The following is a 70,607-nucleotide window of genomic DNA, read 5'->3' as shown; positions in this document are numbered from 1 at the left end:
CAATATTTTCCCCATACTTCGGACAAAACACTGTACTTTTTTTTTAATTGCACAAAACCCAGGGTGCCCATAGTTACACATTAAAATAACTATTGGAAGGGGAAGCTCATTCTCAGTTTTTCTAATTAAGCCTAATCCCCATAGTCGCTGAAGGATCTCGTCCCTGCTTTTAATATTAAGGCCTTCTTCACACACTTGGAAAAAACGCTGTGAATTTCAAGCGGTTTTATAATGTTTTCTTTACGCAAGCTTTATGGTACTAAAAGCAATTTCTTCTGACTTTTTTTTCAAGTTTTATAAATAAGCCTTTAGGGAAAACGCAAAAAATGCAATGATCGGCCAATGCTGCATGCGCCAAAAAGTCACAAAAAATGTAGAAGCAAAAATGTTGTGTATGTACACGTCAAAAATTTGCTTTTAATTGTAACCTGTCTATGTTCTGCACTTTATAAGTGCATTGTGATCAGCAGACACATCGCTGCCATACAATTACTGTGCAGGGATGGCAGGGGTTCAGGAGTTTCACCCACAACATCACTGCTGGGTGCCAGTTATATTTGATAGCTGACACCCAACTTTTATTGCGAGGACAGAGAACTCTCATGTAAGCAGTTTAACCCCTTAGAGCCAGCAGTCAATAGAGACCATCCCCCTGTGACCAATACGAGTACTGATAAATTTTAAAAAGTCATATGTGCCCCAAAAACGTCATTCCGCAGATGTCAAACACAGTTTAATGAATGGAAAAGTGAAAATGTTATTGATCCTCTATATAACTCTATAGTATCTACATACTTGCGCTGATCCATGGAATGTTTTCATGCCACACGGTGAACACCGTACAACAAAACCAACCAAACACTAGAGAATTGCTGTATTTCTTTAAACCGTCTCCCCAAAAACACTAATAAAAGTTAGAAAATACATCACATGTATGCAAAAAGAGTCATCCAAAAATACAACTTGTCCTACAAAAAAAATATTGCTATGTTCATGAATATCATCATGTCCCGAAGTCCGACATAGGTTGTGTATTTCTGTAGTTAAAAAAAAAATAAAAAAAAATGCAGGTTTTACACATGTGGCCACAGCCCAAAACAGAAAAATAAAAATTTGTCTGAGGTGTTTTTTTTATTTATTTTTAAAAAATGTGGATGCAAAATCTGCTTATACTGTATTTAAAATGTACCTTCAACAGACACAGGGGAAAATGGACAATTCTATGTAATCAATAGGATCCCATGGCTGCCGGATTGCCAAGGTTTTTTTTGAAGCACAAACTGAAATTTTTGACAACTAGAGATGAGCGAGTAGTGTTCGATCGAGTAGGTGTTCGATCGAATACTACGGTATTCAAAATACTCATACTCGATCGAACACTACTAGCTGTTCGAAGTTTAAGGTTCAATGCAGAACCAGCATGCGCAATCGGCCCGATGCCTAGGCAGAGTGAATTCCAGCCGGAAGACGCTGCGGGGGCGCTGTGCCGGGAGAAGACTTCAAGGAGAATCCAGCCGACCGTCACTCGTGGACTTGGTAAGTATAATTTCATTGATTGTTGCGTACCCCTGAAACGAGCATAGACTATAATGGGGTTCGAAATCCGTTCGAACAGTCGAACAGTGTGCGGCTGTTCGAATCGGATTTCGAACCTCGGATATTTTAGTGTTTGCTCATCTCTATTGACAACCCCTTATTAGGGTAATTTTTTGTATTTTTAGCAGATGTGTGTATAATTTCGCTAAATCCAATGAAGAATCGTCTTATCTATACAGATTCCATCAGTGTGATTCTAGAGGGGTTCCTAATGAACATTACTGAAATAACAGGTAAATAAAATTGCTTTCACCTCTTTCAGCCAAAGAAAGGTTATAAACCCAAGGTCCCTCTATCACATACAGTAAGAAGACATTGTAAAACCACATTACAGTTGGGAGTCCAGGTACAGATTTGGCATTAGAACCCAGATGGGACGTAACCAAATTCTGCCTCTGTCCTTCATAAACTGTATGAAAGGAGCTATATCCCATGTATGCCTACTTGTCCTTTCCCCTAAATCTCTATATTAGAAAGTGAACGGGCATTTTAGAAATATATCTTTAAATTATAGAACACCTTTGAATAAATTTAAAAAAAAAAACATAAATTGATAACCATAAGTGAATGTTGTATAGGGGCAGGTGCTGTTGATCTAACAGTATACCAATGAGTTCTATGTGCCTATATACATAAGACTAACATCAGGTGAACGTGTCGATTTTGGTAGAATTGACAACTAACTGGTGGGTATGGAGGAATTCTGATACTCCTAGGTCAGAAGATATGGGAAGAAACATATGCAATCTTTTTATTCTCAGGGAAGATAAACTTCGACAAGATATTCAGTTCATGGGAACTGACAGCACTTAAAGAGTTTTCCTAGATTTTTTAGGCCCAATATGGTGGGGGACTGACATCTGCCTCCCGGCATTATTCATCTGTTTAGGACTGCTGCTGGACATGGTGTTATTACTAATTACGGAAAAAATGGCTGATTTTTCCATAATTAGTTATTTCTTTGACGACTATTTGTAGATGCGGTGTTATAAATTATAACTTATGAGCTTATGGTTCTATACATAGTACAATGGCTGTGCGGCATTATTACAGCTTTGCTCCCATGAATGTGAATGGGATCTGAGTTGTATTATCAGTGTTGCTCAGTCACTGTACAATGTAAGGAGCCATCAGCTTCCAGCTCCATACACTGTATAGTCCCGGGACTGCTGCTGATCAGTGGGGGACGAGTCAGATATTATTGATGGCTTATTAATGGCCTATCCTCACTTTTATCCTGAACTGTTGAAGCTGAACTGTTGATTTTTGAGGGCAAGACCACAATATTGCTGTTTACAAATCCCATGAAAGTTACAATTGGCAGAAATCTATTTGGCGTTCTTATAAAGTATCACCTGATTTTTTACCATAACAAGACCCATGAAATATATTTCGTCATCAATGTGAATAGCACTTGTCAGAGCCTGATCGGAGCCAGTCCTGATTTTGCTGGGACACTGCCTGAAAAAGGGCATTCCGTGGTTGTCCTGGAATGGTCCTGACTTTGGCTGTTCAACTTTGGGCAAATTTCCTAAATACAAAGTGAGTCTTTTTGCCAAGATGTCCACTGATGCCAGTAAAAATGTTCATACTTAGGGCTCGTTCACATGGGCAAGAGGGGCATGGGCATGGGCAAAATCTGACCCCTCACTATAGAGGTCTATGTAGACCACTAGCTTCCTTTTTTCCGTGAGCGGTATGTTCCCGCTCACGGAAAAAAGAAGCAAGCTGCCCTTTCTTCAGGCGGATTCCGCGGCAGCACCCTCCGGACTAGGCCCATTCATTTGGGCCTACTCCGGAGTGGGAAGCCGCGACTGTTGGAAGTCGCGACAGTCACGGAAGGCATATTTTGGTCCTATTTTGATACGGCTTCCGCATCAGGACCAAAATGCGGGGCACTTATCCCCATGTGAACTAGACCTAATATTCTTGATTTGCTCAAATATCCTTATAACGTGTTCCTTCTTTTCTTAAGCTATTCCTTCGACCTATTAAATACAAGCAAACAACATCTTCTAATTTGCTTTTATTAGCATACTTTTAGGGCATCAATATAAAGCAGAATAGACCTCATTTTGTTAACATCTAGTAAAAGATAAAGAGAAACAATATAAGAACACTGTCAAACATTTGGAGTAATCACAAAAGAAACGTTAACTCTTATGACTTCTATGACATATGCTGTTTTGGCAATGGATATACACTGTAACCTTTCATATTGCACCTGAGTTATATGAGTAGATCACTCCTTGAATAAAACTATGTTCACGTTTAGTAAATCTTTATCATATGCAATTTCTTCAAAATAACCTGGTGCTAAAGTGGCGAAATCAGTGCATAAGCAACAATGGTCCGAGATGCCGGCAGAGGGACAACGCAGCCTGCTTCTGCTTTGTCATCTACATGCAAAAAACTATGACACCATCAGCTGTTGGCCATGAAGGTCGGATAATCGATTTAGGCTCGGTTCACACTGTATTTGGGTGATATGTTTTGTGGAGCAATTTGAAGCATGCCCCGAAAGTATGTCTCAGATGTGCCCAAATGTCCACCTATACAGCTGTAAACATTTCATCAAACTACTGTGGTGACTACTTTTGTTACTTTGGTGGAACGTTTGCTTTTATTTTTTTACATTTGGAACAGTGAGCACCACCGTGATTTAATAGCAGGAGCATTGTCGGGAGAAGAGCATGTAACCCCTTGGGAATCCCTTGATATATGGCAGTGCCAGCTGGATTCCAGATGTTTGGATGGCCTTTTCAGTTGTATATGTCTGCCACTGACTCTGAGGCCTAATTCAGATGGGTATATTTTTGGTCTGTGTCTGTCCAAGCGACGGTACATGGACAACACTGAGTGTGTGCAATTCATACCACCATTTTTACATAGCCCCAAGTCCATGTGTACTTTTTAGTCTGTCTGTGATGGCCTTCATCGCTGTGATCATAAGGACAGCACACCTGCATAAAAAGAAATCTGTATTTTTTTGGCAGGCAATTTTTATATATGTTTATGTGAACCTGGACAATGTTATTCAATACAGATAAGGCAATGATATACTACTGGGCAAACATATACCAAAAGGACCTCTTTAAACATGTAAGGACTAGGGTTGAGCCTATGTTGAGATTTCAGGATTGTTTTTAAAATCCGATTTTCGATCACTTTCTCAATGAATTTTTCTCGATCGCGGATCGGCATCCAATCTTTCCCGATCCCGATTGCTCAACCCTAGTAAGGACCTGTTAAACATATAAGTTGGAAGGATTTCCCATAGCCAAATGTAGAACAAAACCTCAGTGTGAATGTACCATAGAAGATGACATAGTCTGCATAACACAGTTTCCTATGTCTGGGAATATTTACATTATCCAAAACTATTAGAACATTATCCACCATAAAAATAGGCAGATCAATACATAAAAGGAACGACCAGACTTTCCATTTTAGTTATTCAGCCCTCTAGACTTTCTGCTGAATATGAACTAAAAGCAAAGAGCTTGCTAGAAAGTGCCCAAAAGTATTGGCAACCTCCTAGCAAACAGTGAGGGTGGCAAAGATTGGGTATGTAGATTGGGTATGGTCACTAGCATGCGTCAGATGGCAGCAAATAGGGGCACAGCTATCTATAGGGGACGCAGAGGTAGCAAATACGTCTGGGCCCTGACCCATTAGCCAGATAGAGTGTTATAAATGGCACATAATATATGGCAGCGCTTAGTAAACTAAATTCCCATCTGTACTGAAAGCTCTCTCCCAGATTTCATCAAAAATGCTGGCTAAAATAGTGCAGCATATCTTATTCTGTAAAATGAAGGACAATATGTTGGAAACCTGACAGAATCCATTATGGTGGGGTTTGTTGGTCCATCGAACAACAGATCTGTCAGGACTGTCATTCTCATCTGTCATTGTTCAGTTCCTATGACTAAGAAGAATCAAAATGCAGAGTCTTACACATTTTGCATTGGACCCCAGAAACGCCAAGTTAAAGTTAAGGATTGGTCATGAGCCTGAAGATTACCCAGGGACCCAAATAACCTCTTTATGACTTTACTGGCATCATCAGCAATTCTACTTTTGCAATCATCAGTTTGGAAAAAGAAGCATTAGAGTGAATACATACAAGGAGGATTTCTTGCAGATATTTTTCAATGCTTGTCCCATTCACCTAAATGGGTTATACGGGAATCCATGCATATGCTGCTAAAATAGTCTGACATGCATCAATCGTATTTTCAGATGCAAAAAAAGCTGCAAAAATGTGTCATTTATTAATTCCCCTTTAGATGACAACATCTGGTTTATGGTAGAAGAGGAAACAATGAGGCAAGTTCACGACTGCGAATACAGCATAGGAAAAGTGACCATGGCGGTGCCCATCTATAAACATTACGTTTAGGGTTTTACTTTAAATAAATGGCGCACCTCTGTTCTTGAAGCATTACATTTGTGTAATAGAGAGTAAAGGAATTCTAGCTGCAATGCTTAGGAGGGATTTCAGCCGTGTACAAGAACCAGTCTATGCACACAAAATACTTTATGTATGCAAATTAAATGTAATGAAACTAAAATGTAAATTAAAATGAAGCTCTGGTTTACAGCCACCTTAAATTTTGCATTACAAGTGCATTATGAGCAATTCCTCCACGTAATATTATTATAGTCCTGTAATTGCTGTGTGTAAAAGTGACAGGAATTCAGATATAAAGTCTGCTGGCAATTGAGGTTCTCACCGCTGCCCTGTAAAAAGATTTTCCTACAAATATCCCACATTTAAATTTGCAGCTAATTAAAAGTTTACTCGTTATGCAAAAAAAAAAATGATTAAAAACTTTTCACAGTTTGTAAGATTTTCTTTTAGCATATTAGGTCTTCATAGGTTGACAATGGCGATGAGCATGAACATAGGAACTTTGTATGGTCTGGCACTTGTCAGAAACTCAGCCAAGATTTCCTTATTGTACATGCCTGATCTTCTGTCAAGTCCTAGACCATAGGAATTCTCTAAGCATTTATGTTTGTGGGCGAAAACTGCTTTAAGTGACATTAAAAAAAAATCTGTTTTACATATGGGTTACATAATGAGTTAGGCTTCATGCACATAGCTGTAGGCGGGTGTCTACCAGGTCCCCCCCCCCCCGATACGGGAGTTCATTCCGACTGATCTGAAGAGGACCTACTCTAAAAATATTGGAACAGAATGGATCATTCGGATTGCGCACTTGTTTGCGCGTATGATGCCATAGTCTCATTGTCCTTCAGAGTGGTTATAGTTAGAAAACAGATCAATTTTCCAGTTGTCCTGTACTATATTTAAAGGGGCTTTCTAGACATTTGATATTGATGACCTATTTTTACAATTGCTCATCAAAATCAGATCGGTATGAATCTGAAACCCAGCACCCCTGCTGATCAGCTAAGATGGGTAGTCACTGGCAAGGGAAACTCTTTAAATATCCTGGTTAAGACAGTGAGACTTGTTGATGTCACCCTGTCACCCAGCATTTTAAAGCTCATGCCCACCAGTCTTCTCCTAACTATATCCTTCAGCATAGACTGTAAGCCCTCGCGGGCAGGGCCCTCTACCCCACTGTGCCAGTCGGTCATTGTTAGTATGATATCTACCTGTATATTTTGTGTACTGTATGTAACCCCCAAATGTAAAGCACCATGGAATTAATGGTGTTATATAAAGAATAATAATAATAATAATAATAATAATAATAATAATAATAATAGACACAGGGGCCTATTCTCAGATATCGAGTTGCTGTAAATGGAGCCTGCATTTTGATGACAGTGACTTCAGGGTCAGCAACTGGCAAATTGATTTCTCTAAAGCCCTACAATATTATCCAAATTGCAGATATGCCAATTCCAACATTATTCAAGGTAACTGCTCAAAACACTTTCTGCAATTCTGCTCCATAGCACATGTCCACTTCAGCCCACATTCACACAGGTTGCCAATTTGCAGTTTTGTTTAAAAAATAAAAAAAAAATCCATCTAATATAGGAGAAGAGCAGAGAAATAGCACAGAGCTTCTGACAAATGCTTACTAAGCCGCTTCTGATCTCACAGATATAGGTCTTCTGAGAACCTGCAACAATATAAGTAGTCCAAGCCTTTCCAGTATCTGAACGTCCAATGTTATCATTACTGATACCTATAAGGAGTCACGCTGAAAATGATTAAAGTGTTATTCTGTAGGGGATGAAATTGAAACCAAACTCTTTGGTTAGATTTACTCTGTTGCCAATGCTAATTCAACAGAAAACAGCCATATTTGTATTTCTCTTTACATATGTACACATGTATGTATTTTCTTTTCAACAACACTAACCAAAAAAGAAGTGACTTTAATGGAAGAGTAATATGAACACAGGGGCATAACCCTTTAAGGACCCTGGGGTAAAAGCTCATCTTGGGCCCGCGCACAAGTCGCTCCTATCCGTACATCTTTAGCAGCAGTTACACGTCCCTTTCCTTCTCTATTCCAGTCCCTGTCACTGATTGCGCCCCCTTCTGTGCCACGTCCTCTATCCGCACAATCCTTCCTGACTATATGCTGCTGACCAGTTGCTCCCTTGGCAGAGTAAGACTTTGCATCATGAATTACTCCAGTGCACTCGAGAGCAGGGATAACAAATTTACAATGAATGTCAGCCATTAAAGATAGAAATCAAAGACATTTAATCTGCCTTGGTATATTAAGGGGCTCCCCTGGAATATGGGCCCGGTGGCATTGTATACATTGCTACCTCTATAGTTACGCCAGTGCCTATACAACCCTCAATGTCCCTGGGCCTGGGTGAAAGTTTTGCTCCTGTGTGAAGAGGACCTGTCACCCACATTGACATGACATGTTTATTTTAGCAAATACTTGTGTTGTCCATAATATATTAATTCCAATCTGATGGTATTAGACTGTGCAGAGATACACCCGATTGCCTAGGAGAAAGGTAACCCCATTTACCAGTTTATTCACAAATATTCAGGCGGAGTCACAGAGGAATAGCATAAGACATTGTTCTAAGATGCTAAAGATCCTGAAGAATTGATTTATTATCAAGAATACAAGTATTTACTAAAACAGATATGTTAGGAGAGGTGAGAAGTTTTCTAAAATGACATAGGTTATTTCGATAAATCCAGGGCTACACTGTGTCTTTCTTCTGCACCATCTTGTGCACTGTAGCTCAATAGTTAAAATCAATCAGTAATATAAAAAAAATTTTGAGGAGTCTTCAGTAGTTGATACCTTTCTTAATGGCTAACTAAAAATGATGACATATTGCGATCTTTCGAGACTACTATAAGGTCCCTTCATCAGGCTGGTATCATTTAGTAGTCCCGAAAGCTTGCAATATGTCATCATTTTTAGTTAGCCATTAAGAAAGGTATCAACTACTGAAGGCTCCTGAAAATTTTTTTATATTTCATATCCACTGGCTAACACGGTACGAAGATATTTTCCTTAATCAATCAGTAGTGATACAAAGCTTTGCAGACTTGTCACCCCTGCCAGAGAGCTGACATGTGCAAGCTTGTAATACAGTGTAATACACCCGCAATACAGTGCTGTACTGAGACACCGCACAGTGGCACAGGGCTCTGCATGCTGTAGCACAAGTTGCACTGTGTTCATGAGTGCGAAGGAAAATCTGTTAATTAGGAAACATAGATATGTTAATGGATTCGGAATTGCAATCAGTCCTCTAGTAAGACCTATTATGTCTTTCGCTAAGCTTACAGCTCCTCCTGGTGGCAGAGTTTGGAAAATTTGATTAATTAATACTTGTTTTTTTAAAAAAAATAAATAGGATAGAAACCAAATCCCTACTTATCAGCACCCACGTATAACACATCAGCACCTTTCTATGGCTGCCGACTCTAAATATGAGGAAAGTTTGGCAATGTAGCTGTCAAGGAATCATTTCTTGCATGTCTTTGGCAAGGTAAGGATTGAAAAATGATCACAACGTTATGGCAGAATAAAACAGCAACTAATCCTAACATGATATTTAAGAAATAAATTCGACCTGTTATCCACATCCCAAATAAATAGTGATAAATAGAGACATGAAACAGAGCTCATTACAATAATACAATATTTCTCCCAGGAGAACTGTATTGTGCTGTAGTCATCCATGTTGAGTAGTAATATAGCATTCTTGAGTTCCAGGGTAACTAAATATTTTGAGTGGTTTCAATAACTAAATATCTTCACACTTACTGTAGCAAGTTACGATAAGAGCCCAAAATATACTTATTAAAGTTCCAGAATAGTAAAACTTTTGCAGCGCTTGGACTTATTTTAGCATTGCAGGACACCGTAGTGCTGTACAGTAGCGCCACTGTAAAGTGAAAGATTATATTTAGGCGTATTTTAAGCCCATGTCCAGATGCAATTCATTCTGATTCAATGAGTGGAAATATGCAATTCTGAAAAATCATACGCTTTTTTCGGTTTCATTCTGTTCTTGAACCTGAGATGATCTTTCCTGCGCACCTTCCTGTGGGGTTGTTATTGACCCACCAGAACTGCTTCCTGTCGGAGGAATTAGCTGTGCGGATTGCAGGACTGCCTCCGAGTGTTCCCTGGCCTTCATTCTTAGAGCTGCCACACTTGCTGTACGGTGGCTCTGGCAGCTGTATGGGGGTAGAAACGAAAGTGCCAGTGGGTCGGACACACAGCAGGAACACAGTGGGCCACCTGAAAGATAAAAAATAAGATAAGATAATCCATTGATAGTCTCACCATGGGGAAATTCAGTGTTAAAGCAGCATGGATAATACAGTAATATATTACAAGAAAGAATATATACAAGCTCATAGTACATAGAAAAAATACTAGGAGACATAGCAACTAAAAAGAAAAGAAGGACTTCAGGATCATTTAGTTCGTTGTGCGGAGTGATCTTCACTTAGCCTGATGTTGATTATACAGCCTGACCGCGGTTGGGAGGAAGGATCTCCGATAGTGCTCCTTCTCACACTTGGGGTGAAGCAGTTGGTCACTGACAGTACTGCCCAGTGTTATCACGGTCTCATACCTGGGTTGGGATTTGTTCTCCAGCATGGAGGTCAGCACGGACAGTATCCTTCTGTCATCCACCACCTGTACTGGGTTCAGCTGGCCCTTCTAACCAGCCTGTTAAGTCTATTTCTATCCCTGGCTCGTATACTCCATCCCCAGCAGGCCACTCCGAAGAAGATGGTTGATGCTACCAAAGAGTTGCAAATGACCCTAAGAAGTGCCCCCTGAATCCAAAGACCCTCAGCTTCCTGAGCAGATAGAGCCTGCTGATACCCTTTCTGTGCACAATATGCAACTATATGTTTAATAACCTTAATCCTTCTAAAAGGGAATATGTTATCAGAAAATGACCCGAAAATTTTTATGGATATTTTCCATTTCATCTATATTTTAAAATAAACCTTGAAATATTATAATTTTCAGCCTGGCCAGATAATATATTCTCAATTCCCCATTATAGAAATCACCTTTCAACAGTCATCTCATTATTAACACAGGCAAGATTACAATGCTAAGTAATACCTATAAATAGATATCCCATGTTCCACCACTCATAATAGGTGATGGTCATAGCTACCCCTACTCCTACTAAAGTAGAAGTCAAAGTTCAGTCTACCTCTGACCGCTCTGTAACGCATAGCTGTACGGAAAAAAAAAAATAAAAAAAAAAAAATATATATATATATATATATATATTTGCATATACATATATGCATTGTCATATTAGGCATCGCAGGTTAGGCCCCTAATGGTCTACTAGGTGGAATTACAGCCAGCTTCATCTTCCTTGTAGACAAATATACACATGCTATGTATGAGAGCCAAACTTTTGACAGTAGCATATGAAGAATATCAGGGAAGCCCTCTGCTGCCTGTTCCTGTCCTATATGTGAATGTATTTTCCTAGTATTAATGGTTGTTATCATCAACTCCTTGATACAACGGAAAATTACAGAAGTAAAATTCATTTCTCACTTCCATGAATATCACAAAGTCAATTTCTTGTTTTCATGGATGGCACATACTGGTATATGTGAATGGTAACTCACATGATATAATATATATATATATATATATATATATATATATATATATATATATATATATATATATAATATAGAGGCCGCCTCAGGTTCCGAACCAAAAACCGGGTAGCTGTGACTGAAAGCCGGTGCACTGCACTCTGCTACGGATTAGACCCAGTGAATGGGCCTAGCCTGGAGGAGAGGGTGTCCTCAGGCTGAATCGCGAGTTGACTCGGCCTGAAGAATGAGCACCTCGCTTCTTTTTTCCGGGAGTCGGAAGAAACGGCTCCCAGAAAAAACTCCTGAGCGGCTCCCATTGATTTCAATGGGAGCCGTCTTTTCGATCAGGATTTTGAGGCGGATACAGCCTCAAAATCCTGACCAAAAATATCAGTGTGAACTTAGCCTCAGAGGAGAAGAAGGAAACCAAGGTGAAGGAGATGGGTGTGGTGGAAAATTAATTACCAAGGTGAGGGAATAGGACAGTGTTCAGACAGTACAAGAAAAAATCACAGCCGGACAGGTCTCCTGTACCACAGCATGCGGCCACAGGATGATGCCAAAACCCGGACGGGCAAAGATGTTACAATCTCAATAAGTTTTTAAGCGTAATCATTTTACACCCATCCAGGGATAGCTGATAAATCCCAGAAAGGTGGATGTAAGACTCTTAAGATCCCCTACTGATCGCCACAAAGGAGGATAGCATCTAGGAGGAGTTTGAATGGAAAGGTATGCATCCTGTTGCTCCAACATCTATGGCACTGGCGAAAATACTTGAGTGCTTTTTATTGGCTATTTTTGGCTGTACCATAGAATACAAATGGAATAGCGGGGTACATTTTGTGGTAAACAGTGGAGATCCCAGCACAGTCACCTCCACCTTTATGTTAAGGGTCTATTACCAGAGGGTGCTCTGACAGGTGCATCCATGCTCTGAGTGTAATTCTTTGCATACAGATTAAAAGTTTGCTACAACAGCATTTACTTACTTTAAAGCCAAGGCTCTACGTAGCGGGGTGCAGCAAAAAAAAAGTGCTACAGGAAAACACGCGGCGCATCACAATTTATCCCACAGAACTTTTCCCAGAAAGGTTTCCTCAGCAGACTTTCTGCTTCCATTATACCTGTAGCTCAACTGTTTCTGTAGGTGTAATGGACATGTAGTGATTTCCAAAGCCATGACGCAATGTGTGGATGGAATTATCTACAATCCCATTCACTTTGCTGGCCACATGGGGCCCCGGCCTAAAAGCAATTTTTGTAGTGGCAGATTTCCTTTAAATCAGGATACCCCTTAAAGTTAGGTGTGTTATCATGGAAGACAAAGCTCATGTAAAATGTGTTTTCTCCTGGGCTTCATGTCCTACCATGCCCCATCTAAATCTAGTTAATTTTAACTTCTGCCATAGAGAAACCATTAGAAATACATCCCCTATTTAATGTCTCTACAGTTTATAATATATCTATCTATGGATTTATCCATCTATCTATCTATGATCTATCAATTTATCTATGTGAGATTTACCTCCCTGTCTATCTGTCCATCCATCACTCTGCCTGTCTGTCTATCTTTCTATTTATCTGCACATTTTAAATTCTGCATACTTGTGCAAGTCACCTGGCACTGAAAGGGTTTGCTCTCCATTAGCTGCAGATATAGTGCTGAATCAGAATATCGCATGGTGAGATCATCTGAACAGATTAATACTTAATGTAATAATCCAGCCTCCCTGTGGTGGGGAGAGGGGGAATCAATTCTGTGAGTCTGACAGGAAGAAGCCCCCTCCCCACACAAACACACACACCAAATCTCACCTCCCCATCTCTGATCAAAGCTCTAAACACAGGCAAACAAATCGACCTCTGGAAACAAGAATTAACTATTACATGTCACAACATTGGTAAACTTCTTAATCCCCGGGAATTTAGGCTAGGAACAAATAACGCTACAACTTTACGTGGTTAGAAATGAATCCTGCTCCAGTCTATACTACTGTGTTTCAATGTCCAATCCTCATATGTTCATCACACCTAGGAAAACACAAAGCAACAGAAAGATGTAGATGCTATAAAACAATACATAATGTCATAAAGTATCTAGATAGAATATAGACGGTAAATTGGGGAATGAATTTCCAAAAATCATGTATCAACCTATATTCTATTCCTATAAAACTACACATAACGCAAATGCCTAAAATAACGCAAAAACTACTAAAAATCTAGATATTTTGTTTCAAAGCTATGTCACTGTCATAGAAAATTAGGAACCTGTTAAATAGAAGGTAAATGAATTACCGGTATATATGTGAAGGTGCTAAAGAAGTAGGTTTGGGATGCCGTAGCTATTGTACATGGGGTGATATCAACTTATAGGCCGTGATAGGAGGCTTCAGATGGGATCCGAAGCAGTATTAAGGAAAAGTTCTGACACATCTACTAATATCACTTTATCAGGGTAAGGAATACAACTTGCTGAAACCCCTCACTGTCCCTTCCTGCTTGCCGGTCCTATCCTAAGTAATAGGCAGCAACTGGGCGACGGGCCCTTCCTATATATGTGACAACACGGAACGAAGACAAGACAAACAACAACAAAGGGAGGTCAGAATCTAAGTTCAATAGAATAGTAAAAGGGTAAGCCAGAGGTAAAGAATAAGAATACAAGTAATAAACAGCAAGAGAAATGCCAGCACGCATGCCACTGCCACTATTGCCACTTTTGCTGCACCTGTACTAATATAAAATATACTGCAAAAACACAAACGTCTGGCCATCGTTCACACTGCCGTACTGGCTTCTATTTGTAATGGAAGCCAGGTCACCATGCCTTAGTCGTTTTGAAAGGCATACCTGTGAATCATGTCTGGTTCCAATGACTTCCATTGGAAATATTTATGACATCAAATACAGCACGATAGACTTCCTTTTTGGCATGAAAAATTCTGAGACGGCAGACAGATCCCCAGTGAATGTAAAAGCAAAGAGAGTCTAAACTTTTGCCTTCCCCTGGATCAACCCTGTAGGAGACTGTAGGGTTATAGGTTGGACTTAATGGACTGATATCTTCATCCAACCTCATCTACTATGTAACTATGTAAGCAGGGTTCAGCAGGAAAAGTATGGTCACCGTCAGCTGGACATAGATTACTGGACAAAGGCCTGAAAGATTTCTTAAGAACTTTAATTCCATTGGGCTCTAAGATAAGTACTGGGTTAAAATTATTAGTAAATCTGGACTGACAAGTAATGAATGGCTCACAGTGATTATAACATGATAGCGATTGTATTATACAGGAAATCAAAGGCCAATGTATGACGGCCTGCTGCTCCCCAATTAATAACTGGCTGCTATTAATGAATTGTTGAGTTATACTACTGGTCATTAAAGGATGTGACGGGATTGCATGCCCCTGATGCTTTTAACAGTAAGTAATTGAAATGGCAGGAAATCTCCTCCGTTAGACCACACAATCACAAGATCATTCTGCGCTCAACATGAGTAAACACCCAGGCAATAACTGGGGCAGGAAACCACAGAACACTGTGCTGGAAGAGATTTGCCCAGCAATACTGGAGAGAGATAAACTGTGAGGGATATTTATCGGCACTAGGTCAGCCATATGAAACATTTAATGTCGTACTTGCCGAGTGTCATTATTCTTACGCGGTGACAATAACTTAAGCGCACAGGAAGATGAGGCATCATCCATTGTAATTAAAGGATAATTCAGGATGATTCTACCATGGTTTCCAAATATTAATTTACAATACTTCATTGTGTTAGTATACAAAGTAGTAGACTCCAGTTCTTTTAGTGGATAACTTTCAATGGCTGCACGCTCATTCAGCAACCAGTCATTCCTCTTGATTGCTCTACTCACATGAACACTCAGTTTGGCCAAGCTTAAAGGGATTCTAAAAACCTTTTTTTCTGTGAATAAGACATCGGAATAGCCTTTAGAAAGGCTATTCGTCTCTTACCTTTAGATGTGATCTCCACCGCGCCGTTCCTTAGAAATACCGAATTTTAACGGTATGTAAATTAGCTCTCTCGCAGCGATGGGGGTGGGCCCCAGCACTGAAAATGCGATGAGGGCATCCCCACTGCTGCTCGAGAACAGGATCCTGCAACGCCTCTATCTTCTGCTGGATCCTCCCCTTCTTTCCTTGTCTTTCTTCGGCGGTGTCACCTCCGATGCCTGCACAGTTGGCTCTGCCAGTGAAACACTAGTAGAGCCAACTGAGCATGCCGGCCGGCGGCCATAGTTTTGAGGCCGCAATTGCGCGCATGCGCAGTCGGCTCTACTAGTGTTTCACTGGAAGAGCCAACTGCACAGGCATCAGAGGTGACGCCACCGAAGAAAGACGAGGAGAGAAGGGCAGAATCCAGCAGAAGATTGAGGCGTCGCAGGATCCTGTTCTCGAGCAGCAGTGGGGACGTCCCCATCACATTTTCAGCGCTGGAGCCCGCCCCCATTGCTGCGAGAGAACTAATTTACATACCGGTAAAAAACGGTATTTTAAGGAACAGCACAGTGGTGATCACATCTAAAGGTAAGAGACAAATAGCCTTTCTAAAGGCTATTCCGACGTGTTATCCACAGAAAAAAAGGTTTTTAATGGTAGAATCCCTTTAAATGTGTTCTCAATAGAAATATATCAGCAAACCGCTACTAAAGACCCTAGCAGTAGCCTATCTCTCCAAAGAACTAAAGGTTCGACATCATGCCACATCCTTTCTTCATCTTCTTTCTTCATCAGGAGGCCACCACGCACATTAGATGGTCGGTCAGTCCCACCAAAATTGTTTGTTTCAGATGATGTTAATTTAATGTGTATGAAAATGTATCTCAATGAAAATATGTTCCATAACTCTGAATAGAATTGTTTTGGTGGTTTGCACTGCAGCCTTGTAACGCTGGAGTCCTGGGTACGAATCCTGCCAAGGATAATATCTGCAAGGAGTTTGTATGTTTTCCCCGTGTTTGGAGAGTTTCCTCCAGGTGCTCCGATTTCCTCCCAACTCCAAAGTCATACTGATAGGGAATGTAGATTGTGAGCCCTATGTGGAACAGTGACTGTTAATGTCTGTAAAGCGCTGCGGAACATGATGGCGCTATATAAATAAGCATAAAATAAATAAAAATAATGGGACAAAGGCAGAATATCTGTAACATATCAACCATGTGTGAATGAGCCATAATAACGTCATACTTGGCACAATCACAAAGATGGGATGGCTGCTCACCTTTCAGAGATGCGACATGGGACAAGGCCTGGGCATAGCTGGCAGTGTTCAACAGAGCTCCTGGCAAACAAGATGGAAAGAATGATGTTGCTGGAGGAACTGCTCTGTCATGAGATAGACACCTGTTGTTAAGAAGAGAATATAATAGGTGAACGCAGTGTGGGCAAACTCTTTTTCATTCCAGCATAATAGTATGCAAAATATAAAAATGATGTTAATATGTTACATTATTAGATGTATATTACAGTAGCTTTACATATTTTACAGTTTTACAGCATATATGATAATGTTGACATATCTATACATAAAGTTGGTTAATACAAGAACCTAGAATTCCTTTCGATCCTTTTGGAGTTATAACCCACTCCCATTACAGGTTCATCTTTGTCATAGGGGGATGTAATTGCAGCTTCCAGGCTTGTACACCAATGCATCTACATTGTGTCAGTCGCCATACTGGCTGCCCATCCACTGAAGAATACAATATAACATTATCAAACTCACCTACAAATCCATCCTTAGTGCTGCACCTCCCTACATCTTCATTCCTTGTCACTGTCTACCGCCCTAACCGTCCTCTCCATTCTACCAATGACCTTAGACTTGCTTACTCTGTTATCTAAACATCCCACTTATGTCTCCAGGACTTTTCTCAAGCTGCAGCACTGCTCTGGAATGCTCTACCTCGGACAACCAGATTAATACCCAACTACGACAGCTTAAAAACTGCTCTAAAATCACATCTGTTTAGGTAGACTAATCACATGACCTGATCACATTGTTCTACACTTCCACACACTAAGCCAGTGGTTCTTAACTGGCCCTATGCACGGTTCATTTTGTGTACCAGTAAAAAAAAACATATACCTATGTCTTGAATTTGGAAAAAAATCATATTTGATTTATCACTAAAGAAGGGTTCGGTGAATGTGCATATGAAACTGGTGAGTTCCCAAACAGTGGAGAGCTAGGGTGAACCTAGCATAAAAGCAATTTTATACTATAACCTAGCCTCTGGCTGTCCAGATATTGGAGAAAAATGGAATACATCAAATCCATAGGATGCCAGATTGCAGTGGTCACGTAATTTGTCGGCATGACTTCTTATTCAGGCTCCTATATCTCCATATGTGCTCAACACAGATGGGGGATGGAGTCACTATGTCCCTCTGCAGGAGAGGAAGGATGTCTGGACAAAGATCACACAGTAAGTGCCTAATGCTCAGATGTTTATGAATGAATGGAGTCAAAATGTGTTACTTTAAAATCTGCGGAGCGTAGGTGGCAGCCATATTAGCAGCTAACATGGATTATGAAATCTAGGAAACATGTTCTTATTGCTCTGTGTTGCTTCGTGAAAACTGTGCCCTAGTATATCCTAACTGGAAATGGATCTCAAGTCTATACACAATGAGCTTCTGATATCTCCATTGTTGGACTGGGGTGCAACGGACCACCATTAATATTCATTCTATGGGCCCTCTCTGCCACTATACGAAAATATATTTCTCATTCTTATATGCAAATTTCTAAAACTGTTCCATACATGTTTTTGTCAGCAGTGACCTGCTACCTAGTCTTTCCTTTGGACTGTTTATGTACTGATGGGCCCTGTCAGCAGTCTGTTGACTGGTTCTTGTCTTGATCAAGGGCATTGTGAGCTAGGGGATATGTGCTGAAATAGCATTAGACCTCAGGTACCAGGAAAATGTGGCAATATAATTAGTGATGGGGGCCTATAACAACAACTTTGAGAACGTAGATCCCAGAAAGGAAGTAAATTGGCTTGTCTATGCATCAAGATGTCATCTCAACCACTCAATGTGTCTATGCAACCATTAACTGAGTAGTTACGTTTATTGTATGGATGCATAGTCTTGTTGTGATGCTGTATGTGGTCTATCCATATGTAGTGCAGTGAGTGTACTGTGCAGTATACCGCTCATGCAAGGGTTGCGGGTTAGGTGCCCACTGTGGCTCAGGAGCCCACTGGGGGATTCCCCTATATCCTTGTGTACCATACTGTGCATGGTTATCGCTGTAGGCAGGATGAGCAGACCAAAATTAGGTTTCATACATCTCTTATTTTAGTAGGTGGTGAGAACCTGTGTAGGGATCCTCTCTCCTCGGGTCAATGTAATGCAAAATGAGACGGGAGGGAGGAAAAAAAATCTAGTCAAGTAACATTATGCCTTAACGTCTGTAACCTATATGATATTAGTATAACATAACTAATAAAACAATTATATTTCAAAGCCCAATATTAATTTGTATCCTAGCCTAAAGATTTTGCATGAGCCATTACATTTATGACACTACATGACAATAACTCTTTTGCAATTAGACTGTACACTTTATAGAATGATCTCATGCTGTTTATAGTAATAAAAGTATTTTATGTGCTTACCTCTGCTGTGCGTCCAAGTTTTCCTTTTTACCCCTTGCAGAATCCCCTGAAGAAGGAGAACTAAGATTTCTGGATGGGGAGGTAACTTCAGCTGTACCTTCTTTTGAACCATCTTGTTCGAAACTACCCCTCTCAGTTTTTCTCCACTTTGCCCTTCGATTCTGAAACCAGACCTAAAATACAACAAATATTTCAATGTATCTATTGTGGAGATAATCATTACATAATACAGGCATAGTGGGATAGAGGGCCCTGCCTGCGAGGGCTTACAATCTATGGGGGAAGGGGGTAGAAACAGAAGGAGAGAGGGGAGACAGTTCAGATGATGGTGTGATGATAGTGTTGTTGGAGGTTTGTAGGCCTTCCTGAATAGGTGAATCTTCAGGGCCTTCTTGAATCCTGTGATTGTGGGGATTAGTCTTATGTCAGTGTAGGGCTTCCACAATGTGTGGTATCAGGTGTAGAGCTTCTGCAATGTGTGGTATCCGGTGTAGGGCTTCTGCAATGTGTGGTATCAGGTGCAGGGCTTCCACAATATGTGGTATCTGGTGTAGGGCTTCCGCAATGTGTGGTATCCGGTGTAGAGCTTCCGCAATGTGTGGTATCAGGTGCAAGGCTTTCGCAATGTGTGGTATCAGGTGCAAGGCTTTCGCAATGTGTGGTATCAGGTGCAGGGCTTTCACAATGTGTGGTATCAGGTGTAGGGCTTTCACAATGTGTGGTATCAGGTGTAGGGCTTCCACAATGTGTGGTATCAGGTGTAGGGCTTTCGCAATGTGTGGTATCAGGTGTAAGGCTTCCAGAATGTGTGGTATCCGGTGTAGGGCTTCCGCAATGTGTGGTATCAGGTGTAGGGCTTTCGCAATGTGTGGTATCAGGTGTAGGGCTTTCACAATATGTGGTATCCGGTGTAGGGCTTTCGCAATGTGTGGTATCCGGTGCTATTATTATTATTATTATTATTATTTATTTATATAGCACCATTAATTCCATGGTGCTTTACATTTGGGGGTTTACATAGAATACACAAAATATACAAACAGATTTAATACTAACAGTGACCGACTGGCACAGTGGGGTAGAGGGCCCTGCCCGCGAGGGCTTACCATCTATGGGGGAAGGGGGTAGAAACAGAAGGAGAGGGGGGAGACAGTTCAGATGATGGTGTGATGATAGTGTTGTTGGAGGTTTGTAGGCCTTCCTGAATAGGTGAATCTTCAGGGCCTTCTTGAATCCTGTGATTGTGGGGATTAGTCTTATGTCAGTGTAGGGCTTCCACAATGTGTGGTATCAGGTGTAGGGCTTCTGCAATGTGTGGTATCCGGTGTAGGGCTTCTGCAATGTGTGGTATCAGGTGCAGGGCTTCCACAATATGTGGTATCCGGTGTAGGGCTTCCGCAATGTGTGGTATCCAGTGTAGAGCTTCCGCAATGTGTGGTATCAGGTGCAAGGCTTTCGCAATGTGTGGTATCAGGTGCAGGGCTTTCCAATGTATGGTATCCGGTGTAGGGCTTTCACAATGTGTGGTATCAGGTGCAGGGCTTTCACAATGTGTGGTATCAGGTGTAGGGCTTCCACAATGTGTGGTATCAGGTGTAGGGCTTCCTCAATGTGTGGTATCAGGTGTAGGGCTTTCACAATGTATGGTATCAGGTGTAAGGCTTCCAGAATGTGTGGTATCAGGTGTAGGGCTTTCGCAATGTGTGGTATCAGGTGTAGGGCTTTCGCAATGTGTGGTATCAGGTGTAGGGCTTTCACAATGTGTGGTATCAGGTGTAAGGCTTCCAGAATGTGTGGTATCGGGTGTAGGGCTTCCGCAATGTGTGGTATCAGGTGTAGGGCTTTTGCAATGTGTGGTATCCGGTGCAGGGCTTCCGCAATGTGTGGTATCCGGTGTAGGGCTTCCGCAATGTGTGGTATCGGTATAGGGCTTCCGCAATGTGTGGTATCGGTATAGGGCTTCCGCAATGTGTGGTATCAGTATAGGGCTTCCGCAATGTGTGGTATCTGGTGTAGGGCTTCTGCAATGTGTGGTATCTGGTGTAGGGCTTCCACAATGTGTGGTATCTGGTGTAGGGCTTCCACAATGTGTGGTATCCGGTGTAGGGCTTCTGCAATGTGTGGTATCTGGTGTAGGGTTTCCATAATGTGTGGTATCAGGTGTAGGGCTTCCGCAATGTGTGGTATCCTATGTAGGGCTTCTGCAATGTGTGGTATCCAGTGTAGGGCTTCCACAATGTGTGGTATCAGGTGTAGGGCTTCCGCAATGTGTGGTATCCGGTGTAGGGCTTCCACAATGTGTGGTATCAGGTGTAGGGCTTCCACAATGTGTGGTATCAGGTGTAGGGCTTCCACAATGTGTGGTATCTGGTGTAGGGCTTCCACAATGTGTGGTATCTGGTGTAGGGCTTCCGCAATGTGTGGTATACAGTGTAGGGCTTCTACAATGTGTGTTATCAGGTGTAGGGCTTCTGCAATGAGTGGTATCCGGTGTAGGGCTTCTGCAATGTGTGGTATCAGGTGCAGGGCTTCCACAATATGTGGTATCCGGTGTAGGGCTTCCGCTATGTGTGGTATCTGGTGTAGGGCTTCTGCAATGTGTGGTATCTGGTGTAGGGCTTCCACAATGTGTGGTATCTGGTGTAGGGCTTCCACAATGTGTGGTATCCGGTGTAGGGCTTCCGCAATGTGTGGTATCCTATGTAGGGCTTCTGCAATGTGTGGTATCCAGTGTAGGGCTTCCACAATGTGTGGTATCAGGTGTAGGGCTTCCGCAATGTGTGGTATCCGGTGTAGGGCTTCCACAATGTGTGGTATCAGGTGTAGGGCTTCCACAATGTGTGGTATCAGGTGTAGGGCTTCCACAATGTGTGGTATCTGGTGTAGGGCTTCCACAATGTGTGGTATCTGGTGTAGGGCTTCCGCAATGTGTGGTATATAGTGTAGGGCTTCCACAATGTGTGTTATCAGGTGTAGGGCTTCCGCAATGAGTGGTATCCGGTGTAGGGCTTCTGCAATGTGTGGTATCAGGTGCAGGGCTTCCACAATGTGTGGTATCCGGTGTAGAGCTTCCGCAATGTGTGGTATCAGGTGCAAGGCTTTCGCAATGTGTGGTATCAGGTGCAGGGCTTTCCAATGTGTGGTATCCGGTGTAGGGCTTTCACAATGTGTGGTATCAGGTGCAGGGCTTTCACAATGTGTGGTATCAGGTGTAGGGCTTCCGCATTGTGTGGTATCAGGTGTAGGGCTTCCACAATGTGTGGTATCAGGTGTAGGGCTTCCTCAATGTGTGGTATCAGGTGTAGGGCTTTCACAATGTATGGTATCAGGTGTAAGGCTTCCAGAATGTGTGGTATCAGGTGTAGGGCTTCCGCATTGTGTGGTATCAGGTGTAGGGCTTCCACAATGTGTGGTATTAGGTGTAGGGCTTCCGCATTGTGTGGTATCAGGTGTAGGGCTTCCTCAATGTGTGGTATCAGGTGTAGGGCTTTCACAATGTATGGTATCAGGTGTAAGGCTTCCAGAATGTGTGGTATCAGGTGTAGGGCTTTCGCAATGTGTGGTATCAGGTGTAGGGCTTTCGCAATGTGTGGTATCAGGTGTAGGGCTTCCTCAATGTGTGGTATCAGGTGTAGGGCTTTCACAATGTATGGTATCAGGTGTAAGGCTTCCAGAATGTGTGGTATCAGGTGTAGGGCTTTCGCAATGTGTGGTATCAGGTGTAGGGCTTTCGCAATGTGTGGTATCAGGTGTAGGGCTTCCGCAATGTGTGGTATCAGGTGTAGGGCTTTTGCAATGTGTGGTATCAGGTGCAGGGCTTCCGCAATGTGTGGTATCCGGTGTAGGGCTTCTGCAATGTGTGGTATCGGTATAGGGCTTCCGCAATGTGTGGTATCGGTATAGGGCTTCCGCAATGTGTGGTATCTGGTGTAGGGCTTCTGCAATGTGTGGTATCTGGTGTAGGGCTTCCACAATGTGTGGTATCTGGTGTAGGGCTTCCACAATGTGTGGTATCCGGTGTAGGGCTTCTGCAATGTGTGGTATCTGGTGTAGGGTTTCCACAATGTGTGGTATCAGGTGTAAGGCTTCCACAATGTGTGGTATCCTATGTAGGGCTTCTGCAATGTGTGGTATCCAGTGTAGGGCTTCCACAATGTGTGGTATCAGGTGTAGGGCTTCTGCAATGTGTGGTATCCGGTGTAGGGCTTCCACAATGTGTGGTATCAGGTGTAGGGCTTCCACAATGTGTGGTATCAGGTGTAGGGCTTCCACAATGTGTGGTATAAGGTGTAGGGCTTCTGCAATGTGTGGTATCCGGTGTAGGGCTTCCACAATGTGTGGTATCAGGTGTAGGGCTTCCGCAATGTGTGGTATCAGGTGTAGGGCTTCCACAATGTGTGGTATCTGGTGTAGGGCTTCCACAATGTGTGGTATCCGGTGTAGGGCTTCCGCAATGTGTGGTATACAGTGTAGGGCTTCCACAATGTGTGTTATCAGGTGTAGGGCTTCCGCAATATGTGGTATACAGTGTAGGGCTTCCACAATGTGTGGTATCAGGTGTAGGGCTTCCGCAATGTGTGGTATCAGGTGTAGGGCTTCCGCAATGTGTGGTATCTGGTGTAGGGCTTCCACAATGTGTGGTATCCGGTGTAGGGCTTCCACAATGTGTGGTATACAGTGTAGGGCTTCCACAATGTGTGTTATCAGGTGTAGGGCTTCCGCAATGAGTGGTATCCGGTGTAGGGCTATCTCAATGTGGGTATCAGTCTTAGGGAACAGATGTTGTTAGCAAGTGCAGGGTGATAAGGTCTGATCTCTGTCTCCGCAAAGCCAGATCAATAAAGGGAAATGCAGGCTGCATTAGGATGACCAAATCAAAATAAAAATGGTAAAAAAAACCAATGCCCAAAATACAAAAAAGTGTCTTATTCTTTAAAAACGGCCAACGTAGAACTATTAAGGCGTTTTTTTGCTGGTTCCTTCATAATTAAATTGAAACAATATACCTAATACATCTACTTACACTTCACCAAGCCCAATGCACATATTAATTTTTTGTCTTATCTAAGAGCCATGCTCTTTTAAACATGTATTTGTTTGAGATATAATTTAAAAGCCCCCTACTGGGAACGCGCTCAGACACCAGTGACTACAGATCCATCTGCATACTAACAAAGCTGTCACAAATGACAATAATGCTGTTTCTATTAACATTTCATATCGGGCATAGAAAGACAACATACATGTGTGAAGTGCTGAGCAGATACTCTAATTAATCTTGTCACCTATAACATAATCATCCCTTAGAAATACATTATTAGAGAACACGCACTAGCCGAGACACAACATGAATCCATTAGATATAGACAAATACATCGACATACATAGCCTTTTATTACCATATATATCTTACTTATCCATAATATTTCGTTCTGAACTTTACACAAACCTTACTACTTCTTTGTCTACATGATAACCATAAAAGCAACAGCATTTTGAAGGTTTTACAAAGGTAGACAGTATATGGTAGTGGTATATAGCATGGGTGCACATGTAGATAGTAGTAGCAGATATAATGGTCGCTACAATATAAAGGGGCAGGATCTTTTGGATTTTCCCATGTAGAATTGACGTAAACCTGCAGAGAGCCTGTGTTTTCTACAAACACTGTGATACAGTGGTCGCTCAGTTTACAATGGCCTGAGGATACAGTATTCTCAACATACAATGGACTTTTATTGACCATTGTAACTGGAGATCACAAATAGCATACAATACTTGTGTGAGATAGCAACAACTCAGTATAGTCATTTCACTTGTAAAACCCTTGTATTACTGCAATGAGTTACTAGCACCTCTGTATACTATAGTGCATGATCTGTACATCTCTTGACCTGTGCTCATGTTGTTGTTTGTGTATCATTTTCAGGACCCTTAAAGACCTCCTATTACCATCATGGAAAGTGATTTACAGCTTCTGACTTATGTGCAAGGACCTATATATTCTATATTTTTCTTTAATCGTCAGTTTTTCATATTTTTGGTGATGTTTTTGGGTCTTCTGAAGTTTTATTATAGAGATTTGGTCTTCAGTTACAATAGTTTCAACTTACAAAGGTTGTTTCAGAAATACTTTATATGTACTATGTGCCCGGATAAATGTCTAAATGGTCATGTCCCCTTTAGTAAGTTCCCCCTGGTTCTGCAGTCTGTACAGGATATGTAGGAGGGACATGTAGTGAAATAAATTTGAAGGAAGAATAGGCCCTAGTGAAGCGACCTCTCAATAAACGAAATCTATAGTTTGTCCATTCTTTGTCCTATACATTTATATCAGAATTGGATATCCTAGGTTGTAATTAAACTTTTAAGGTATAAGAATTTGCAGCAGTAAGAAATATGTTAGCAGAATGCAAATGTGGAGTCCAGGGGACACGTCTTAGGGCCTTTTTCAGCTCTGTGGTAGCATCAGCCATCTTCTTCGGAATTGCCTGTTGGGGGAGTAACATACCAACCAGGGATAGGAACAGACTTGACAGACTTGTTAGAAGGGTCAGCTCTGTCCTGGGGGGCTCCATGGACCTAGTACAGGTGGTGGGTGACAGAAGGATACTGTCCGTGGTGAGCTCCATGCATCTCATAACACTGGGCAGTACTGTCAGTGACCGACTGCTTCACCCCAGGTGTGAGAAGGAGCGCTATCGGAGGTCCTTCCTCCAAATCGCTGTCAGACTGTATAATCAACATCAGGCTAAGCGAAGATCACTCCACACCGAGAACTAAATGATCCTGAAGTCTTTCTTTTCTTTTTAGTTGCTAGGACTCCTAGTATCTTTTCTATCTGATATTATGAGCTTGGATGTATTCTTTCTTGAATATAGTACTGTATTATCCATGCTGCTGTAACACACTGAATTTCGCCATGGGGGGGACTATTAAAGGATTATCTTATGTCATATTTGGCATGTGTTATGTTTACTGCCCCATACCACATACCTAATAAACAATAGAGTTAAGAATATAGCTTAGGTACATCATGAATCAAGGTGCAGAAATATTTACATGCATGTGTATACCTAAACTGTACAGGAAACCTTATGAACCTGTCAACCAAAAGCAGATACAATGGAAATGTAAGAATTGTAAGGTAACATACAGCCAATGCTGTATAGCAATTCTCCCAATATTCTGGGGTTTTGTTGATCCGCATGCCTTATATTAAAGGCATGCATGTTATGTCAGGAGGATCGGCCTTAAAGCTCAGTGCCAATAATGGTTGGTGGAGAATTTGACTTTGTCCACCAATCACTCCACTTCCAGGCCAAGGCCCCAAGTTGTGGAAATGGAGCTTTTTGAGCCACAGAATGTCTGCAAAGTGAATAGTAAATATTTAGGAAGTACTTAGAATTTTACCTTCTGCTCAATCCACTCCTGGCTTTGGCTCAAAACACCGCAGCTGCTTTTAGGTTCCCTTCTTACGGAGATATCAGATATCATTTTGGCTACCAATATAAGTGTATTGTCGGGGGTTGACCTTAAGGCTCACTGCCATCACTGGGCAGTAGAGAACAGCCCCCGACAATACACTAACCCTTCGTTCACATCTGCGTTGGAATTCCGTTTGGGGGAGTCCGAATGGGGATCCCCTCCCCCAACGGAATACTAATCACAATTGCAAGCGCTGTGCAGTAAAAGCACACGGATCCCCATAAACTATAATGGGGTCCGTGTGCTTGCTGCCAGATCTCCACAAAGAATATGCGGACAGGAAAGTAGTTCACAATCTACTTTCTTGCCCACATGATTCATGCAGGCAGTGGGCGGCAAGCGCACGCACCCCATTATAGTCTATGCAAATGCATTTGGTATTTTGTTTGGAGGGTCCCCAAACGGATTACCAAACGCGGATATAAACAAAGGGTTAGTGTATTGTCGGGGGATGTTCTCCACTGCCTAGTGATGGCAGTGATCCTTAAGGTCAACCCTCGACAATACAGTTATATTGGTAGCCAAATTGATATCTTATACCTAAAAGCAGCTGCGGTGTTTTGAGCCAAAGCCAGGAGTGGATTGAGCAGAAGGTAAAATTCTAAGTACTTCCTAAATACTTCCTATTCACTTTGCAGAGATTCTGTGGCTCAAAAAGCTGCATTTCTGCAACTTGGGGCCTTGGCCTGGAAGTGGAGTGATTGGTGGACCAAGTCAAATTTTTGCAAAGTTTGCGCAAGTGAGTCAAATAAGTTGCATATTTCCCAAACAGAATTATAACTAAAAGTCCTCTTTAATCCCTACTTTCCTTTCTATGACCCATAGAATTCAATGGCGTGAAAAAAACCATGCACACCCATTGTTCTAACCAAGCAGAGAGCTACAGGCCCCTGGTTCTTGAGATCAGCAGGGTGTCCAGCACCAATCTGGCATGTATCTCCTATCTGTGTCAATAGTGGCACAGCAGGGCCTGTTATACAGCTCAAATAAAAGGAATATAAAGGGGCTGCTGATCAGCTGACCAAGGTCCTTGTTTATCGACTTATATTATCTTTACATAACATTGCAGATACAAGCTTATCAGCATCATACCGCCCTGTGAAAACAGGGATTTGCTGCCAATACTCAGTGCAGCTGGTTGGGGGATCATGGTAGATATCATTCCTCCCCTTTATACTTTGCATATGCCTATGTAATAGGATGAAGCAAATGAATGCCGAGTGACACATTTATTGCCGAACAGTGTTCCTCCTGCCCTTGTAATACCGCACCTTCATCCCACACTCCAAGTACATACTGAGCGGCTGGATTCCTAGAATCAGTATGTGTATATTTGTACTGCACTATGGAATATGTTAGCGCTACAGAAGCAATAGATAACAAATACAATGGGGGAATTCATCAATATTTCCTGCAAGTTTTTTATTTGCAATAAAAATGGGGGTTTATGTGACCATCACCTTTGCCATATTCTTTCATGGTGTAAATGATGACCGAAATCAATGGGCTGGTGTAGATTTCAGCCACAATTCAGGGGCTCCCAGAGGATGCGCCTATTTTATACACCTTGTCAGGAATTAAAGTGCACCCTTTAACATCAACATCAATATACAATGCTCCTGATGTATTCTTAATGTTAGTTTGCATATGAAATAGGGATTTATAAACTTGTCTTTTAAATTTTTTTATAAGGTCATAGAATCTAAACAATGTGATCTTGTAAAGCAGGAAAAGTATTTAATACTCACCAGTGAGTTGCAGCCATTGAACATGCTGGTTAAAGACAGTAATGTCTTTCTACAAGGAGCGCATCATCTACAGCCCGCTGAGCAGCCTTATATGTATAACAGTATGAAGTCACGTCTCACTGTGTCTTTGACTAGTACAGCCATGTGCACCTACTAATATATGATTCACTGCTCGCTATAGCTACAAGAGGAAGCATGGTGTGTAAAATTTTCTTTTCCCTTTAAAACCAAGACATAACCGTAAAAGCCTGCAATGTTAGTACTGAAATCATGGAATGTAAAGCTTTCCAAATGATACTGAACTGCTGAGACAGAGAATGCTTAAATCCGAGTATATGGCGATTATACGGCACGCTAAGGAACATGCAGGTGCAAACTATTTCTTAGACCACTTCTAGAAATTGCAATCTATATATCGCTGGCAATGTGGGCTTAGTCCAGCAGTGAAATGGTTACCAGGTTGCAGTTTGGCTGCCGGTTCAATGTATGGGTGTTTATTAGTTATCGGTAATTAATGATTCTCTTTATTATATTTAAGTAGCCTTTAATCCCACGCATCGGCAATCGCTGAGTAATGAGAATCTTTAGTCTAAATTTAGGTCACTTGTGCAGAAGCTTTGTCTGTTAATTGAGAGAAGGTCAGAGCTGGAAGGCTCTTTAATTGAGTTATTTTTCATTATCATATTTTAATGACTTTGCACTAGCGGGCTGGGGAGAAACTCGTTCATTTCCCCATTTAAGGTTTTGTTTGACAACATGAAGCTGTTATCTCTTGCCCATTAATCATCATTGAATGGCTGATAGAGGGGCTCTATATATAAGCCCTCCCCTTGGTTCTCACACCCCCGGCACATGCCTGATCCCTTCTACAGCTGAAAACAATGGGGCAGATTTATTAATAATGGCTTAGGTAAAGTTAGCTTAAACCTTACAGGGGTTAAGACCCCTATGCCATCATAACAATGGACGCATTGGACGTAATGAATCTTTTCATCATGACCCTTTCTTCATACAGGAGATAAGAGGTGTCTTACTTTCCAGTCTCCTTTGGAAACACATGCACTCTCAGAAGTGTAGAGCAATAGGTTTTGGTGGATGGCTGAAGACATGCAATCCAACAAATATGTTACCATGGAGCATGCTGTTTGATAGATTTCGACTCTTTTTGCTTCTTAGTTCCACTCACTTTAGGCCTATATTCTGTGCCACTTGAGTGAAAGATGCCATTGCATAAATCTGTTGGGTTTACAAAAAGTCGCACCCCCTTTCCTAGAATTCGATAAATCAACCCTACTATTTTGACCACTGGGTAAATAATTTCTTAGTGTAACATCTCAATTTATATATTTTTTTTGTAAATCTCTATTAGGTCCTCTTAATAGATGAAAGAGTTCGCTATGATTTGGTATTAATATGCCAATATATGCACCAAAACAGGAAATAAATCTCTAAAATAAAAATAGAATATTTGTTTCACATATAAATGGATATTCTGCTTTCCTATCACGATATAAAAATGTATTGATAGTTTAATTTGGAATTGGTATTGGGAACCCAAAGAGGGAGAGGTGTAACTTGAATCTCCTGGGTCCCAATGCAATATACGTATTGGGGTCCCTCTTACCATGAGCTATCTATAATACTGGTATAATGTGCTATCTATAATACTGATATCTTCTTATATTCTAATGTGCTATCTATAATACTGGTATCTTCTTATGTTCTAATGTGCTATCTATAATACTGATATCTTCTTATATTCTAATGTGCTATCTATAATACTGGTATCTTCTTATGTTCTAATGTGCTATCTATAATACTGGTATCTTCTTATGTCCTAATGTGCTATCTATAATACTGGTATCTTCTCATGTTGTAATGGGACCTTCGGGCCCCCTAAGGTTCCAGGACCTGATAGCCATTGATTCCTTTGCAGTGCAGCCCCTATAGTTGCCTCCCCATAGACAGGTAGCAATGTACTGACAATCTCTGTACAGCGCATTGGAATATGTAAGTGATATATATATATATATATATATATATATATATATATATATGCAAAATATATGAAAGTAAATATAAAATAAATACCATGTTTGACAGATTACAAGCTTTTGGGATAACTCTGATCCCTTCCTCGGATATAGTATAAAACCAATTTCTGAAGGATGCAATTATTTTATACTATACCTGAGGAAGAGGTCAGAGTTATCCCAAAAGCTTGTAATCTGCCATCATTATTAGTTAGCCATTAAAAAAGGTATCAAGTTTTGTGTTTTTTATATTTCATCCCCACTGGCTAACAAGGTACAAAAACAACCATTCTCCTTAGGTTAGCATAGAAATGGGTCATTAGTATTTGAGAGAAAATCTTGGCGAACACAATTTCATAAAATTATTTGATTCTCAATTAACGATCCTCCATTGCATAGTAATCCCTTGTTTGTGTATGTCTTCAGTCTACTATTGAAGAAAGTACTGATACAGCAGAAGAGGGCTGAACGCAAGGTGATTGTCTACGTTTTAGAGTGAGTGGGAACGTCTGGGTGATACCACCCCCTATGCCACTAATTGTCCAATTCATCTCACTTACAGTTGTGAAAATAGATGAAAGGGGCTGCGAGTCCGGGGAAAACTCAGCTTTAATTATTTGTCTGACCTGGGAACTGTGACTGCAGACACGAAAAGTAAACTTCAATATACGTGCAATCATCTTAAATTACACGCCGTGAGAACACAAACGTCATATTAAATCTAGTATCATCTGTCTACGTTACAAAAATATAGATTAAGTATGAACTAGATATTCCCCTATTCACTAGGATACTTCCCTGAATCCAGAAACCTTATATAAAATACTAATATACCCATAGCTATAAAAGGAACAGAATAGATTCTTTTATGTTGGGGTTAGAAATCCTATAAACCAAATATATAAATAAATTAGTGGAAAACTAACAGGTCTTGCGACCAGATAATGCTGAACCTGAGCTGCGAGCCACTATTCTCTTTTTTTTTTTTTCTTTTTCCAGTGCAAGGAAATGGATGTTCTCTGATGCAATCCAGTACCTTAGAGACGCGGACAAATTAGTGTAGAACATTATCACTAGTTAATTATGAATGACCGATTAATCAAGCTAATCTAATATTCCACATTATGTTGATGTTATTAAAGTGCACGGTGAAAGTGACAGATAGCCTTCATTTGCTCTCAGTGGCCAAATGTGCTCTCTGAACTGATGTCAGGAGACAGGGCTTGGGGAGGGAGGAATACTGCAAAATTTGTGCCATTTGGAGACAACATCTAAAACAAAAAACATATCTAGATTCCTGTAGAAAATCATGATCATTCCTGTAAATGGTGATCATTCTAGTGCCGTTATTATATTTATCATGTGGCTAGATTCTAATTTCTACATACAAGAGACCCTATCCCATTATCCAGACCGGATTTCCTGGGACGGATTTTCATTTCCAACATATATTTTGCTCATTGGCCAACTTTCTCCAACCAACCCCCAAGAAAAACAATGTTTAATGCAATTTTAGCAAGTCATCTCCCATACTGTATATTATTGTCTACATTTTGTTCTTATACTTTGCATATACTTTATCTACTGGATACATCTAAAACAATAATTTAGGTCTTTTATTTCTTGAAGACGAAAACTGGCTACTATAAGGCTCATGAAGTGGTGGCCCATTATTCCCAATGGGTGATAAGATCCTATAAGAAGCTCGTCTACTTTACAGTGAATATTAGTAAACAAGTAACGGGGTGAAAAGATTTACAGATATTTCCTTCCTCGTCTTGTCTCTACTGACTGGTCTTGAGCCGATCTTGAGATTTCAGGATCATTTTTAAAATTTTCGATTTTCGATCATTTTCCAACCGATCTCGAAATTGAGATTCGATCTTTCCTGATCCCGATCACTCAACCCTAGTAACTTTATGTTTATGGAGTAGGGTTGAGCTGATCTTGAGATTTCAGGATCGTTTTTAAAATCCAATTTTTGATCATTTTCCAGCCGATCCAGTTCATGATTGTAAAATTTGCTTGATCACCAATCCGATCAAGCGATCGGGATCTGATCTTTCCTGATCCTCATTGCTCAAGCCTACTACTAGGAGATAGGAAACAAACATCTACTGCATATGACTATCATCTCGTGCTATGACTAAAAGCCAGGCTTGAAACGCGCTAAGACATAGCTTCATCTGTTCCTGAGGATTTTATAGATATGAAATAAAATTGCCAATTTTTTAGATGCTGGACTTTCCTTTTTCTAATGTGTTGTTCCAGTCTTTTCTATATTTCTGTGCATCAAAGTCAGGTGAGCTGGAATACTAGCTAAGATGTTGGACATCTGTCAGCAATAATAATAATAACTTATTTATATAGCGCCAACATTTATTACCCATAGGTTCCCATATATTAAAAATGGCACTTTTAACATATTTTACTGGATGTTACAATATTGTGTTAGATGGCTATAATGACCAATTGTGTCACTTAACGCAATTGAATAAAGGTGGAGGGTGGACGCATTTGTATGTTTGGGCTACCTGGTTTTCCGGACATGAATTGGGATAACATAGATCCTAATAGAATAATTTGCCTGCAGTATTTTGCAGCAGCTGCAAGTGCATATGGGGGATCATAGCGCGCTTAATACCTGAGAGGGAATTTGCCCATGCATGCAGTAAATATGTTAGTATAATGCAGTCCTATGTCACACACTACAGCAATGTTATCTGTTTACTGCTCGGCTTGTATCACAAAACAATCCTCATTAAGAGATCTTAATTGAAAAGATTCTTTAGAAATGTGTTCAAGTGTGAAATTACCCAGTGCTTGATATCTCGCTTATTTCTGGATGTGCAGATTTAACATGATTTAACAAAGCTTGCCCAGGCGCACGGACTCAATCCATCACTCAATAAAAAAACTGAGCGATAACTTAAAAAACGCTTCGTGGCTTGAGGGCAACAAGAAAGGCTCCCAAGTATAATCCATGTGTGATCATCACATTCATAAAATTTAAATAGCAAATTTTGGGAAAATATAAAAGTACAAACGGTCATAATACCCTAAAACACAGCTAGGCCTAGAAAAGTTAGCATCCGCAATAAAGTATTACACAGACGTGTCTTTTTTTTTTTGACTTGAGAAATCCAGAGATTGGTAGCATGAGATAACCATTTCATGCCACTCGTCTTGGGATATCTCAAACCAAAAAGAAATACATATTTATAGGCTAAAACTTACAAAAAGTGAATTTGATGATCAAGAATCCGTAACAAGGCTCCTTGACATGTCAGGCACAGTGCTGGTAGGTTGTTATGGAGCAGGGGGGCAATTGGCAGTCTGAGGAACCAAGGCCCAGGCAGAATTGCAACCCCTGCACCTCTCATCTCCTTGCCCTATATACAACATTCAGCCAACTCTAACTTTTTATTGCACATTTTTCTCTTCTGCTCTTCTGTTGAACAGGACCTGTACTCTATACACTTCAAAAAGCAATGTACTATAAATCAAAATGGTCCTGTTATTGGCTATGGGCCTAAAAAAAAGTGCTGGCTATTAGGAAGAAGGCCAACTCAGATTTAGATCCTTGGTGCTTAGCCTTGTAAGATTTACTGCTCCTTCATTCAGACCCAGAGTCACTTATGGAGCATAGCAATAGTGTGCAGGCATTACATTTCATGGGCCACGTAAGCAACATCGACCAATAGGTTTGTTTAAGGAAGATGGTCAGGCAAACCGCTTCAGAAGATAGACATGCTTCAGCATTGATGGCCTCCATACTTATGGTTCATAGCATTATAAAAACATAGGTACAACCAAGAAACGCATAACAGTGCACAAAAGATGCTTTTACCATGCACAGTATCACAGTCTCATAGACTGTAAGCCTTGCGGGCAGCGCCCTCTATCCCACTGTGCCAGTCAGTCATTGTTAGTATTATATCTGTTTGTATATTTTGTGTACCGTTTGTAAACCCTCAAACAAAAAACACCAAGGAATTAATATACTAATGTACAGCACCATGGAATTAATATACTAATGTACAGCACCATGGAATTAATATACTAATGTACAGCACCATGGAATTAATATACTAATGTACAGCACCATGGAATTAATATACTAATGTACAGCACCATGGAATTAATATACTAATGTACAGCACCATGGAATTAATATAATAACGTACAGCACCTTGGAATTAATATACTAATGTACAGCACCATGGGATTAATATAATAATGTACAGCACCTTGGAATTAATATACTAATGTACAGCACCATGGGATTAAGATAATAATGTACAGCACCATGGAAGTAATATAATAATTTACTGCACCATGGAATTAATATAATAATGTACAGCACCATGGAATTAATATAATAATGTACAGCACCATGGGATTAATATAATAATGTACAACATCATGGAATTAAAATAATAATGTACAGCACTATGGGATTAATATAATAATGTACAGCACCATGGAATTAATATAATAATGTACAGCACCATGGAAGTAATATAATAATTTACTGCACCATGGAATTAATATAATAATGTACAGCACCATGGAATTAATATAATAATGTACAGCACCATGGGATTAATATAATAATGTACAACATCATGGAATTAAAATAATAATGTACAGCAGCATGAAATTAATATAATAATGTACAGCACCATGGGATTAATATAATGTACAGCACCATGAAATTAATATAATAACGTACAGCACTATGGGATTAATATAATAATGTACAGCACCATGGAATTAATATAATAATGTACAGCACCATGGAATGAATATAATAATGTACAGCACCATGAAATTAATATAATAATGTACAGCACCATGGAATTAATATAATAATGTACAGCACCATGGAATGAATATAATAATGTACAGCACCATGGAATTAATATAATGTATAGTACCGTGGAATTAATACAATAATGTATAGCACCATGGAATTAATATAATAATGTACAGCACCATGGAACTAATATAATCTACAGTACCGTGGAATTAATATAATAATGTACAGCACCAAGGAATTAATATAATAATGTACAGCACCCTGGAATTAATATAATCTACAGTACCGTGGAATTAATATAATAATGTACAGCACCATGGAATTAATATAATAATGTATAGCAGCATGGAATTAATATAATAATGTATAGAACCATGGAATTAATGGTGCTATATAAATAAATAGTAATAATTTTTCTTAGTATTAACCTTGCATTGCTTGCTTATTTTGTGCTGCCACAGATATCTATGTTGCATCCAATTTGAAGAGGAAATTTCTTTAATAGGTTGACTGACTACCTGAGTAAACCATATACTAAGAATAGGTTATCAGATATGTCGCACATGAGTGATTGTAGTATATATGTATCATTAGTAAGCATCAGCAATATAATTTTAACATGAATATTGAAAAACGTATAGAATTGTGTTGGATTATTGTGTGTGTTGTCTACGTCTAAGTTACTTCGTAGTATTCCCATTTAATGGATCTCTCCACCATGACCCACAGAGAGGAAATGTATCTGCCATTATTAACCAGTAATTGATTGGTATGTGTGTTAAGCATTATCAAACAGTAACGTATCATAATTGCAATGGTGAACGAAGCGTCTTGTAGGTGTAAAGGATCACATTGGCTGGTTTGTAGTTATCATTCTGGTGCCATCCATGGCCTATAATTCAGAATGCGGAAAGTAGACATGGTGGCCATTCGAGTAATACAGGGCCCAGTATCACCCAAAAACAAGAAACCATTGCACTCTTCTTCTTAAACCCCCCACTAATTATTTTAATGAAGACATACTGTTTCCAAAAACAAAATATACATACAGGATATAAACCAAATCACATCCTACTAGCAATGCATTGAGTCTGCTCAGTAAATGTTGACCCTTCAGGTTTCTTACCTGCACTCTGGCTTCCGTCAGGTTAATTTTCATGGCAAGTTCTTCTCGGGTAAACACATCAGGATAGTGAGTCTGAGCGAACACGGCCTCCAATGCTTCCAGCTGCAGTAAAGTAGGCAAGTATCAGCGGGGTGAGCCTCTCATGGCTAATTACAAGAACATATCAAAGCTAAACAAAGCGCATGGTGGCGGTAGGAAAGATGCCAGGCACAAGGGGTGGGTTATAACAAGGTGCAGATAAACTATTGACTTTCTTCTGAATTATTCCAGCTGCTCTATAGGACTGTATGAGCAGAAACAGTGTAGGTAGATTGTATGAAAAACCAGATGAGAAGACCTCTTGGCTTTTACAAGCTATACTCCAGGATCATTGCACTATATAGCAATCCATTAAAGGATACTAAAACTATCAATGCAAAATGAATTCTAATTGGAGTACTTTAAGGCACAGCTGTGTCTGCCGGACTACAAGGGGATTTGTGCTCTGCCTCTGTTAATGCAATTATCATTCCTATCATGAAATATTTATGTTATATACTGAATATATTTATACCATACACATGATATCTCGCTGCAGAATCCCTCACACGCTATTATTAGTGGACATTACAAATCACTAAGGGCTTGGAACACTTGCTGCAGAAAATATAGGAGTGAATTACAGTGATGCTATGATATGGCTACCGACTAGAAATTTACCTCCATCAGATTATTTTAGATCCAGCTAACTCCGCAATAAGTACATTCCTGTACCAAGACTTTAGATGTGTAATGGACAATATATACAGTTCATCAAGTAAGTGCCCAAGGGACAGGTAAACACATTGGGAAACTGGAGAGACAGTGGTGCGGTTAAAACCTGGCCCCACTATCACATAAAAGCATAAAAATTCTAGTTATATTTTATATCAAATAAATAAATGTAATCCAACCTGAGTCTGACACTATGTAGTATATATAGAGGATACAATAAATGATATACAGTCATTACATAAAGTAAGAACGTTTCAGAAGAATTATTAATGATTACATTGTAGCTTCACACCAAAGCTGCAGTCAGAGAAAAAACTGCCTTCTATCTACTTGTGGCATAAATAAGTAATAATAATAAGCTGTTACTGTAAAAATTCTCCCTACTTAATACAATGAGCCTCATAAAATGGCAAATCTGTCTGTGCTTAATATTACATGAGGACTTTTCTTTAAGGGAGCAAAGTCCCCAGATGCTGCTCACACAATGTAAAATATGGGACTATGAAAATTGTACACACAAAAATGAAAATGAATGGATGTTAGCTTCAGAAATAAAATGTGTTTGTCTATCTATGGTGCTATTTATCTCTTATTTATTTATTTATTTTCATGTCTTATTTGATACTTATATTTCTATTTACATCTATAGTTACATCTACTTTATATCTATAAACATCATCTATCCATCTATCTATCTATCTATCTATCTATCTCCTATCTATCTATCTATCTATCTATCTATCTATCTATCTATCTATCTCCTATCCATCTATCTATCTATCTATCTATCTGTCTCCTATCTATCTAATCTACCTATCTATCTATCTATCTATCTATCTATCTATCTTCTATCTATCTATCTATCTATCTATCTATCTATCTATCTTCTATCTATCTATTTATCCTTCTGCCTATCTTTTGTCCAATTCCATCTATCAACCCAGATGTATCTATTTAGCTTTCTTTCTATATTTTCATCTATATATCCTTTTATTTAGCTCTAATATATTTACATTTATCTATCTATCTATCTCCTATCTATCTATCTATCTATCTATCTATCTATCTATCTATCTATCTCCTATCTATCTATCTATCTATCTGTCTATATCTATCTTATCTCTGTCTATCATCTATCTATCTATCTATCTATCCATCTCCTATCTATCTATCTATCTAACTATCTCCTATCTATCTATCTATCTATCTATCTATCTATCTATCTATCCATCTCCTATCTATCTATCTATCTATCTATCTATCTATCTATCTATCCATCTCCTATCTATCTATCTATCTATCTATCTATCTATCTCTATCTATCTTATCTCTGTCTATCTATCTATCTATCTATCTATCTATCTCCTATCTATCTATCTTATATATATTTTAGAATTTCTTAATAGTTTACATTTATTATCCCATATCCATTTATCTAGCTATCTATTAAGCTATATGTCTCTTATGTATGTTTATCTAGTCTGTATATTTATCTATCAAATCTCTTTTAATCTTTCCTTAACTTCTATCTCTATCTATCTATCTATCTATCTATCTATCTATCTATCTATCTATCTATCTATCTGTCTCTCTCTATCTCCTATCTATCTGTCTCTCTCTATCTCCTATCTATCTATCTATCTATCTATCTATCTATCTATCTATCTATCTATCTATCTCATTATCTATCTGTCTGTCTGTCTGTCTCTATCTGTCAATCTATCTATCCATCCATCCAGCTTTCTGCTTCTATTTCTTTGCATTTATAATTCCACATCCATCTTTTTAGCTATGTAGCTCTTATCTATATCATATCCTTAGGTATGTACTTGTATAGATGTAGCTATATAATAATGTACATCATATGTCTGCATATATCTGTCTGTCTAAGCAGCTTTCTATTATTTATTTACATTTATAATCTCATATCCATTTATTTAGCTATGTAGCTCTTATTTACTGCTATGTTCTATATCATATCTTGAGATATTTATATCTATACATATATAACAATATATATAATATTTCTCTACCTATTTTATATACATTTATAATTTCATATCCATTTATTTAGCTATGATTTTCATTTAGTGATATAGTCTATATCATATCATTAGATATGTACATGTATATGTATACATCTATAGCAATAGACATCATATTATTCTATTTTATCTATTTACATTTCTAATCTCATAGCCATCTATTTAACTCTTATTTATTGATATATTCTACATCATATCATGAGGTATTTACATCCATATCTAACTCTATAGGTGATATTTGTGCCTCTATCTTCAGAAAGTCGCGTTACCTGTTGCAGTGTGAATGTAGTGCGGTTCCTCCGCTGCTTTCTGCGTAGAAATCCATCATCAAATTCTGCAGCCGAATGTCCCCCAAAGGGAGGAGAACCTACTGGAGACAGCAGACTGTTACACCTCATCTGCTAAACTTTACCTCCCTATTGTCGGCCCAGCCTATATCAGTACCCCAAGGACAATATCGCTAGAGGATCGGCCGTTCAGCTGCGATATATCCAGCCCGACCAATCATTCCTAGATTAATAGTGCTATAGATTATAAAGATTATATAGATTATAATCTGCAATGAATGATCTTTCATCTGTGCAGAATAAATCTGCATTAATGTACCAATCTCATCGATCTAGAAAACGATCCAGGTCGGGGAAGTCTACAGCTGATCGCAGCTTTATTGTTTTACATCATTTATATCGCTCCCAACTTGTCTTCAGATTTCACAAATGGAGAGATCGTTGTTAAATCGATAGACTAATTTAATCGTGCAGACTTTTGTCGCATTGCCTTCTTAGAGAGACCTTTACCTATTCTCCCCAGAGCTTGTGTGACATTTTACTTTAATATTTAATATTAATTTAAATACAAATACATTTATTATGAGAAATAATCGCAAACTAACTTTGTAATATGAATACCGACAAATAGCAAATCGAACCACAAATTTACATTTTATTCACAAATTCCAAAATAAAGAAAATATCAGCCAAATCTAAGAAAAGATATAGGTGTAATGTTTCATCCCACATGGCATCACCTCTATCTGAGCTGCATAGATATCTGTGGACAATTCCCTGACAATATCCAGACATTATTTTGCAAAAAAAAAAAAAAAATCAGATAAAAAAGATTTAGTATTTAATTAAGTCTATAATTGATTGTATTTATTAATTAGGAGCTGGCTTTATTCCCTATGTATGCACCTCAGGCAAAACTTTGTACTGTTAATTGAGATTAGATGTTTAACCCCTTGGGGGACAAAGAGGGTCAACAAACAGTATGGTAGAGCCATTCTGCTGCCCACCCCCAGGCATTAGAAGGGTTGTAAAGTCTTTTATTGTTTTCTTTCTTTTTCCACAGGATGTTTGTAAAACAACATGAAAGATTGATGTGCTGGAAAAACTGTTGTAGAGCCTTGTAGCTGTGACACAAGCCTGGACAGTGAACATCTGTGTGGCTAGATCCATCTAGTGTGCCCCCAGGCTGCAGTGAGCAGGTGGGAGAGGCAGGCTGCACCCCCACCTCCCAATTACATCCCCCAGTCCTACTGAACCAAATGGAACAGTTTTTGGTTTGCTTCATGTTTTATGCAACACTAGTGAACCCTACTTACAGTGTGAGAAACCCCCGGACATAAGGGAGGAAAGCCTTAAATGTCTCATATATATAGTGATATACACATGTATATATGCACTTATTTTACTATGTCATAGAAAATGTTAATATGGCAGAATAAATACCATAATTTATCCATAAAAAGTGTATGGGAAAAGTCATTAAGAGCTTGTTCTCACCTTCCAGCTGAGGGGGACAGTGGAAGTAAAACATTTCCCTAGATGTCTACCTGCAAAAAGAGTCATTGAAAAAAGTTATTTGGAGGATATTGGTAGAATTAAATATTGCATAAATGCAACAACAAGATACGGAGTAAGGGAAAGGAAAGGGTGTTACAATAGATAGATGTGTGATGGATGATGGATAGATAGATAGATAGATAGATAGATAGATAGATAGATAGATAGATAGATAGATAGATAGATAGATAAGTAGAAGTTCAGATAGATAGATAGATAGATAGATAGATAGATAGATAGATAGATAGATAGATAGATAGATAAAAATAGATGGCAGATATTAAATAGATAAGTAGAAGTACAGATAGCTAGAAAGAAAGATAAACAGATAGACAAAAATAGATGACAGATATCACATACGTACATAGATATATCGATAGATAGAAGGATAGATAGATAGATAGATAGATAGATAGATAGATAGATAGATAGATAGATATTAGATATCTACAGAGATAGATAGATATATAGATAGATAGATAGATTAGACGTACAGATAGATATAAAAATAGATAAGTATATATATATATATCTATATATATATATATATATCAGATATTACATACGTACATAGACAGATGATAGATAGATAGATAGATAGATAGATAGATAGATAGATAGATAGATAGACATGTACACAGATGAATGATATATGTTAATAAATAAGGAGGAGACAGAGCCTGCATATACAGGACGTAGACAGAAAACTATCAGATATTTGATACATACACAGATATGTAGTATAAGATAGATAAATAAATGTATAAAAGTAATTGATCAATCTTCTACTAGAACTTCCTATATCCAATGACACAAACTCTCCCAGAAAGTCCATAGCAGGCAGCCAGCAATCTCAGGACTATGCCACACATTCTTCTGTATAAGTCTGTCCCAAGCTCCTGTCTGCAGCTTTCTGATTCAGAAATAATTCCTATTCCTTGAGATAAAACTCCTTATGAAGGAACCTGAGGGACCCCAGAGAACAAATCTTTCCACAGTTTTCAGAAACCAATAAAGATCGACCTGAGTATTCTCCTTTTCCTGCCTTGCTTTATGAAACAATATTAAACTATAAACAAAAAGCTTCATAAAATCTTAAGTATATTTGCTTGAGATCCCATGGAAGGCATGAAAATCAAGTAGTAATAGATAAGTGATATCAAGTGAGTACAAAGTCAGAGTCTTACCTGGATGTTCAGTAGTGAGAAGAACCAATGTCAGGGAGAGATGCTGCTAAAGTAAGCCTAGGATGTAGGGGTTGGGAATAGATTTGCTTTAGTGTAAGATGCAGTCCTCTGGAAGGAAGCTTGAGATTTGTCAGGGGACTAACTAGAGAGTAGGTGAGAAGTATCTGTGGTGGGAGAGCCAGGTAATTGATGGGAAGCCTAGGAGCTGTCCTGTGCCTGGTGCTGAAAGGCCAGCTGCCTGTGTGCCTGGATGCTGCTGCCTCGCCTTTCAGCACTTGCCTTTATAATCTCACGCATAATTGGCCCTAATCGGATTATTTGCTGCGCTGTGTACAGTCAGTAACATGGATAGGTCTGCTGGGTACCACTAATGAGTCACGAGGTGCGGCGTCACATCTCAGCAAATAGCAAGACCTTTAAAAGCCTCCTGCTTCTCCTTGGAAGAGGCAGAGTAGAGAGTAGCTTCTGAGGTGGTGGTGATCACTGCTGTCTGCCCTCATAGTATGTGCAGCACACATGTAACATATGGTTGCTGCACACTTTTAATTCAGAGTGCATTATTGATACATATGGGGGGGTTTCAGCAACTTTTCTTGACTGCTGCTGCTTGGTGTGGGCTCTGTACATGGCATATGCAGAGACACAGTCCCTGATCAAGCTTTTATTGTCCTGTGAGGATAGTTTGTGGGTCCCTTGAGAAGTTTGTACTTGAAGCAAATATTTAGCCTTGTTTCTCAGACCCATGCACTGAAGCTGGCTCCCAAGTTGCATGTGACAGTCTCTCCAGTGCTTGTAACCTCCTCCTTCTTCTGTGGCACAGATTGCTCCAGATGCCCTTAGGATCCGAGCTGCTGGCTTGTAACTGGCAATCAGCCCTCTAATTGTCAGTGTGGATGGCTTTTAGGGAGCTCTTAGCGCAGAGCTGCGCTTCGTAAGCGGTAGCACAGACAAAGTTTGATTTTGTTCTCAGCATGGGGTAGCTGGATTTATGGCCTTCTTCCCCTGTAAATAATATGCAGCGGGACCCCAGCAATTAGTTTTTAAAATGCATCAGAGACAGCAAAAGATGAAGGGAGGGGAGGGATGGATGGATGGAGAGCAGCTCTCAGCTTAGCTCCAACTCTAAAGTATCCAAGCTTGAAACATTCAAGTCAGAGGCTACTGATTGGATCAGATCACATAAACAGAAAAAAAAGGAAAAAAAAAACACCGCATAATGGTACCTAATTGGTTCTGTAATAGCATTACACAAGGATAATAGCCTGTTATGGCCCTCTGAACTATTAAGAGCTTCCCTGGCGCATTGCCTTGATGATATTAAAGGGGAAATCTAATGATATTTTGGTTATTAAATGCGTGTAATTAATTTATGCACCACTGAAAATAAAGTTTGCCTGATGACCCACTCAAGATACATCAGGAGATCTAAAGTCAGACAGCTGTTGATAGGTTGCTGTTGTCTGCCTAGTGTCTAGACTCTTAGTTTTAGGGTCAGGAATAAACAGAGTTAATATTTTATAAACATGGAAATATTCAATGTAGAATGTGGTGTAACACTAGGAAGAATGTCATCGGTATATTGTTTCCTGATCTGTTCTATGGACGAGGGGTTAATACAGGCCTGAATGTGAGGCCGAGACATCACCCAGGGTGTTTACCCTCTCAAGTCAAGCTCTGAAACTCTCCCTTGTCTTGTATTTGTTCTAATCAATGTGTTGATACAACAAACGTTGCTGAAATAGATTACTTCACACAGACTCCGTCCATTAGTAGGAAGCTTTTCAGGAATTCACTAGGGAATATATTAGCTTTTTCCATTTAAGAAAATGTAATGTACACCTAGGTGAAGTCCCTGTCAGGTTATTCTCTGGGGCATACAGAAAGGAAGTGATGAACAATTCATCAGTCCATGAGGGTATAAAAATAATGACTATGTAACAAAATATGTACAAATATGTGAATGAATCTGTACCTAAGGACAGAGGGAGGGGTAGATATCGGAAATGTAGAAATCCTGCATTTGTTGTTTACATATAATGAGAATATTGAAATGGTAACATTTTTGCCATAGTAAGCAATTGCACTTTTATTACAAGCCTAGTTCTAGCTATGCTTTTCTGTGCAGACTTCTATAGCTAAATGCCTTGGCCAAAGCAGAGTTGCACGTTGGCATCTACTTGGCATATAGCACCAGCGCCCCAATTACACCACATTACAGGCCACTGTTTTTTGTTTGATGTGATCCATCAAGTTCTCCTATATTTCAGTACAGTCATAATAGATGGCCATGTAATACTGCATGAAAAATTTCTGGATAGCCCCAGCTTCCCTGACAAAATTCACCAGGATCGGGGGTAGTAATCCACCAGTATATTGCTAAGCAGCACGGGCTTAGGGTCCTAAACTTCTTTAGATTGAAACAGTTGCAGCAATCTGTAGAAAATATATTATATGGCTTATTACCCAATTGAAGCCATGGTCAGTACATGTCACCTGATGGGAAGTACATGTGCAATGAAGTAAGGAGTACCATACAAAATAAGTACTGGTGCTGTTTGGGATCATTGACCAAATTCCCTATGAGGAATACAGCACACGGTATGCTACTTCCTCGCTTTGGGAACGTCTTCATACATGACCCCACTTGTGTTGGTTTTGATTCAGATTCTTTAGCAGAGTTTTGCATTCGCTCTAAAATCTGGCATTAGAGTTAAGATTTTGCTATTGAGGAAACCAACATAATCGTTTCTAGATATTGCTGAATATTTTATATATGATATTGTACTCATGTTTATTTACAGGCCTTTGCAGCTGTCTTATTCCCCAAGCACATCCAAGTATATTTTACTTTTTCATGCTTGTTAGTATTTCCATTTTTCCCTTTACTACTTTCTATTATTATTTATACCATGATTTGACAAAATGTGTTGAGTTCCTGACTCATCCTACTTTGTAGAAAAAGTTATAGAAAAGCAAAAGTTCTGGCACATGGTCCTTAATAGTCTTCCCCCATAGTTTGTATGGTTGAACATAACAAAAGACTATGGATGTATTGTCTTGCATTGTCCCTTGTCTACTTCTCATTCCCTTTGGTCTCCATTCTATAGGGAAACTAGTGATTTTTCAGGGTCATATTCTGCCTTAAAGGGGTTTTACAACCCAAATGGATTTTTCATACTGATGACCTATCCACAGGATAGGTCACCAGTATCTGATCTGTGTAGCTTCCACACCTTGACCCCATACAGATCAGCTCTTCTAACAACTTCCAGGTCCCAGAAGCAGCTGCAGTGGATGGGAAGCACATGCTCAAGTAGTAGGAGTGATGCAGCAGCGCCATCAACTGTATACCAGTGGTACCGGAGAATTGCAGGACTCCTCTTATTACTTGAATAGGAGCTGCTTGGATGTGTACCTTAACCACTGCACCAACTTCTGGCTCCTGATCTGTAGGGTGTCTGGGTGCTTCACATGACCTATCCAGTATAAAAAGTCAATTTGGAGCTGGAAAATCCCTTTAAATTACCTTCCTTAAACGTGGTTGCTACATCAAGTGCTTCCTGTCTTGCTCTTTATTCAGTCCCATATCATGCACTTCAGTGTTGCACCTTATCTCACCAAATCATATTTTAATGTGTCTGCAAATACGACCTTTATTCCCTAGCATAGAATATTACTTGTACTTGTACTTTACAAAACAGCTCTATTTTACTTGGAAGCATGACCAGTGATGGGACAAGACAACAGCAAGGGCTTTCTCCTTACTAGCACTTGTTTTCATAGAGACATGGTTATAAAATAAGATAAGATAAGATAATCCTTTAATAGTCCCACATTGGGGAAATTTCAGCATGTTACAGCAGCATAATAATACAGATACAGGATAATACACAGTAATATATTACAGACGTAGACACACATAAGCTGAGAAGAGAAGATATACTAGGAGTCCATAGAAGCTAAGGAAGGAAGAGAAAGAAGGGAGACTTCATAGTCATAATCATTAGTTTTCTGTGCGGAGTGATCTTCGCTTGGTCTGATGTAGATTATACAGCCTGATCGCGGTTGGAAGGAAGGACCTGCGATAGCGCTCCTTTTCACACTTGGGGTGAAGCAGACGCTCACTTACAGTGCTGCCGAGTCCCATCAGGGTCCCATACATGGGGTGGGATTTGTTCTCCCGCATGGAGGTCACCACAGACAGTATCCTTCTGTCACCCACCACCTGTACTGGGTCCAAGGGGCTCCCCAGGACAGAGCTGGCCCTTCTGATCAGCCTGTCAAGTCTATTTCTGTCCCTGGTTGATATACTGCTCCCCCAGCAGGCCACTCCGAAAAAGAGGGCAGAAGCAACCACAGAGTTGAAGAAGGCCCTAAGAAGTGACCCCTGGTCTCCGAACGCCCTCAGCCTCCTGAGCAGATAAAGCCTGCTGTGGCCCTTTCTGTGCAGCGCCTCCAGGTGATCAGCTTTATGCATTAAAGTATGTTCACACAGAGTTTTTTTGCAGGTGGATTTTCATGTGGAATTTGCTTCAAGATCCACCTGCAAAAAAGCCTCCCCTTCATTTCAATGGGAGTCACTTGCAGTTTTTTTCTGCTAGCCACTTTTTTCAGCTAGCAGAAAAGAATGTGACATGCCCTATCTTTACGTGGATTTTGCAGCTGAGTCAGCCAGGGGGTTCGAGACACCCTCCTGTATAGGCCCATTCATCTAAGTCTAATCAGGAGCAGGATGCCGCGATGGGATGCGGATGCAATGCAGTCGCGGCTAGCCACTTGAAAATGCCAAATGTGGAAAAGGTTTTCGCCGTGTGAACATACCCTTATAATACCCCACCAAGGACACCAACATACCCTATAATACACCACCAAGGACACCAACATATCCTATAATACCCCACCAAGGCAAATGACATGTCTTGAAATGTTTTCATTCTGGAATGCATCTATAGGGAGTGTAAAAAGGACAGTTGCTACCAAGCCCCGGAGCCCAAAGCCATCTCTACAATACTATATAGGAAGACACTAGTATTATACTGTAGATAGCACATGACAAATAGGAGCCCCTTTACAGATTTGAACTGGGACCCAGGAACTTCAAGTTACATCAAAATAGCCCTATATAAATATACATAAATGTGCTTGCTAACACCAAGCCCTGGAAACATTTACTATTTAATTATTTATGATATATACATCTGATGTGTGTTATGTTCATTGTCTTGAGTCACATTTGTTTATTAGCTTGTTTAGATGTGTATATAATACTTAAGATGCACTTGTACTGAGTGGTGAGAAAGGACGGTTCCACGACTGTTCGTTCCCTAAAATGCTTCTCTATCTAGAATGGCCATAAATAGTCTGGATCTGATTTAACTCCCCTGCAATAAAATGTATTTTGCAATTAGCTCAATGGGCAGATTTGCTTCGCTTGGACAATCTTTTAAGTTATTCTAGGATGTTTGTCTAGGTCTCTACATATCTCTCTGAAGAGCAAGGTGACTGGTCTCAGTTAGTAGCCTCTCTCCCCCCCTGTTAATTGGTTCTGTGCATGGATCATTGCTTTAATGAAGATAATGTGGGGAGACCCACTAGTTTTATTACATGCCTTGTTTAGGGCCTATCATTATAATCTACAATTTGACTTCTTACAGAATCAGCCACTTGTCTCACCACGAGACACTCCGAGCCGACGGGGATTTCTTTCATCCAGGCACCCGATCATTCCTCCGTTAACCGTGAGTGTGGTCTCATTATAAGGATGCATTTGTCTGTGCAAACTATATTATGATACACTATCATACCGAAAGGGATCGTGTTTATGTATTTCAAGCACCAAATCATCTGAGTTTCCACAAACATATGTTGTCAGCTGTTTGCATTGTTGACATCTATCCACTATCAAGATTAGTTTCTGTATGGGCTGTGATATTCCTTTTCCCCCTTTCCACTTTTGCTAAAGACATATCGACTTCACGTGCCCTCTAGATCGGACACTCTTCTTATTGCCACGGTTATCAGGAGTTTTTGGCATTTTTTCAGTGAACACACATTCTGTGACCTCCCTACCCCTGGGGTATATATATATTTTTATGTGTATACAAATATACATTTTTTGAAAAAATTTTTATATTACACCAAGAGACATTTTGATTTTAAACATGGACGCAACAGGCGTCTCTATAGAGGACAATAGAAGCAGAAAACTGCGGGAAGTTTTTAATTTGGAATCGGTTACAACTGATCAAGAACTGGGTTATGCAACACTGTTATCCAAATATCAAAAATTATTGTCTCAAGAAACCAGGACTTGGTGGGACCATGAGTCATTGAAAACTTACTTTAATAAAAAAATGGTCCCACGAGGACTACGCATAAAGAAATTTCCAACTTTTGTTTTTTGTGAGGAATTTAAAACGGAGTGGGAAAACGCTCTTTCCGAATGTTCGCTTAAACTCATTGGATTGATCATTAAGTATGAGGAAACTAAATTGTCCGCCCTCAATAAGGACATTTCCGTGGCTAAGGAGGATTTGAAAAAATTCAGCAGGATTACAAGCTTTGAAGAAGATCACAACAAGATTCTGGATCGTATTAAAGATATGGAGAATAAAATTGCTGATATGAAAAAATCTAAATTTAAAAGAGACAAAGAGGATTATGACCAGGGTCAAGTCTATAGGTGGAATGAATCTGCTCTATTCTCCAGTACACCCAAGTCAATTCTCAAGGGAAATAGAAATAACAGAAAACGTAGATTTCATAGATCTGTTTCCTTCAATTCATCTAGTAGGGAAATTAACATCTCCGATCCGGATGAATTTGTGGGTGGAGCTAGAGGAAAATCCTCACCCTCCTCTTTTTTAGAGGTGAAAGGGAAACCGAGACATGTGAACAGAGGTGTGTCCAGAGACATAGACGGAGAAAACACAGAGCAGGGCGGAGATACAAGAAGACGGCCATATTACAACACCAGGAGGAATCAGAGGTCATGATTACACCTCTATCATCGATTGAAATAAACCCCGCTGTTAAGAACCATATTCCAACAAATAACATCATTTTAAAACATAATGTGGAGGCCACCTGCAGTGAACTGATTACATCTTCTGTTCCTGCTGATCGAACCCCTGGAATTGACAATGTGGAGGGCACCTGTAGTGATTCTATGATATCCATTGTCCCGGTTGATCCAAAATTTAATAATGTGCTTAATTTATCTAAAGAATTTTTATCGCATAGTGATTTGTCTCTTTTGTCAAAGGGGTTAGGATTTGTTCCTGCAGCTAATTTTGACTTATTTGAGGTATTATTGGATGTAAACCGGTTTGTAAGATCTCTCACGGTTAAAAGGCATTTTTTTAATACAGTAGATGAGCCTCTCCGAGTAGCATCTCATGTTTCTAATGAATTTGAGCAAATGATGTTTCAGGAACAGGTTAGTTTATTACACTTACAGGAGTTGTCGACAGATAAAATCTGTGTCGACATTAATACAAAGGTGGATACATCTAATCCAACTTTTAACCCCATAAATTCCAGAGTCATAGCTCTGGATTTCTTTCAACAGGCAGTGGAGAACGATCTTACTTCATTATATGCTAGTCTTCCAACTCTGTCATTTCCGGATAATTTGAACGCTCAGGAACGAGCAAGTCTGCGTGCACTTAGTAGCAATAAAGAGATTGTGATTCGTGCCGCAGACAAGGGGGGCAAAATTGTGATCCTCAACACTATTGATTATTTAACATCAGTATATTTAATCCTTGATGACACGGGCACTTATAGACGTCTGAAGGTTGATCCAACCAAGGAGTTTTCAAATGTTTTGGGTAGACTGTTGTCGGAGGGTGTCGCATTGGGAATTTTTACAGAAAAAGAGAAATCGTTTTTGTTACCTGACTGTCCGGTCATGGCAGTCTTCCATGGCCTGCCAAAAGTACATAAGGATCGGTTCCCCCCTCCACTGAGACCCATCATATCTGGTATAGGTTCCCTAAATGAAAGGTTATGCGAGTGGGTAGATAAGATCTTGCAGCCACTCGTTATACGTGTGCCTGGTTATATCCAGGACACGAAAGATTTGTTAAGATCTTTTGATGGGTTCCAGTGGAGGGGGGAATTTACTTGGCTGTCATGTGATGTGGTTGCGCTCTATTCGTCAATTCCACATGGGGTGGCATTGCAGGCCATTGCATATCACCTTAGGAAATATTCTGCCCTGAGTTCTGAATTTTCCGAATACCTCCTGTCCGCCATAGAGTACCTTTTAAGTCACAATTATTTTGTGTTCAATGGGGAGCACTTCCTCCAAATATGCGGGTCGCCAATGGGGGCGAAATTTTCGCCCTCATTGGCGAACCTCGTAATGGCATTCTGGGAGGAGATTTTTATTTATTGTGATGACAACCCGTATAGGTACTCTATGGCATGGTACGGGAGGTATATCGATGATTTGCTACTAGTCTGGAAGGGATCAGTTGAAACTATACCCAAGTTTGTGGATTATATTAATGCTAACCCCTTCAATCTCAGGTTCACATTTCGATACCATTTGGATACGATGGATTTTCTTGACGTTACCTTACATGGGGATGCAGAATTGGGTCGAGTTTCCACTAAGTTGTTTAGGAAACCACAAGCGGGTAATTCCCTTCTTCACGCCACAAGCCAACACCCTAGACACACAGTCAAATCTCTACCAGTTGGAGAATTGACCAGGATTAAGAGGTCGTGTACAGACTCTGAAGTGTATCATAAATGTGCCAGGGAAGCCAGGAGTAGGTTTGTAGAACGTGGTTATCCACGTTGGACACTGGATAGGGCTGAAGCTATAGTGTCCAAAAAAGATAGGGGCCAGCTGCTAGTACAGTCAGGCAAAGAGAATAAAATTAAAGACAAAAGATCTAATATTTATTTCTCTACAAGATATAACAACAATTTTAAAGAGATAACCAATATAATCTCAAGAAATCTACCTATCTTGAACCAAGATCCCATTCTAAATCCATTATTGAAGCAGGGATGCAATTTCATTGCCAAGAGAGGCAAAAGCCTTGGCAATGTTCTGTCTCCGAGTTTTTTTGCTACTAAACCATCTACAGATGATTACACCTGGTTACATCTCAAAGGTTTTTTTAAATGCGGATTGAATCGCTGTGGGGTTTGCAAGTATGCCAATAAAAGTAGAGTGTTCCATAATTCTGATAGAACTAGGTCATTTCCAATTAAAACATTTTTGAATTGTTGTACCAACTATGTGGTTTATATAATCACATGTACTGGGTGTGACAAGGATTACATTGGTAGCACCACCAGACCAGTCAAGATCCGAATAGCGGAACACATTTACAGTATTAATAACACGACCACTACAAAATCCACTGGCATATCCCAGCATTTCATTCAAGAACATAATGGTGACCTGTCCTTTCTTTCGTTCAGGGCGATAGAGCATATCTCTAGACCCAGGCGAGGAGGCGACAGAGAACATTTGCTCAGATTGGCTGAGGCAAAATGGATTTTGAATCTGGGTACCAGACAGCCGGCAGGTTTCAACAAACGCAATGATTTGGCATATATTTATTAAATACAATCTGGTTTTTATAATTTTTACTTAGGCGAGTTGGGTTTTGTTTCTTCGGTATCCCTCCACTCATCTATTTTCAGCGCTGTTGTCCTTCTTGCTGCGATGGGTGTGAGATTGCGCATGCGCTTGCGCTTGTGCATGAGTGTCCATGTCCAGGGGATGATGTGGCCGTACATATTTGACAAGCGCATGCGCAGTCAAGTTTATTAATATACGCATGCGCAACTAGAACCTTCATCGACCTATCGACCATTTTTATTCCTGGCATGGTAGGGGGTTGGATATAGGTCCCCGTCGGTACCCACTTTGTACTATGGCGCACGCGCTTAGTGCATACAAAAGATGGAGATTATGCAAAGGTATCTGTACTAGTTAGATAGGGTTGGTTATGCATTACATATTATAGTTTTGGTCATTCTTTAGCATTATATGGGTTTTAATATAGATCCATATAGATTAGTTTGTGCATGTAGCCATCAGGTATTTCGGTTTCATGGGTGGGATCTTACATCGCACGGATCCACCCCGGACCGTTTGCTTGTTAGCTTATAAATTATGCTTATCATGCACAAGTGAAGAATAATTCTTATTATTATTACTGGCCTTGTCTACTAATACTTACGGTCTTGACATGTAGTTTAGACTGTTGATTCTTCCTTTTTCTACAAATTTTTGAATTATGTGGTCAATGCGTTTTCCAACATGCGGTTTCTTGGAGAATACATTATTTTTTATTTTGTTTGATTATTTTTTGTAAACAACTGCAGTTTTCATGTCTCCCTTTCCTCTATATATCTTTTAACCTGATTAGTTGTTTTATGTGTCTGCTCACTTAATTAGCGCTTATTTGTTACAGTTGTGGTTTTGGGATATAAAGGGGGTTGGGTGTCAAATACGATCAGGCTATGACTAAGGCACGCATGTGTTGAAACGCGTCAGCCAAACGTCACTTCTCTGTGGTGCGTTCGGGGGTAGGGAGTGATGTTCACTGATTGTATGGATAAATAATTTTTTTAAAGTTTCTAAATAAAGTATTTGGATTTTATGCACGTGGATGCCGGATTTCTTCAATTCTTCACCACTTGCTAAAGACGGTTGGATACAGAGTTTTAATGAAAAAGCATGCAGGACTGCATAGGTTATCCAGGCTATGCAGACATTATTAAAGTTTTAATAAACCATTGCATTACTCTTTTCTTAAACTAGGTTGATAAATGGTATGCAGCGTGGTAAATGTATACATTGCAAGAATGTATTATAGAGAGAATTAAGTCTACTTTATATGGTTAGAAGACCTAAGTGCAACAAGGTGATCAAACATAGCAACGTAATGTACAGTGTTATCCACCTATAGTGGACTATTACATATAGGAGAACTAGGTGCTTGTAAGTATTCATCTGGCTCTAGAATGGACTCTTCCAACCAGTCAGCAGCAGTTTTACACATATGTACCATATATACTCGAGTATAAGCCGAATTTTTCAGCACAGTTTTTGTGCTGAAACAGCCCCCCTCGGCTTATACTCGAGTCAGCAAAAATGTTTTTTCTCTTTTTTTTTTTTTTTTGGGAGGGGGGGGGGGTCTATGACCAGCCACAATATCAATGTATAGAATCTCCCATAAAATAGTGCAAAAAAAAGAAGATTAAAAAAAAATAAAATAAAAGTTCAAAATCCCTCCTTTCTCTAGAATACATACAAAAGTAGAAAATTACTGTGAAACACATATGCATTAGGTATCCCTGTGTCTGACAGTGCCCGGTCTACTGAATATAGGGGATCTGCAGTGTTCCTGTTCCATCGGCAAGGGGTTAATAGGAGCACTGCAGATCCCCTATATTCAGCCAGACTGAATTCCAAGTGGGGGAAAAAAAACAGTCCTCAAGCTCAGGGAAGGGGCAGACAGACAACCAAAACACCCCCTCCCCTTTCCCATCACCCAGCACCTACTGCACCCAAAAACTCCGACCATTTTAATTTTGAAGTTTTCCAGTAGCTGCTGCATTTCCCCCCCTCGGCTTATACTCGAGTCAATAAGTTTTCCCAGTTTTTTGTGGTAAAATTAGGGGCCTCGGCTTATATTCGGGTCAGCTTATACTCGAGTATATACGGTACTATAATCATAAGCGGTGTGCTTTAATACTAAAAGGGGCAGATAAATGGTAGATGCAGAGAAAGGTTTGTTGGCTACAGAAGACACAGGATGATATCAGAAGATGCAAAACAGGGGTCTTGTAGGCAGGAACAGGTTGGCTGTATCACAAGCAAGTAGGAATGCAAATTACAAACACAAGGGGTCATTATATGTGACATTAAGTCACAATCACAAAAGGATAGTTATGACTAACCGCTATTCTTGACTGTCCCATATGGTTGAGTGGAGGGGCTGGTGACATAGGTGACCATTATTCCATTCATTCAAAGATACCCAACCAATGAGATATTAATGACCTGTCCTGTGGATAGGTTAAAAGTTTTATTTTTGGTATCACGGGTTGTATGAAGTTATTGAAAGGTCCAGTGTTTTTTTCCAGCAATAACATCGATCTTCTTAAACTTTGTGCTTGGTATTGCAGCTTAGACAATCTGTCTCAGAGACTTATATTTAGGACCAGACACAGTGCTCCTATGCCTTCCTTCCTATGACTTTAAACCTTCTAAACATTACACAATCACTTGGTTTCTCCAAGATGCTAAATTGCTCATTCCACTTAAGTGGTGAGATGAGGAGCCTCCCACTACCAGCTGTGGCTAGATAAAGTCCAGCAATGATACAGATTAGAGGAACTTTGTGGTTGGGTATATGGTTCCAGAGAGGATTGGGTGCCTTAGTCGCTTGTCTCCTTCATTACCTACACTGTCTACCAGTAAGTATTTGGACACCCATGCAAATGAAGATATCTGTGGTCGTGATGTACGTCACGCATTTCGCCATTAAATTGGAAAAAGCATTGGCATCAGTGTATTGGCATTAGTCGCATGCAAGATGCCACAAAGTGCAGAGTTGTCCAAATTCAAGAAAGGGGTAATTGTGGGGAACCACAGAAATGGTCGATCGTTAAAGGACATAGCAAGTGAATTAAATTATTCAAAATAAAAAGTGGCCTACGAAGTGGAACGTGAATTGTCGGAATGTGCCCCGAGTCGGGAGACCCCCAAAATTGGGAGATAGAGACCGACGAGTGCTGGCCAGAGAAACTGCACCCAACCGATGGCTCACGTACACCAGGAGTTTCACCAGGCATCCGGGAATATTGCGTCGATCAATACCATCAATAAGGAAGCATCTGCTGGGCTCTACCAACTATTGAATATGAATAAATGTTGTTCTTCCATTCTACCTCTGGTGTCCAAATACTTATTGGTAGACAGTGTAGGTTTGGTTTCATGACTTTTTTCTCTTCTTGCACTTCAACCAAACATTTCTCACAGCTATGGAGTCCATCCAGTGTCGTAACTAGGAATGGTGGGGCCCCGTGGTGAACTTTTGACATGGCCCCTCCCCCAACCGATATCGACGCCGAAGACCTCGACCGACCCCCTCCTCAGCACTCTATTATATCCCTTAGTAAGCCCTGCACACAGTATTATGTCCCTTAGTGGCCCCTGCACACAGTATTATCCCCCATAGTGGCCCCTGCACACAGTATTATGTCCCTTAGTGGCCCCTGCACACAGTATTATCCCCCATAGTGGCCCCTGCACACAGTATTATGTCCATTAGTGGCCCCTGCACACAGTATTATGTCCCTCAGTCGCCCCTGCACACAGTATTATCCCCATAGTGGCCCCTGCACACAGCATTATACCCCATAGTGGCCCCTGCACACAGTATTATGTCCCATAGTGGCTCCTGCACACAGTATTATCCCCATAGTGGCCCCTGCACACAGTATTATGTCCCATAGTGGCTCCTGCACACAGTATTATCCCCCATAGTGGCTCCTGCACACAGTATTATGTCCCATAGTGGCCCCTGCACACAGTATTATGTCCCATAGTGGCCCCTGCACACAGTATTATGTCCCATAGTGGCTCCTGCACACAGTATTATGTCCCATAGTGGCTCCTGCACACAGTATTATCCCCCATAGTGGCCCCTGCACACAGTATTATGTCCCATAGTAACCCCTGTACACAGTATTATTCCCCATAGTGGCCCCTGCACACAGTATTATGTCCCATAGTGGCTCCTGCACACAGTATTATCCCCATAGTGGCCCCTGCACACAGTATTATGTCCCATAGTGGCTCCTGCACACAGTATTATCCCCCATAGTGGCTCCTGCACACAGTATTATGTCCCATAGTGGCCCCTGCACACAGTATTATGTCCCTTAGTGGCCCCTGTACACAGTGTTATCCCCCATAGTGGCCCCTGCACACAGTATTATGTCCCATAGTGGCTCCTGCACACAGTATTATCCCCCATAGTGGCTCCTGCACACAGTATTATCCCCCATAGTGGCCCCTGCACACAGTATTATAGCCCATAGTGGACACCCATAAACAATTATTATACTCTGGGGTCTTTTCAGACCCCAGAATATAATAATCGGAGACCCGGGGGAATAAAAACATAAAAAATTACTGTTTCTTGCCTGTCCCCGGCTCCTACGCTGTCTCCTCCGCTGCCGTCCTTCTTCTATGACGTCAGACGTCACATGACCCGGGAAGCAGGCCGGGTTCATGTGACGTCAGACGACTAGGAAGGAGGCCTGGCAGGATCGTGGAGAGGTAAAGTTACATTGTTTGTTACGTTCCCTTACCTCTCCTGGTCCGCCGATCATTATACTCGGGGGTCTGCAAAGATCCCCGAGTATAATGATAGTATTTATGGGACCCACGGTGTCACTTACTGATCCTGGCCCAGCCAGGATCGGCAAGTAAATAGGGCCCGTAACGGCCTATTAAACGGCCTATTAAGAGAAAAAAAACCGCAGCGGTAGCGGCTGTCACTAGGCCCCCTAATGTCCCGGGCCCTGTGGCAGCTGCCTCTGCGGTAGTTACGCCACTGAGTCCATCTTATTAGCTCCTCTTACTCACTTGTTCATCAGTTTATTTTTTTTTTCCAAAAAGGACTTTATTGCCATTGCACTGCTTTTACAGTTTTCTGTTGTTTTATGAAGAAACTGTTGTTCCATGTTATACCTTCCTACTGTCAAATATAAAATTTTACAGAACCTAATAAAAACTGATTTGAAACAAAAGTACAAATTTAGACAATGAATCAGTAATGCAAACTAAAGGGATGTTTCAGTATTATACCACGGCAGACAGGCTTCTTGAGCCACCATGCATCCTGTAGACACAGCTCCGATGTAACAAGGCAAGTTTGCCGCTATAAAATTGTAACATTACTTTTTGGCAACTGTTAGCAAAATGGTTCAAAAGTTAAACAAATAGGGAAATGTCAAGTGTAGTATTCAGAAAAATAAAAGACCAGCCAACCACCTAATGTGTATAATATCTGTCCCCTACGACAGATGTTGAGGAACGGAAGGCTAAGGTTTGTTGAATTTGTTGCATAAGGATATAAGCCATCACCAGAGGGGGAGGGGAATAGCTGTTGGCCCAACAAGCTAGATAATGTATATGGCAAGCTTAACACTGTCTGAATACTGTTTATTGATTCTCACATTAAAGATACTCTTCTCAGCTCTTTCAGTCCCTTGAAAGTCAATGAAAGGACAGAGATATACCCAAAATTGGTCTCTCAATTGATTTCTATAGTAAAATGACCACTGACAGCTCCTTTGAATCAGCGTAAGGAAGTTGTAAGACCGCTTTTCTCCAAGACTCTTACTTATCAGGCATTTAACACATGGATATGCCATAAATGCTCTAGATGGGAATATGTGCAACAAAAAAAAAAAAAAAAAAAAAGAGACAGGTAATGGGATTCCATTCCTCCAAGCTGGTAGAGTCTGCAAATATCAAATGTGTTATCATTTGTTTTCAAAAATATAATTCAATATTGCAAGCTCAAGCATACATAGTCTAGCTTCACACCACAAACTGCAAATTATATTTGTATGGTCTTTTTTATATACATGGCTATTAAAATATGTGGGAATGGGTTCAGATCTGTCCAGTGAGCCTGCATAGTCTTCCCTGTATCATGGTACAGAAATGCCAGAGAGCAGTGGCGCAACTAGGAATGGCAGGGCCCCGTGGCAAACTTTTGACATGGCCCCCCCTCCTTCCTGACCGACACCGAAGACCTCGACCGACCGACCCCCCCCCACACACACCGCATTCCTGCGCGCTCTATTATGTCCCTCAGTGGCCCCTGCACACAGTATTACACCCCATTGTGGCCCCTGCACACGGGATTATGCCCCATAATGAACACCCATGAACAATTATTATGCACTGGGGTATTTTCAGACCCCAGAGCATAATAATTGGAGACCGAGGGGAGATACAGACATAAAAAAAAAGTTAATCACCTGTCTCCGGCTCTGCTGCAGTCTTTGGTGGTGTTGGCCATCTTTAATAATGCACGGATGTCACATGACATTTCATGCCCTCCCTCCATCTGCCCCCAGTTTCATGTCCTCCCTCCATCTGCCCCCAGTTTCATGCACCTCTCATCTCTACCCCCATTTTCATGTCCTCCCCTCCATCTCTGCCCCTAGGTTACTGTTGCTCCTCAATTGCTCCACACCACACATACATACACACTCACACTCCATTCTGCATCTCACATCCCCCTCCCGTTCAGTACAATACAATACACAGAGCGCCCCCTGACTACTATTAGACAGTCATTAGTAACAGCAATTGCAGGCAAGTCTGAATGCAAACAATGTGTAGATTACTGATCCATCTACTGACACTGGCCTCCCCCTCCTAATACACAGATATCAGGACACTGACCTCCCCCTGCTCCTCATACACAGATATCAGGACACTGTCCTCTCTCCTCCTCCACACCACACATACATACACACTCACACACAGACATACACACACACACACACACACACACACTCTCCATTCTGCATCTCACATCCCCCCCTCCCCTTCATTACCTAGCACCACATCTCTCGTTCTCTTCATCTCTTGCAGGAGTGCACAGGCTATAAAGACACGCCCACCTAGTCATGTGATGGCTGACATCACACAAGATCCTTCATCTACAGGTCCTACAAGCTTTCCCGTGATCTTATCGCAGTTACAACAGTTTGTCTGTGATAAGAGCGGGGGTAGCAGGGGTAACTGTTGCCGGGCCCCTAATGTCCTGGGCCCTGTGGCAGCTGCCTCTGCTGCTATGGTGGTAGTTACGCCACTGCCAGATAGACAGATGCCAGAACCAAACTAATTTCTAGCATGTGGTACAGCAGTTGTGAATATGGGATTCTCCTGGCGCCAAACTGTAAAATGTGGCCTGTGATTTTCTATCTGGTTATGTCTGCCTATAGACTGGTGAGGAAAGTGTATATAAATGAGTTGTGTCCGGCTCAGTTGGCTGGATGGTGAGAGATTTTCTTAGAGTTGTGAGAAGGTGACAGGCAGAGTGCTGGAGTCCAGGTATATCAGCCCCAGGTTTCTGACATATGTGTGGTCCCGGGTGGATCTTGAGCAGGCCTCAGCCCAGGTGTAGATCCTTGGCTCATTACTAGGCCAGAAAAGGCTGCAAATCTTGCATTGGAGTGCAGTTCCATGAAGTGAAAGGAAGTGGATGGTTCTGTCCTGAAACCCTGAGTCCGGTGATACTATATTGCGCTTGTTTTGTTAGTGTGGCTGGTAGTAAGCCACACATATAGTAATGTTATCAGTTCGGTTTAGTTAGTTACTCAGACGAGCAGGATTTAGTTTTGTTTTTGCTTGAAGTTAAGGCTGTATTTTGTTTTATTTAATTTCCTATTTTTTCTAAATAAACCAGTTTGCTGCATATTTTCTGTCCCTGTCTTGACTGTTGGGGTCCGCACCACTGCTTCTGCCAAGTATACAGCAAAAGGCCCAAATTGTAATTTCATTGGCTAAATCCCTACTGTACATAGCATACACCTATCCATATTAACCACACAAACTGCTTCCTTTATAGCACAAGAAAGAATCCCAGCTTTTCTATGTAATGTTTAAGATGGATATTTAGGTTCTTGTATCATTTCAATCCCAGAAATGTGTTTAGTAATTAATATTCATATTACAAAGCCTGCATGGTGAATACTTCTTCAGCCTTAATAACTGCCAGCTCCAGAATAAACAATAGCAATTGGCTTTAATTATCAGTGTTTAATGGTGCAGAATCACACAGGGCAGGGAAAGAAGTAAATAATTACTGCCAGAACTGTGTAGAGTAACTTTCCTATCAATTCAAAGTGTTAGAACGGGGGAGTCTGCACGCATTAACCCATTCGTCTCCAAAATCAGGGTCCTGAAAGAGATGATGGAAGTAAAGTATTGTAGACTTGTGAAAATCATACAAGTCCATTACATTAGCACTAATCTGCACCCGATAAAATAGTATACGTTATGTTTTACACTCTGATCAATGCTTTCCCCATTTTCGATACAAAGATAGCTTGCATGTCTTCCTTTTGCTCTAATTGAGACTCCTGAAGTTTCTAAATTAGCAGGGTAATTGGAGATGGATTCTTAGAACCATTGTACTTCATTACAGACCACAGAGGAACTATGGTGGGGATTGTAAGATTCAGAAATATCGGGTCACATTGGATTCCTGTGTTTTTATTTCAATATAATGAGAGCCTTAGGCAAAACCAACCCCAACAAAAAAGTTAACTCCGTTTATCTTTACTGACACTAAAACATGATTGTAATAGCAGTTACAATGAGTCCTGGCAGTAATACCGTACGGTATTAAAGTAACACTCTGGCGGGGTTTTCTAGCTAGGCAAGACAGGCATCAACGTAGATGCAAAATCTGATAAGGGTGTTAGCTTTCCAGGCACACATCCAGGGCAGCAACCCCGACTCCTACCACCACCAAGCATGGCTAAGCCACCTGAGCAAACTAGACACCCCCCAACCAAACAGCCAACCACCAAACCAAAAACACCAACAGATGATAACCAAGGCCAAAATAAAGGCGACCACAGAGGCAAACAGAGAGTGGTACATTGAAGAATGGAGGAACAAAATAAATAACTCCAAGAAACTCACCGTGTACCAATCCCTACAAAGGGACTACACCATGGCCACCTACCTGGAGAGAATACGCCACCTCAAACACAGACGGACCCTGAGCCGGTACAGACTGAGCACCCACAACCTGGAGATGGAGACGGGGTGACACAGGCAGACGTACAAGCCACGGGAGAACAGACTGTGCCAGCACTGTGACCAGGGGGCCCTAGAAGACGAGACCCACTTCCTGCTACACTGCACCAAATACTCAGCCGTGAGGGCCGTCTACTACCAAAGACTCTCTGCCCACATCCCAGACTTCATATCTGCAGACGAAAAGAGGAAACTCTACATCCTACTGGGAGAAGAAGAGGCCACTGTGGAGATCGCTGCCCAATACGTGTCCAGCTGTCACCAAATAAGAGGAAGATGAGACTCCACGGACTGTTATACCCCAAACCACCCGCCCCACCCCATCTCCCCATATAGCGGTCACCAACTAAGAGGAGGACGAGACTCCACGGACTGTTATACCCCAAACCACCCACCCCACCCCCCCATACCCACCACTCACCCACCCGAATCCAACTCCCCCCCCCCCCCCTCACACACACACACTTTACTAGCTTTGGCAATGCCAAATATCTATTCAAACGTGCCAATAAAGCTTGTTTGATTTGATTTGATTTGATATGGCTGATGCTGTCATCCATGTCTATTACCTGGACCAATGTCTATGTCCTGTTTCTGCAGAACACTACAGGGCTAAAACTAAAATGGTGTTTTAGCTCCAGAAAACTGCAACAACTGCTGCTTGTTAACAACAACAATGGAGGCACGGTGGTCTGACTGTAAGAGAGGGAGGAACTGTAGGCGATATGTGGGAGGGTGGGCTATAGAGAGCAGATTGGGTGAGAGGCAGAGGGGGAGCAGAAGAGGGTAGTGCAAAAGAACCAGTGGGTGGGACTTGGATGAATCTGAGGTCTCAGGTCTGCAGGCAGCAGAGAGAGACCCCCTCTTTCATAGAGTAACCCATGCAAGGAAAGAAAAACGCCTTGTTATTTATTAAAGAAGATGAGGATAAGGAATGACTATAGGATATGAATAGGCAATTATTAATATGGCCAACATTTCTGTGATAATATTTTTACAGTTGGTCTTATATAATATTGTAATTTTCTGAGATAATGATTCTTGGGTTTTCCTTGGCTATAAGCCATAATCATCAACATTAACAGAAAGAAACACTTGAAGAAGTTCCCTCTGTTTGTAATGATGCAATATAATATATGGGTTTCACTTTTTCAATTGAATTACTAAAAAAAAAAAATAACGTTTTGATGATATTCTAATTTATTGAGATGCAGTCGTACTTTTGGTTGTAACAATTTGCTTTCTATCTTTGTTTTTTACATTAGGAAAATGTCAGCAGAAGTATTCCCACCTTAGACAACACCTTAGATATTTTTTTTTTTTTACATCTAAGGAACATGCACCTATCTACAGAAGGGTGAGTTGTCTCCCAAAACACTTCATACCTCTGGCAACCACATGAAGATAGAATATGAATGGATAACCAGCCTTGTATGTGCATTGTTCACTCGTTCACAGATATGGGGCGAGGCAGCATTTCTTAGGAGTAGTCTGTTACCAGAACCCAACATATAGATAGTTTAGGGTCACTTGAATCAAATGGTGTTTTTCTCTTGTCTATCAGTGACTCTATTGCCCAGATATCGCTGTCATTGTCAGCATGTAAATGAGTCGTTGTTACCGTTCTGTGTATATTTTAAAAATAATAATTTTAAACAACAGAACCTCTAGTCTGCAAGACACTGCAGCGAGGTCCACAGGCCCAATAGTGGGTGGCAGTATGTCTGAACTATGTGCTACCAGTAGGGTTGAGCGATCGGGATCGGAAAAGATCGTATTTCGATCGGCAATCGAGTAAATTTCACGATCGAGAACGGAATTTCGACTCGATCTTTTCCAGCAGGATCGAGATCGGAGATTATCTCAAGATCGGCTCAACCCTAAAAGTGACTTTTCCCATAGAGAAGCATTGACTAGGGTTGAGGATCGGGTTCGGAAAGGATCGGATTCTGATCGGCGATCGAGCAAATTTCACGATTGCGATCAGGATGGAGATCGGCTGGAAAATGATCGGAAATCGGATTTTAAAATCATCTTGAAATCTCAAGATCGGCTCAACCCTAGCTACCAGTTAAAACTGCACTGGCAGACAAGTGACGCAATACTTAAAGTGAACTAGCTGCAAGAAAGCCCTGCCAGTTAACCTCACTGGACAGGTGCACAGTACAGATGAAACAGCAAGGCTGCCAAGGGTTAACAGTCACCCCAGGTCAGCAACTAAACATGCTCCTGCAACAGCCAGGAGAGTAAAGGAAGTTTGACAGTATAGAGGGGCTATCTGAGAGCCCAAACCTGCTGAAACTTTATGGGCTGGAACAATATCTACTGCTCCTAACCCTGGTGTAGAGCTGGCAGTTCAGGACTTACTGGTACTGAATAGAGATGAGCGAACACTGTTCGGATCAGCCGATCCGAACAGCACGCTCCCATAGAAATGAATGGAAGCACCTGTGACGCCGGCTGCTGGCAAAGTCAGCATCACAGGTGCTTCCATTCATTTCTATGGGAGCGTGCTGTTCGGATCGGCTGATCCGAACAGTGTTCACTCATCTCTAGTACTAAACTATAGAGCAGATAGAGCATAAGGAAAACCCCACACAGAGGCCTAGTCTGACACCTGCCTTAATATTGGAGCTAGCCCTAACCTACTGTCATGAACAAACTTCATTCAATCTGATTCAAAATGTGAGCGCCGGGCGGGCGTCGGCTCACACCATTTAAAGGCAAGTCCCCGCCCAGCAGGGGCGGTGGCCATGACATCGCCGGTTATGCCCAGTATGGCCAAAATGGGACTTAGTCTGTGAGCGGCTCCAAAATGTCCGAGCACGCTCATTAGGGAAAAAACTGGACTCCAGTCGCCTCACTGCATGAGGCCGAGGGCGAGAGTTGGATTGACCTGTAGGTGGAAACCTGCGAGACCCGATCCTAACAGTCGTTTGGAACAACGAGGGCGGTAAACGACATATTGTCAAAAACAGTAGTTTGATGGCAACAGAGATACAGAGTTACAGCTTCATAAGAAATAACACCTATCTATTTGGGTTGATATGTTGGGTTCTGGTGACAGACTATACATATATATATATATATATATATATATATACAGTATATATATATATATATATATATATATATATATTTATTTATTTATTTATTTATAATATACACTATATGTATATATACATAACTAATGCTGTGTGTGCCTCTCTTTTGGCACTCCATCATCTCTAGATGGAGAACTAACTCATTTCTTCCTTGGGCATATTAGAGGTTATTAGGTGTATTGGTCTGTTTACATTTGTTTGATCATTAAAGAGTGTTCCCTGATTTTTTTTATTTTAGCACTAAATCACCATAGTCATGACAAAATAAACATATACCATCCCTATAAATTATTTACCCCTCTTTCTTACTTCTTTGTAAATCTTCCTTGGTGCTGGTCCCAGTCTTTACCATAGGCTCATCGCATCTCATTCCCATTCAAGTGAATGGGCTAAGTTGCAATACCAAGCACAGTCACTATACATATGTACAGTGCTGTGTTCGTTTAGTAATAATGAGGCTGCTAGTGAAAAGGGGATAATTTATCCTCTTTTATTTTCTACATTTTAATTTTAGCTTCCTTAAAGGTCTTGAACCCTAAGGGGTCAGATCACTAATATAATACACTGGAATGCTAATGCATTGTAAGGTATTGTAAAATGCCTATGCTGCTACTACAGGCTGCCTAGTGCAGCCTGTAATAGAAGGATAATGATGACAAGACTCGGAGCCCTCAATAAGCACTCAGGTGCCACAGCTACTGATTCTCACCCACTGGATCTCGCCAACAGATTTTACCAAGGCAACAGAATAGTTAATGCATGTGATCATTGCCGAAACAGGCAGATGTTGGGAAGGTAATAGTTTTTAACCGAAAGCTTGTTTGGCTGACAGCTATTCCTTCTGAATTAACCATATGCACGGCATGTGCATGCTCGTGTTTTCAATATGGATCAATTGCAGCTTAGTTAGTCAAGGGAAAAAGGATCAAGTGTTGACATTTCATGTGTGTGATGTTCTGCTTGGACCACAAAAATGGACACATTGGCGGGATATGAAAAGAAAATCACCTTTATTGTCAATAATAATAGTCATAAGCAATCAATATATAACCAAACTTTACATTTATATAAAGTTATTACAGTAAATATAGAATATACATATGAAATGGCAACAAAATATAATTAACAATCTATACATATGCAGAATAGAAGCCACTGAAAGCAAACATGTCTAACTGCTTGCTAATAATAAAGTCACAATTTGGAAATATGCAACCTTTTTGATTCATTTGCACAAATTTTTGTGACAATTTGTGTTTTTACCCCACGGACTCCACTTTTAGGCTGAGGCCCTGTGTTGCAGAAATGCAGCGTTTTCTTTTTGTTGTTGCAAATTTTGCTGCAGCTTTATTGAGCCACAATCAAGAATGACCAAAAATTTTCCTCACATTCATTCTATGTCTGTGTATTCCATGTCTACTCAAAAATATACTCTTCGGTTATATTAGTCAATGACATCCACAGCTCGTGGCCACCATGTCAGCATACTGCTTAAGTACAACATTCTCTTCATCATTAAAGTATAACAAGTTAATAGAACTAAGACCATCAGGAACACAACATGGAGCGTCAATATCCTTGTTAAGCTTAAGAGCATAAACAATAGACTGCACAGTAGCATGGTTTGTGGCACCTAATCCATTCCCCATAGGGAACATACACATGCCTTTGCAGTGATATGCGTTGTATCCTTTTGGGGATATTATCCAGCTAGTCCAGCCAATTTCTTCAAAGTCCACATACAGGGGCTTGCGCTGGCAGTGGAGATATGTTTCATATGCATCTCGAGCTCTTCGAATTTTGTATGGCATTGGTTGTGATGAGTGCGAAATACCTAATAAAATAGAAAGAAACAACATCAATATTTCATTCTGCTTTTCGCAAGTCAACAATATATTAATACAAGATCCGATAAGATGGAACAATGGGAATAATCTTTATGGGGATCCATGGCAGTGCTATCTACAAATCCACGCCCCATCCACCGCAGAAATATGAGCATCAACCTTAGAGTTTAACCACGGAAAATACACATATATCTTTGAATATATCTTTGTGATGAACTTTTCCATAAAAAGAAACAAATAGTTTTACAGGATTACTCTAGAACCATCAAATATATATATATATTGAATGACTTTGGTTATACCTGTCTCCTGCACAGTTGTTGGCGCCATGTATGGGTTTGCAGCTGCTCTCTGACCATCATCACTGAATAGGACCAAGTAAGATCTTTCCGCATCCAGTTTATGCATGGATTGTCCGGAGAGATCTGTATCTAGGAAATTTCCCGATGGTGAAGTGAAAGTAATAAGGAAACCATGATTGGTGCTGTCATCTCCAACCCATGCCGAAACCTTAAAAAAAAAAAAAATACTCTTTAAGATCATTCCATCCAATATTCATTGTAACATATTTATCGTTTAGGCTACAGCTCCACACTACGGAAATGCAGCTTTTTCGTTGCAGATTTTACTTCACTTAGAAATATTTGTTAATTAAATAATTTAAAACGCCAAATGTGACGAAACCGCAAAGCGGGAATAAGCCTGCCGCCACGTTTCGGACCACGTGTGTTTAGACATTAGTCAAGATAGGTGTGTCTTTCTTTAATATTATTGTTTAGATAAGACAACCCCTTTAAAAGACTTAGAAAATGCATTTATAATATCCGGAAAACACTAGTATAAGGTATGCTGTCAGACTGATCAATGTAACACAGTGAAAGTAACAGAAATGATTAACAATTCCTACAAAACACAACAAATTACAGAAGTTCTAAACGTATCAAAGGATGACATTGTTTTGTCATGGTACTCACTGTTTGAGTGACGTTAAACATCTCCCAGCCTTGTGAATGCAATGGAAGTAGTCGGGAAGTAATTAAGTTTCCTCTCCATGGCCTTGATGCACTATCTATTAGTTCATACACATCCACCTGTCAAAAAAGGGTGAAATAAACTATGAGATGGGAAGAACAAATACACAACTAGAACATGTTATCGAAAGACTAAAACCACTTACAAGTCCAATCAAGAATGGAAGAGATGGGGTTTAGTGCTGTTGGATTTGATAACCCCAGCAAATACATCCACTATGGTCAAATGCAGTCAAAGGGGTATTCCCATGTACTTAATTATTTTTATATTTGTAGATAATTAAAAGTTAAACATTGTTACTAATATAAGTAGTTAAACATTTTGCAGAGTTTTAAAGATTTTCTCTAAATATCTTGTGGTCACAGTCTGTTGTCTTGATCGGTTGCCAGTTGATACGACCATGAATGAAGGAACTTTCTAAGGTCAGAAAATCCGCCATGATTTCCTTATTGTGGCTGGGATATGTAGTGTCCCTGTCCAATAACCCAACCGCAATAAGAAAATCATAGTTGGGTTCCTGACAAGTCCCAGACCATAGAAAGTTTCTACATTTGTGGTCGTGTCCATTGGCGACCAATGAAGACAACAAATGTCATCACTAAGAAAGTTAGAGAAAATCTTTAAAACTCTGCTGAATTTTTAACTACTTATGATTGCAAAAATGTTTAACTTTAAATAGAGATATGATTATGTTCATGGGAATACCCCTTTGAGCATTAAAATCAATTGCACCCAATTTCTGTGACTTACATTACACAACCTGTTTCTAAATGACATGAGCAAGCTGGTACCCATTTGAGAATTACTAGCCCTCTAATATAGGGTGCCATCCATCCATAAATGCATTGACAATCTGTAAACTGGACCGGGCCAAGGCCACATATTTCAAGTTGCAAAATACAATAAAGCTGAGACTAGTGAACTAACATACAAATTAAAATGTCATGATGTTGCAGAAGGGAACAAACTATAATAAGTACAATACCCCTTTGTCACAGTTTTTGTACCTGTAAACTTACCCTGCAAAAATGATATTTGACTGGCACTTTAAGAGGCTTCCATTTAAACACTCGGAGTTCGGCTTTCAAAATTCTCTCCTCACGTCCCATTGACGAAATATTGAAGAAGAAAACTGAACTTCCTCCTTCTGAGAGCACTGCAGAAAAATGTGACATCGCGATTGTTAAGAAAGTAGGACTGGGAAGTGAGTACAAGAACAGCATAGTACTCAAAACATTGACAAACTTGGCATAACCCAAAAGATCAATTTTTTGTGGAGTAGGGTTAGCTAGGCACTATATGGATCTATCAAACCATAGGAGAACAAAGAATCAGTCAACGTAAGATTCATACAACATGATGGACTCTAGATTTTAAGGACACGTTGATCCAGGGTTTTTATACTGACTGCCAGATTTGGAGTCGGGAAGGATTTTTTTCCCCTGAAATAGGGCAATTGGCATGAGCTTCATGGGGTTTTTTGCCTTCACCTGGATGAACACTGTAGGGATTGTAGGGTTATAGGTTGGACTTGATGGACTAATGTCTTTATCCAACCTCATCTACTATTTATGTAGCTATGTATGTAATTATGTATGCCTCCATCCCCCCCCCCCCAACAGATGATGTCGGGAGGGCCCACGCACACATAACATACTGAACTATCCTATCCTTGGACAACCTTCTCCTTATGTTTATAGGAACCTTTACATGTAGAATAAAAGTAAGATATTGAGTGATCTACATGGCGTACTATTACAGAGAATATTTACTTTAGTTGCAAAAGAAATACATGCAAAACTAGTAGTCTTTGAACTGAAGTTTAGTTTCCAACTGTTTGACTATAGGTTGTTCAGGGTATTGTATTCTAAAGGCTTAAGCCATGAGTATAATTGAGGCCATATCAGTAGCATTCTAACTAGATTGACATGAATGCACTAGAGATACACGTACACAATGTAGCCAAACAGAGGTGCTTGGGATGAGTATTCAATCTGCAGCAGATAGTACTGGGATAATGGTAATTAACATTTATTATCTAATTACTAAATACAGATGCATTAAAGGATTTGCTAATTCATTGCTTATCTTTAAGGTATTTGGTGAGCAACTTGAACTGGCAGCAAGATTTGCTTGGTTCATTCATCCCTGTGCTTGGTACCCTGTTTACATGGGGGGAGGGGTGCTACTGACTATCATTCTTTTGCCTGCGGAAACCACATGGACCCATATGGGGTCTATGGGGTCCGTGGGTTTCCTTAGGTAACCGCTTTTTTATGCGGATAGGTTGCCATTCAGAAGTCCCCAAATAGAAACCCGAATGAAGACGTGAACTGGGCCTAAGCTGTTCTTAAATGTTAGCTCAGCTGATTACCAACCCATGAATATTTTATGTCCTATTACTTACAGATTGCCAATTTGGCCATTGTATAATATATACCAGAATATAGTATAGCATACATAATAGTAACATGTAATCTTACCTTTGTTCTCAAAGCTTCTCACCACATTGCCTTCTAGTATTCCAGGTTCCTTGGTGCTTCCATCGGGTCTTGCCACTCGACTATACAGTTCTAACATGAACTGAGGAGGCTTTTTGGCCCGAGTAATGTTGTGAGGCAGTTCTCTAAAGGCAAAAACTTCCTGTAACTTCTGGATGGCCTCTGATGTTACCTCAGGAGAAGACTTTGGATGAGGTTTTTTCTCCTTCAAATTCAAATGAAAAAGTTGGGCAGGATGAAGAAGAAGTAGAATGAAGAAAGCCAGTAAAGCTGCTTCCATCTTGAAAGGTGCTGGAAAGCCTCTGTTGGTCAGCAATGTCTTCAAATCGGTTTTAAAAACTTCAGATGTCAGCTAGGCTATGGCAAACTCACAAGCTGCAGTTGGATTTCTTGTTCTCTACCTGAGCAGAGCCTGAAATTAATGGCATTGTAGAATCTAGGACCTCTATATAAAGGCCTGAAATATCCGCCTCCAATGTACACACACAAACACAATATAAATTGCAAATCTCCCTAATCCCCAGCGGGGGTTGGGACCACAAGAGGAAAAGCAGCAGTGAATCAATAAGTGTGAACAACCCTAGAGAGTAAGTGTATTGTGATACACTAATGTGTGTGCCATGTAAATACAAGGCCTGGTCAATGATATACATAATATACAAACAATGACACAAGGAGGTGTGAATGACAGTCTTTTTCACTGCTAAACACTGACAGCAAACTAAAAATTTAAACAACAACTTACATTTTAACTAAATGAAATTGCAATTGATTACACTTATCCAAAAATATTCTGCTTTACAAATGCACATTACTATAAAGACTATACTATAAGACCACACATACATGTAGAAAGCTTCTCTTACGCTGCGGCAGCTGTCATGGCTATGTCTAATGTCCCCAGTGT

General features: G+C 40.3%; 2 protein-coding genes across 2 annotated transcripts; both read right to left on the bottom strand.

Annotated features, from left to right (window-relative positions):
- Positions 1-10,056: 10,056 nt before the first annotated feature.
- DRGX (dorsal root ganglia homeobox) lies at positions 10,057-41,162 on the bottom strand. Its single transcript, XM_075257606.1, has 7 exons — positions 41,129-41,162; positions 39,614-39,711; positions 36,547-36,648; positions 19,330-19,502; positions 17,924-17,934; positions 16,923-17,024; positions 10,057-10,319 (listed from the first exon to the last, which is right to left on the bottom strand). The coding sequence occupies exons 1-7, from the start codon at positions 41,160-41,162 to the stop codon at positions 10,057-10,059; spliced, it is 783 nt and encodes a 260-aa protein (XP_075113707.1).
- Positions 41,163-65,768: 24,606 nt separating this feature from the next.
- Positions 65,769-68,308, bottom strand: LOC142182740 (bone morphogenetic protein 2-B-like). Its single transcript, XM_075257419.1, has 4 exons — positions 68,219-68,308; positions 67,142-67,258; positions 66,470-66,677; positions 65,769-66,154 (listed from the first exon to the last, which is right to left on the bottom strand). The coding sequence occupies exons 1-4, from the start codon at positions 68,306-68,308 to the stop codon at positions 65,769-65,771; spliced, it is 801 nt and encodes a 266-aa protein (XP_075113520.1).
- Positions 68,309-70,607: the final 2,299 nt, after the last annotated feature.

Source organism: Leptodactylus fuscus, chromosome 10 (genome assembly GCF_031893055.1).
Source record: "Leptodactylus fuscus isolate aLepFus1 chromosome 10, aLepFus1.hap2, whole genome shotgun sequence".
Classification (NCBI taxonomy): Eukaryota; Metazoa; Chordata; class Amphibia; order Anura; family Leptodactylidae; genus Leptodactylus; species Leptodactylus fuscus.
The sequence above is the reverse complement of the archived record's forward strand: the minus strand, read 5'-3'. Positions and strand labels throughout refer to the sequence as shown.

Bases quoted from the DNA above. Each gene is read 5' to 3' on its own strand.
- LOC142182740 (XM_075257419.1), bottom strand. From the start codon at position 68,308: ATGGGACGTGAGGAGAGAATTTTGAAAGCCGAACTCCGAGTGTTTAAA. The intron at 66,678-67,141 runs GTGAGTACCATG...TTTTTTTTTAAG, and splicing joins TGTTTAACGTCACTCAAACA to GTTTCGGCATGGGTTGGAGA. The intron at 66,155-66,469 runs GTATAACCAAAG...CTATTTTATTAG, and splicing joins AACAACTGTGCAGGAGACAG to GTATTTCGCACTCATCACAA.
- DRGX (XM_075257606.1), bottom strand. From the start codon at position 41,162: ATGTTTTACTTCCACTGTCCCCCTCAGCTGGAAG. The intron at 36,649-39,613 runs GTAACGCGACTT...ACTTTACTGCAG, and splicing joins CTACATTCACACTGCAACAG to CTGGAAGCATTGGAGGCCGT. The intron at 19,503-36,546 runs GTAAGAAACCTG...GTTGTATTTTAG, and splicing joins TGACGGAAGCCAGAGTGCAG to GTCTGGTTTCAGAATCGAAG.